This window comes from Cibotium barometz, chromosome 56 (genome assembly GCF_041138505.1).
Source record: "Cibotium barometz isolate CiBa-2024 chromosome 56, ASM4113850v1, whole genome shotgun sequence".
Lineage (NCBI taxonomy): Eukaryota > Viridiplantae > Streptophyta > Polypodiopsida > Cyatheales > Cibotiaceae > Cibotium > Cibotium barometz.
The window spans coordinates 21,306,133-21,378,137 of NC_141101.1; the positions used below are offsets into that span (position 1 = coordinate 21,306,133).

Sequence of the window (72,005 nt, forward strand, 5' to 3'; positions counted from 1 at the left end):
ATTATGAAGAGGAGATAGACCCCACTGCTCCATATAGGATTGATACGTTTGAAATGATTCCCCAGTACTACATGGAGGATCATTTCAGGCAAGTCAAGCCTGTATATCAAACGGCTGCTCTCGCCCCACAAGAGGGCAAAACCTTAATACCTTGGCGAGGAGACCACCTCTTCAATGCTACGAGTGTGGTGGACCGCATCGTGTAGCGGAGTGCCCTAATAGGCTACAGAAGATCGCTACTCAAATGCAACCAAATCAAGGGAGCACATCGAGAATGCCGGTACTTACATGTAATCGTTGTGGCATAGATCATTTGATTGCTCAATGTCCACATAATCCTAATGCACCTAAGATTACGCCATTGAATTTGGTTGAGGTCACCAACCAAGCACGAGGAACCACACCTGTTGTACCCGCAAATGTAGTTACACGGTCAATGCTTCAAAATCAAAACTACATTCTTGAAGAGAGGGATACTGCATCAATCGCTCAGGCAAAGAAAAAGAAAACACGGCGGAAGAGATCGCTTAATGCCACGAGCTCCAAGCCCAGTTCAAAGACTAACATAGGGACAGGAGACGATCCCGTGTATATGAATGATCCTGAAGATGATTCCGATTCAATAGAAACCATGGGGACCAAAGCCACTACCTTAAGGGAGGAACCCACTCGGGAGCTCAACGAAGGAGAATCAAGCGAGTACATAAATAAGGGGAAAGAGAAGGAAACTTCCTCGACCCCACAACCAAGTCAGTTAATGCCCTCTCGACCACCCAAACTGACTGAGACTCCCCAAGACAAGCCTTGTGGGCCAAAAACCCTCAAGAAAAAGATTGGAACTTACCCAAACCCAGTTGAGGAGATTGAACAAGTGCAACACTTAAGGGGTTTGGTGGAAGAAACACAAAGAGAACTGGAGCCAAACCCGAGAAAAATCAAAATTCCAGACACTGTGTTTCCTACACAAGTTCAGCCTCATAGGAACCATAAACCGTTAGCTATACCGAGTATCATTCGGGAAGAAAGTGAGGATAGGACATCCGGAAGTGGGCAAACACCCTTCTTGCTAGAAAGAATGTTTAGTGAGGGAATGCCGCCTGACCCCATCGAAGAGGAAGTAATTCCATCTTCACCAGTCCCTAGTCAAGGGGCGATATCTCGAAAAGTACCATTGAATGTGTCCAAGCTAATGGATTTCATGTCCTCTGAAATCAAGACCACGATCATATCCAAATTATACGGAGATCCTGAGCTATTCTTAGCTCTTCGGGCATTTCTCAATGGAGAACTAAAGGCGGGGCTACCACAATTTGCAAATATGGATAGACCTGACACGCTTCAAGATGAAGGGGAGCATTGGGATCTACAACCCAACTTAGATGAAGATTCGGTCGTTGAAATACCTGTTAACAAGTTGGGACAGTACTTTGAAGGGGACGAATCTAATGCAACCCTCCCCATTACTACCAAGGGATTAACTCTAAAGGGAATCCTTGATGGTGGTGCTGGAGTGAGCATTGTGACTAAAAACTGTTGGGAATCTATGGGGAGACCTCACCTCGAAGTCACAAACATAGTGGTTAAGATGGCAAACGGAACTATTGCTAAACCTATTGGAATGTTAAGGGACCTTAAGATCAAGGTTCTGGGATACAAGGTAAAACTTTCCTTCATTGTAATGGATTTCTCCAAGCATCCTATGTCATATCAAATGATCTTAGGACGTCCTTTCATGAGGGAAGCACAAATGGTGCATGATTGGTCGAAAAACCATGTCTATCTACAATTCCAGGACTCGATCATTCGAGTTGATCTTGAGAATGATCGTTCACATCCTTTAGGAAGCAAGGTTATCATTGATAATCGATCGGATACCACTATTCACTCCGCCCCATTAAGGTATTGCTATACATGCAAAAAAGAGACTGATGATGGGAAAGATTCTCCTTATATGGACGTCCTACACCGGGTATGACTGAGTCGGATAACGTGGATTGGGTACACCTAGCGGCAACCATAGACACATGGGGAAATAGAGGCACAAGTTGGGTAACACCTGAGGGGCAAGATATGCCACCGTAAGTGCCAATAAACATGATAGGTGTTATGCACTTGACTCCTGATGGCGAGAAAGTGGCAAACTCCACTGACACTGAAAGTAGCGAAGACTCTGACCAATGCAACTTTGAGTATGAATCTCAAGAAGAAACTTACTCTGAGCCTGATGGGGGGGATGAATCAAATATTCACCCAAATGTGGAAGCAAGGTGCTCAAGGCCTAGGACAGTGACCTCCTGCAGTTCATCCGAAAGTGAAGATCGACCAAGTGAGTCCGAATCTGATAGAAACAAAAATCAAAAATTTGGTAAGAAGAAAACGAGACATAAGCGTCAACGCTATCGAGCCAATGTACGCACTACAATAAACAAGGAAAGATCCACTGCAAAATGGCTCAGTTATGTAGGAGCCATTGGAAGTTGATAATTGGGGACAATACCTCCAAAGTGTCATGTGGTGTATTCCGCAACCTCATGACGTTGCCCAATTAGAAATTGATGAGAAGCCAAAACTAAGTCGTACTGCAAGGAGGCGGCAAAACCAAGAGTTGGCTCAGCAGCAAAAGGAAGCGGAATTGAAAGAAAAAAGCCTAGCACAACAAGAACCAGTAGACTTACACCCCGCACCCGAGCATTTCAAATCATTCACCACAGGGGAACCTAAAGTGGTCTACCAATGGGAGTAGCGGTGTCTACGATGGCCCTGCGGTAGTTAAGGAGATAGACTTAGCAGATCCGGGTGAGGAGTCTAAACCAGTTTTTATTGCTCAAGACCTCACCAAGGCGGAAGAAGCTGCACTTACGAAGCTTCTTAAAGAATTCAAGGACATATTTGCTTGGACATATCATGATATGAAGGGTGTTCCACCCTCGGTGGTGCAACACACGATTCCAATGATTAGCACTGCTAAACTAGTCCAGCAACGTCCCTACCCAATGAATCCTAAGTACGCAAAGATTGTACAAGAGAAAATTGAAAAGCTTGTAAAATGTGGATTCATATACCCTATTGAGCACTCAGAATGGGTTTCTTCGATAGTCATCGTACCAAAGAAGAATGGGAAACTCAGAGTGTGCGTTGATCTCAAAAAGGTTAATGCAGCCACCAGAAGGGATCATTACCCCTTGCCATATTCTGAACATGTGCTTGAAAGAGTGGCAGGCAAGGAGGCATATAGCTTTTTAGATGGGTACTCGGGTTACAATCAGATCACAATTGAGGACCAAGCTAAAACAGCATTTATCACGGAGTTTGGAGTGTTTGCCTTTCGCGTCATGGCTTTTGGCTTGACCAATGCACCTGCAACATTCCAACGATTGATAAACACGGCCTTTAAGGAATATCTAAGGGACTTCTTTGAAGCTTTCTTAGATGATCTTTGTGTTCATTCCTCTTGGGACGAGCACTTGATGTGTTTACGAAAAATATTTGAAAGGTGTAGATTATATCGCATCTCCTTGAATCCTTTCAAATGCCAATTCTGGGTTAAACACGGAGTTATCTTAGGGCATATAGTATCCAAAAATGGGATTTCCACGGACGAGAGTAAAATCAAGGTCATTCTGGAAAAACTGCCACCACCCACCAACTATAAGGGAGTCCAACGCTTTATGGGCCACGTTGGTTATTATCGAAGGTTTATTCTATTCTTCGCCGCCGAGATAGCTCGACCATTGTATAAGCTTCTCATCGAGTTTATTTGGACCGAAGAATGTGACCGTGCCTATGAGCTATTAAAGAAGGCCTTGGCGAGTGCTCCAATCTTGAGAATGCCTAACTGGGATTTACTCTTCCATGTGCATATTGATGCATCAAACTTTGCCATTGGGTGTGTGTTAACTCAACCTGGAGAACACAAGCTAGACTACCCCATTAGCTTTGCCAGTCGAACGATGCTGAGATGAACTACACCACTACGGAGCGAGAAGGGCAATGATATATGCAGTAAGGAAATTTTGTTATTACCTCCTTGCCACTAAGTTTGTTTTCTATGTGGATCATCAAGCATTGTTGTATCTGGTAAACAAACCATGCTCCACAGGAAGAATCACATGATGACTATTGATTCTTCTTGAGTTTGATTTCACTGTTGTTGTGAGACCTGGCAAAAAACATGTTATGGCTGATCATTTGTCTCGCATACCTAATGGTGAGGCTCCTACGGGGGTTGATGATGACTTACCGGACACTTCCCTGTTCATGGTGGAGACAATACCTGAATGGAGTGAGAAGATTGTTAACTTTTTGGTTAATGGCTTTCCACCCAAGGAGCTTCGTAAAGATCTAGCTCGAAAGCTAATCAAAGAATGCGAACCCTATTGCCTGATAGCAGGGACTCTTTATAAAAGAGGAAAGGATGACGTTCTTAGGCGTTGTGCCCGAGAGGATGAGTATCTATACATTTTGCAAGAGGCACATATGGGCGTAGCCGGTGGTCACTTCTCAGGAGACTTAACTGCGCGAAAGATCTTACAATCAGGGTATATGGTGGCCTACTATGTTCCAAGATGCATCACTCTTTGTGAAGGGTTGCGATGAATGCCAAAGATACAAGAAACCCCAGCGGAAAGATCAAATGCCCCTACATCCGATCAAAGTAAACCAACCATTTGAAAAGTGGGGTTTAGACTTTGTAGGTCCAATTAGCCCAGCGGCCCGCAACACACAATCTCGCTATATTATTGTGGCCACTGACTATATGACCAAATGGGCTGAAGCGAAGGCGACACATAAGGCAGATGCAAGGACAACAGCCAAGTTCCTCTTTGAAAATATAATCACACGCTTCGATTGTCCTTTTGAGCTTGTGAGCGACAATGGAACGCATTTTATAAATGACGTGATTAAGGAGTTCACAACAAATTTCATGATATCCCATCATAAATCTACTCCTTACTATCCACAAGCGAATGGCCAAGCCGAGAGTACAAACAAGACATTAATCTCTGTTTTGCTGATAAGGGACCGTATAGAGTATGTGAAATTACCCCGCAAGGTACCATCAGAGTGGAGACTCTCGATGGAGTTGAAACCATTGGATTCCTTAATGGGAGTAAATTCAAAAGATACTATGACTCCCTGAGAGCCAAGAGAAGTTACATGCAATCCATCAAAAGAAGGCAGCTAAAGAACAAGCTGAGCTTAAAAAGATACAAGCGAGAGTCGAAACCAAAGAACGTCAACAGCGTGCTAGGCGCCAACGAGAAGCCAACTTGGGAATTACGCAAGTATTTTTCGAGGAGGCAGAGGAGGATTCACTGGAATCTGACCCACCTCTAAGATACCCAATTGAGTTACAGAGTCCTTACGGGGAGGTGCTGTATAATGCATTATTGGATACAGGAGCTCAACACAATTTGCTATCATATGGCGTGTGGTGTCAACTTGGAAAACCACCTTTATCCAAGAGTGCTATCCAAGTTCAAGGAATCAACAAGAAGAAAACCCCTGTCTCAGGAATTCTGCACACTCCGGTTGCCTATGTGACAAGGGGACCGTAATTCAAAGTTTTTTGGTTATGCCTGCAGGTACCATGGAAGGGACTGTAAACTTAGGGCGCAAATGGATGATGGCCACCAAGTGCAATATCGATTGGGCAACTAGACGAGTCACAACGCAAGAACCAACACTAGGTCTGACCGCTCAAAATCCCGCACCTAAGTCATCCACTCAAATGCTAGATAATGAAAAATCACAAAGTCTAGTGGCAAAACCATCTTTGATTGTTTGCCACCCCTCTAACGCTTCAACGCCAAGAGTGGAAACAGGCAAGGTGGTCTCCAAGGCTCTGCTTACTATGCCAAAAAACACATACAAATGGGTCCCAAAAGCTTCGTTAATAGCTACTTCCCCTGCTCAATCTCGTTCAGCCACCAAGAAGCCTCGTAAAAGGAAAGCAGCTACCCACCCGAGAAAGGGCAATGTAACATCGCGATGGATCCCTAAAAAATTATTAGTAGCCCAAGGGTACTACGAGGGGAATGACCAGATTTGGGTCCCTAAACATAAGGTGAATCCCTCTACATCACCTGTAAAACCTTGCAAACCCATTGTTGCCACCCCAATGACAATTCAAGACCGTGGTAAGGGAAAGGTAACAGAGTGCTCCGCACCACTTCTTCCAGAGTTAGTTTGGATTCCCAAACGATATCGATCAATACCACCTAGCTCAGGAAGGGGGGAGCCACATGAAGCTTCTAGCTCCTCATGCCAGGCACACATTGATATAGAAGTGTCTACATGCTCTACACCTACTCTTGTCAACACCCAACAAAAAATCGATAGTCTACGTCTCCACTTGTAATAGTATCATCGGAAACCATTTCCTCCATTCGTCAATGGGAGCGTACACTACCATCTCTGCAATTGGATGTGGCCACAAGGGTCATAAAAAGCTATCTGCCCACATCACAACCTATGACCCGCTGGACAAATTGGTTCCAAGAGGCTGCAACATCATTGCAAATAATATGATCTACCCAAGGAAAGGGGGAGCATGTACTCACGCTCGACATTCTAATGCTTCCTCCTTAACCTTCTCCCCTGACCATGTAATTGCCAAATTCAAGGGGATGTATATATATAGCTTCATACATTTTTTTAAAAAAAACAAAGAAAAGAAAAACAAAAAATAGTAAAAAGAGCAAGAGCACAAAAAGAGGAGAAATATCCGTATACAATCAAGAACTAGATTGACTTGTCACAAACCTACTGATGCTATATCTGTGTTTGCAGATATGGCAGATGCACGATCATCATATACTTCATCCACTCCCACCTTTGATGAGAGGTATCATCTGTACCTTTCTTAGATATTTCACATGTGCTATCCTGTAATTGAAACTGAATGGGATCATATAGATGTACTAGCCATAGAGGAAAATGTTGAGGAATTAGAATGGCTAATTCGCCTATTGACCATGACTGACCCCTACTCCGTAGAGGAAATATCGCCGATAGCCCAATGCTTTTCTTTTCCACAAGATGACTATCCTCGCATGGTTACATTCTTGATGAGTTTATGCGGATGGGAAAATGAAAAGGAAATATCTGACAATGATGAATGGACGGATGAAACTCATGGCACTACTGAGGTTGACTTTATTTATTTGGATGATGCGGATAGAGGCTTAGCCTTAGGGCTAGAGCCAGGACTCTACAACATCCTCTTACCGTATCCTCAGTAGTAGTGTGGTGACTGGTAGGTAGGTTAGTGTTTTCAAGTTTTTTCTAGTTTGGATTCCTTAAACGAGTCTTTAATTTTTCACACTAATGTGCCTCTCGAGGTATAGTGCTTGTTAGTTGATTGTACAGGTTAAAAAGTTTGAGGTGGGTTCGCTTTCAAGTCCTGAGACTGCCGCAACGTTCATCAAAATATATCTACATCAAATTGCAAGCTGTCTCATCAAATCAAGGAGATCTTCAATTTCAGATGTAATTGTTCCATGCCCACTCTCTTTAATTTTTTACTGTTCAATTAATTGCATAAACTATAATGCATGACCACATGGAAATTGTCAATGTACTACTTAGTTTTTGAAGTTGCTTGCATGCTAGTGTAAATCATTAATGAGCTTAACTTTATTGGAAATATTCCTAGGCAGCATGACATCTTTAGTTAACCTTGGAATACGATTGTCTTAGGTCTAGGGTCAAACCATCTTAATGTTTGACACCTGGCCATGTGTGTGTTGACCTCTAGGACATAGCTATTACCCCTTTGTCGAAAGGATGCAAGACAAATTATAGTTCAGGAGCAAAGATCAAAAGAAATAGATTTAAAAAAAAAAGCCTACAATAAATGGCAATACAAGTCTATGATGTGCTTTAATGTTGGCCTATCGCCTTATTGATACTTGGTAGGCGAGGAGTATTCTACTCCAGACCGATGCCTTAGTTGGTAGGGGGTAGCCTTGCCTAAGGTGAACTAATAGATTCTTGGATAATGCCTTGTGTTAAACATGGTACCAGGATCGATGTTAGTTTTGCCTTTGGAAGGTCGCCATTGTGTGTAAAAATTGTCACGTGCATTTTTTTTTTAAAAAAAAAGAGAGGCAAAAGGCTCCTATAACTCTAATGTTTCTTGTGTCCCTAGACTCGTGGTATTAACTTGTTCTTAGAGTAGACACAGTGTGGTCATCTGTTTATTTACTAAGCTTGGTTATTTTCCTTGACTTAAGCCAGTTATAAACCTTGATTAACCTTTGACACCTTGCTAACTCTTGATTTACTTTCAATAATTTTAAACTCCTGTTAATTTGCTACACTAGCTCATTCATGTGACCCTTAAACTAAGTTCTCATAGCAACATCCATTGTGGTCTAACGTGCTTGAATTTATACACTTTATATCTTTTGAATTCTAGCATACTTTCACTCTACTTCCCTGTTTTGCAGACGGTCTACCACAACAACCCTCTCGAGCTTACCATACCATAGCTTTCGAGGACAGAATCTACATCAGGAAGGGGGGCATGTTAACCTATGACGGACATTGAGACGTACTATGTTTTACGTCATTAATTTAAATATTCTGAGTCATGGGTCGGGCTTGTCGGCACCATATGTTAAGGATGAAGGGATTGGGTGATCGCCGATGAGAGGCGCACCTTGAATATCAGTAGGATAAGGGTTAGGATCGGCCGGCCATGTATGGGCACCCAAGTGTGAACGGCCAAGTCACCTATAAGAGTCAAATGTAACCCTAAAATCCTCATTCTCATGTGTGGTGAATACAAGAGTGCTCTTGCCTTATCTCTTTGGTTTCCTTCTCCTGCGTGTGTGTGTGAGAGAGAGAGTGAGAGAGCGATCGAGCACTGTGTAGCGGCACGGCGGCGGAGAGGCGGTAGAGCGGCGACGGCAGATCCTTCTTCACTGCGACGCGGGAATCCTTCAAGGCGGTGAGTGACACACCCTTTGCATTCTGTTTGAGCTTCCTTTCCTGGTTGTATGCTTGCAGCCACTCGTGGCTCGCATACGGTGTCCGGCAAGTCCCCAGCTACGACCTGTGCGGCAAAAGCGCACATTCCCATACAAATTTCAACCAGATAAGGGTATGTCCTAGTGTGCTACAGGTGGTCGATCTTCCACTAGGCAAGGTGATCCATGTGTTGGTTCCTTGACAAATTTCGACGAGATAAGGGTATGTCCAGGTGGTTATGTCTTAGGAGATGAGATCACGCATGATTATAGTGAGTATGTGAGCTGCCATTCATGGACATGCAAGGACACCCTTGGGTCCTTGCGGTCATCTTCACTGGCTTCTTCTTGTGGGTAATCCCAATGGTTCCTCACATTGAGATTTTTCCCCTCATGGAGGATTTGGTTAATAAGGTGGTTTAGTTGTGAGAGAAAATCGATTGAGGATTTGGGGTTGAGCAATGGATGAGGTAGGGGCTCCCATGGAAGATGTTGTGTGGATAGCTTGAGAGGAGGGTTATGGGTGGGGGTTAGAGTTGGGTTGGTTGGAGATGTGGTGGGTTTGGCACCTAGGGATTTGCTTTGTGGCACAAACTATCTGAAGAGGGCTTATTATTTGGACGACTAGTGTGCCTACCTTCGTGTCCTTCTGAGAACTTGTCAAGTTTTTCCTCCTTATCTTCAGGCTTATGGATTTGGAAAAAGGCAAAGGTGTCTTATGCCTTGTCAGCCAGGTAAGGCACATGGATGGTCTAAATGGTGTCTTAATCATCAGTGTGGTGAGCAAGGGCTTATTAAAGGTAAGTGTAAATATGTAATAAAGCCTAAGGAAACCCAGCAAGTGTATCAATTATTGGGCACGTTACAAAGCTAGTAGAAAGTAGACTTCTAACATTTTTTCCCTTTTTTCTTGCATCACAAGACGAGGTTCTTGTTTTTCTTGCATCACAAGAAAAACTAGTAGAAAGTAGACTATTATCGATTATTGGGCACGTTACAAAGCTAGTAGAAAGTAGACGTCTAACATTTTTTCCCTTTTTTCTTGCATCACAAGACGAGGTTCTTGTTTTTCTTTCTAAGGTCATTGAGCTTCTCGTACGACATAGTCTCAAACTTTTAAGAGCATTTGTTTATCCTCTTTTAGTTTATGAATAGGTTCTTTCCATTTTTTAATTTATTTTCTTCTAACTTAAAATATGTTTTAAAACACTCAATATATAGGTCGTAACTTTAGGAAAAAAATACCTTCAATATTATTCAATTCATCTCTAATTCCTAGAGTCTTTGGTCAAAACCGTAGAAAGATTTAACTCTTAATTTTTAAGCTTACAACATTTCATTCCTATTTTCTATCTTAGAGGGTCTAATTTCCAAAAATTAACCCTTATTTTTATGCTCTCTGCCCTTTTGACCTTATCTCATTTTTTAAGGTTCAAACTTAGATTAATATTTCAACTATATGTTACGTTACGTAAGTTCTAATATTAAAGAGTACACCTTTAAAGAGATGCAAGGAGGTTTGATCCTCTAAGATTTAAAACTCTTAGGGTTGATCTAACCCTAATTCATTCACAAAATCATTAATCTCCCTTACTTTCTCTTGATAAAAAAAGTAGACATTAACCCTAAAGGACCCTAATCAGCTTTGCAATTTAAAAATTCTCTTTTTTTCTTTCATAATCCATCCCTAATCTTTTCCAATATATGATTAGCATATTTTTAAATGCACTCAGCATTTTTAAGATAAAATAACCATTTAGAACTAATCCTTAAGTTATCCAGGTTTAGATGATGCCCTCAAAATCATCAAACTAATGTTTAATTTTCCTTAATTATACCTAAATAATAATTAAGTTATATTAAGTAAATTTAAGGCATTTGATGAGAAATGACTTTATGGCCCTCCTAGTAGTCATAAGAGGATCCTAATTAGGCCTTAACTTTTTTGCAATTTATTGAGCTCATTTTTATATTCTCTAATAACTCCAGAAGTTGATTGGTATGTATTAAGGAAAGCATCAACCAAAGTTAATATTTGACCCTATAGGCACCTTGGCCTTACTCCCTAGATCAGCCCCCCTATATAATCATTTTAACTAATTATTCTTAGCAATATTAATTATTATCACTAATATTTTATTAATTAAGATTCCTAATGATCAAGAAATTGTTAAGCAAATTTTCAAAATTGAAAGCATGAAGCCCTTAGCTTTAAGAATTGATTTAAGGTTCTAAAATCATTCACAATTATGATTAAATTACTATTTAAACTCTCTAATCATTATTTCACAATTTACTCTAAATCAAGGTGTAAGTGGATTCTAACCCTAGAGACCCCTTAAATTTAGGCTAAAATAAGTTCTTAAGCCTTTAGGGAATTAAAACGATGGTTACTCCAAGTAACCACTAATCCAAGAGGACATAGATTGAGGAAGCAATAATTAAGAGAGTAGATGGACCTAACCCTTGATTTAGTTAATGATGAGGAAGCCTTAATATTTCTATAATGATGATTAGAGATCATTATTCTTAAAAGGGCTTTCCAGCTTCTTCTCCAAGATCTTGATTAAGCGCAGTTGAATTAATGAACTGAGGAGCATAAGAAGCAAGGGTTTATATAGCTCAGGGGAGGGTCAAGCTATGCAAGGTAGGTTTTGCCAAGCGTGAGAGTAGAGGCATGGAAAAGAGGCGGCATGACTGAGGGCTTCCATTTTGCCCACATTTTCCTTATTTAATTAAATTTATCAAAGTATTGAGGTGGCTTAATTCATCCTTATTTAATTAAATTTATTAAAGTATTAAGGTGGCTCAATTCATCCTTCTAATTAAGGTTTTTCCTTCTCTTTTACACACTATTTCCGTGCTCCTTTGCTAAGGGAGTGAAGAAAGAGATCTCTATGCCTAGATAAAGGCAAGAAGAGGCAGCCTTTGCGGTGGTTATCTCTCATAAAAGGTGGATAGGAAAGAAGCTAATGGAAAAGGGAAGCTAAGAACAAACCTATCTAGCATGCAGCCACCATCAAGTAAGCAAGATTCAATAGCATGCAGCCACCATCAAGTAAGCAAGATTCAATAGCTTACATGTAAGCAAGAGTAGAGAAAAGAAGAGATCACAAGGAAATGGATGTGGAATGTGTATTGCTTAATATCTAAATAGACTTATGTACAAGTGACTAGGTTTGGCACTAAACCAATCAAACTTGCCAGGACCACCAATGAATGATTTACAAGGGTAGATGGTGGTTCGAACCACCAATGAATGGTTTGCATGGTTAGATGGTGGTTCGGACCATCTTGTGGCACAATAGGAGGATATTATGCCCAGGCCTCATAGTGTGGTGTTTAGAGAGAGGGATTTCTCATGGCTTAAGACATCAGCCACCAATGGCAAGGCTGGGTTATGTTGAATTAGGTTGTTCAAAGCAAAGATTAGGCTGTGCTGAATTAGGGTTGGCAGCGGTTGCATGTATTGAAGCTCTTTGGAGGTATATGTAGACCAATGGGTATTCAACAATGGGTTATACTATGGGCCAAGCTTGTTGCACCCACGACAATCCCTCTATCCAAAGATTTCAACAATGGGTTATACTATGGGCCAAGCTTGTTGCATCCACCATAGTCCCCCTATCCAAAGTTATACCTAGAGGGTTGGCATTGACAAGGTTAGTTACAAGTACATGTGTCTGTTTATGCCATTGGTTCAAGATGTGTTAGCATGTGTGGCATGCATGGGTAATGGACGAAAGGTGTGTCGTGTGTGTATACTCCTACAAGCTTGAATATTTTTCCAACTTAACTGCTCTCATCCAAAGACTTAAGCAAGAGGAAAAAGAGACCATGCGAGACTACATTGTGTTGAAATAGCAAGTGATGTGGGGTAAATGTTTGAAGCAAGGGGGAGTGGTATGTGACCCTCAAACATTTGTATGAGTTGCATAAGTCATAGATTATGGTTCAAAGGATCAAAGGAAGCCCAAAGGTTAAGGAATATATGGAATTGCTAGCCCATGTGGAGGCCAAAAGTAGGCACCTAAAAGGATACCAAATTGGTGCTCACTTCAAGGGAGATGGTGCTCAAATCTAGAAAAGATTAGTAGAGGCTTAAGCAAGCTTATGGTCTATCTTTAATAGCTAATGGATATGTAATCAAGCCTATAAAAAACTCTGTCTAATGGATCAAATATATGAGCTTTTGAGCTAAACCTCTTACCTTGTCAATGTGCTTCGTTTTTGTCATCAGCATCATCATTAGTGTTAATCTCTTTCTTGCTTTCTAGCATGCTAAGATGCTCCTTCTATGAGGCTTGGTTCAATTAGAAACCTAATGTTGAACACATGCATGTTTTTAGTTGTTTAGCATATGTACATGTGCGAGCACAAAATCAAACTAAGCTTGATGATAAGGAAGTGAAATGCATTTTATCGGCTATAGTGTCGAAAGCAAAGGTTATCATCTCTACAATCCTCTCACTAAGAGGATTATTGTAAGTAAAGATGTTGCTTTTACATAGGATTCTATCTATCCATTTGATAGAATTCAATAAGCATATCTACACAAGTTCTTTGGACATTTTTGATGGTTTATTACCTATGCCAGTATTTGTTGATAATAGATTTTACCTACTACTGATCCTAGGGGGGAATGCTCAAGAAATTGCACCAACTTCAAATCAATTGGAAGATGTAGTAAAGATCAACAATCAATTACCCATTTGTGTCTTCTTGAGCCTCTTCAAAAAACTCAAGTTCGTCTACATCATGTAGGGAACTAAGAAATGCAAACTCAATTTGCTATCACACAAAGTGCTTCTAACGCATCTAGGCATAACCCTAGATTGAAAGCCATGCAAGATAAAATTCATTCCATTTAGAAAAATGGTACTTGGATTTAGTGGATCTACCACTCGACAAGAAAGCTATTAGTACTAAAAGGGTTTTGCAAAGTTAAGAGAAATGCAGATACAGATTCAAGGCCAGACTTGTTGAAAAGGTTATGCTCAGTAGAAAGCGATTGATTATGATGAAACTTTTGCTCTCCCACTTCTTGTATGACCACTATCCAAGTTTTTATTTCTTTAGCAACCCATCATGGATGGAAAGTGTACCAATTGGAAATTAAAAAAAAACTCTCTTGAATGGGAAGAAGTTTATGTGAGTCAACCAGTTGGATTTTCCCAAACTGGTCAAGAATAGAAGATATGCAAGCTTAATAAAGCTTTAAATGGTTCAAAACAAGCTCCTAGAGCTTGGTACCGTAAGATGCATGCCTATTTGACTAGACAAGGATTTCAAAATAGTCTTATAGAAAGCACTTTATATGTGAAAAAGGACAAGTAAGATTTACTTTTTGTCATTCTCTATGTAGATAACATGGTGATGATAGGCGTCAATGAGGATTTCATTATAACCTTCAAGGATGATCTTGCCTCAAATTTTGAGATGTCAAATCTTGGACTTTTGCACTACTATCTTGGTATGTAGTTTATACAACAAGAAGATGGTATAGCCATTAAGTAGTCTAAGTACATCAAGCTAGTGCTAAAAAGGTTTAACACTGATAGGAGTTGGTAAGGTTACCAACTCTCCTTCACAAATGAGGTCTTTAGCAACAATGAATATTGGCTTAGGTTCTTCACCAAGACTAACTTCTCCTCCTTGGCCGTGTGCATGTGGGCAATGCAGAAGTGGCTTATCCCTTTGTGGAGTCATTTGCTTGAGATGAGTCACTAGCTACCCATGGTTCAAAGTCACCAATAGCCCCCAAAAGGGATGCTACACCAATCATGGTTATTCCATCTTTTCTAGTCTTATAAGCTTCTATGAAAGAGTGTTTTGCAAGACATGAATCCAATCCTCAAAGTCATCAAGCTCTAAAAGAGGCTCATGGTCCAAGTTGTCATCTTCACTATCCTATAACCTGTTTTGAAACATGCCTCGACCAATGAGATGAGTCTTCCTTGAATTCAAACTTATTTTTAAGGATTGGCTACATTTGCGTACGTAAACGTGATTGGTTTCCCAATCGTGAACCGACCTTGCTTCTCTCATATATGTTTTTGATGTATGACCCTCTTCTTTCACCATGAATGTGTGGTGGAAACTTAGTCGGAAGGTCTTCATCTTTGCATCTTGCAGGATGCCTAAGGGTTTGGCTATGTTCTCGTCAGTAAGCTTGACTAAAACACTTTTGCCTATGAATGAAGGTGTAATAAGCAACAACAAAGAAGTCTAATCTCCACCATGAGATGTGGGAATTAGAACTTTCTATGCCAAACCATAGAGGACGGTCTTGCCTATCAAATGAGGGTGGTCTTGGTGCTTGAATTCACAAAGCAATGCCACGAGCCCTATTTTTGTGTTACAAGCCCAAACCCCAGAGATGAGGCCTTGAACCAAGCAATTTTATGCCCACATTACACCACATATGCAACCTTGGCATGCTTCCTAACCAAGGGCCAACCAAACTCTTATCTTTATTAGGCCGTGAAGCACATGTGGATTGGTCTCTTCACCATTGACTGGCAACACTGTGGCTCGAACAATCTAGCCAAGGATGTATTAAGAGACTAAGGTTATGTAAAAGGGGAAGAGAAGGGTGTGTGTGTGTGAAGGGACTTAAGGTCCACTAGCTCACCTATTTAAAGGTGAAGCTAGGAGGCATTTTGTATAGAGCAAGGCCTAGTTGTATTCATAAACAACTTAATAAGCAAGATATTTTTCTTGTATTTTGTGAGTCCCTCTCCTCCACATACTTGATCTAGCATGAGCACCACGAATTCTAACATGGTATCTAGAGCTTTGGTTGATTAGGCCCCTTTGTGGTGTAGAATAGGTCAAAATTTTTACTTTTCCTTATCCTTTCACTTGTGGAGCTGAACCCCCTGGCAATGGAGGAGCTCTAGCAGCTCGTGGAGGCAACAACTTGCCGAGATTTCATCAGGAGAAATGAAGAGCAGGTCCGGGCGTTCGTGTTCGTACGGTCGATTGAAGATTTCACTGCTGCGTTGCTGCGACATTGCCGCCTGAGCATGTCGCCTGTCTTTTCTGTTGCGCAGCTGCTGCCGTACACAAATACGCCATGTACAGACGACCACAAGCTGCATAGCCTTAGGGATTTTGAAGCCCACACTCTCAAGGTCCTACAGCCCAAACCTCAGCCCCAATGGTGGCGTGAATCGACTGTGGGAGGCAAAAAACGAGGCGGCTTGCAGTTTTTTCCATGGAAGCTTGCATAAAAGCTTCATAATTATGCTTTTTTTCTTGCTCTAATCCTCTCCACTTTGCTCTAATCACTTAAGTGATCTTGTGAGGGTTTGTTGCTGATCTTATTCTTGATTTTGAAGCGGTGGCCAACCACATGAGGTATTCATGAGCCTCATTCTCATCAAGCTTCCTCATCATCTTCAAGTTCACAAAGCCTTTCAAAGTGTGCTTATGATGAGCACTAATAGTATTGATTAACACTAATGAGGTTTCTAATCCAACAAAGGAGAGTTATTCTAAAGTGTTTTTAAACACTAAGAGTGTTATTAAACACTAATAGTGAATCTAATCACCAATACAAGTGTCATTAGGCGCTAGAAATATGCTCTTAAGCACTAATCGTGTTTTTTAAACACTAATGATGATCTTAATCATCAAACAAAGTGTTGCTTAATACTAATGTGGTTTTAACCATCAAAGGAGGAGGTCTTTAACACTAAGGAGGCTCTTCTTCATCAACATTGGAGGCCAGGCACTGCCACATTATAAGTCTTCATCGTCAACCCGCTTCTATGCTTACCTTGGCAATCTTCCAAGGAGAAATGGTGCAACCATAAGCCATTGTCTTCATCCCATAAGCCAAAAGATTGAAGATTTCTGGTTTTTCATCAACAAACTCAGTTTTTGAGTGGTTTAAAGTTGGGCACATGTACACTAAGTGCGCATCTTTAATGTTGTTGTGTATCACCCTTGAGGCTCTTGTTTGTAAGAGGCATAGGCATGTCATAAGCCATATGCTCTCATTTCCCAAGCCCAAGGCATGTTATTCCGCTGCATATTCAACATTTTCATCTTCTAAAATGAGTTGTAAGGCTGAGCATAGCATGAATAAGTGCTCTACCTTGTTGTGTGTCATGTTTTTAAGCATCTCTTGGCATTGTCTTTGTAAGAGGCATAGGCAACATTATGAGCCATGCCCTCACCTTCTTGAGCCAAGAATGATGTACCTTATTGGTTTGAGCATTTACCTTAACCACTTACTCACTTTCATTAAGCTTGTACCTTCAAACCCTAATGGGTATCATCATGTAACCAACATGCACAAAAGCTTTTGTTGTAATCAAGGAGTAGACACTGCCCTTGACCAATCCATAAGGCAAGTGGTAAGACCCTCCCTTTCCCTTTCCCATATAAATCTGCCTCATAACCATTACTCTAAGAAGGAAGGCCCTCATTGCCCATGGAGGAGGTATGGTATTCAAGGAAGCATCAAGCATGTTGAAGGAACATCTATGTGCAAACCACTTAAGCAAGGGTGGCAGCCTTGTTTTGATCATTGTGTGAGAATGGTCAAGGTGGAAAGCATGTGGAAGCAATGGCATGTATGTCTAAAGTATGTCTAAAGCATGTCAACTACAAGAGGTCAAGCAAGCACAAAGAGTGGGGTGCACCATCATTAAGGTGTACATCTTCATCGACATCAAATAAAGACTTAGATGGCATCATTGTATTAGCCTCTAAGGCTCTAGGAACATAGTTGTAAGTCCTAGATAACCACACCACCATGACATCCTTGTATGCCTAATGTTATAAAGGCAACCTATGTCCAATACCACCTATTCTAATTCTTTCATAGTTGGTATTGAGGGAGGGTATTAAGAGACTAAGGTTATGTAAAAGGGGAAGAGAAGGGTGTGTGTGTGAAGGGACTTAAGGTCCACTAGCTCACCTATTTAAAGGTGAAGCTAGGAGGCCTTTTGTATAGAGCAAGGCCTAGTTGTATTCATAAACAACTTAATAAGCAAGATATTTTTCTTGTATTTTGTGAGTCCCTCTCCTCCACATACTTGATCTAGCATGAGCACCACGAATTCTAACAGGATGGTGCAAGCTCGAATCTCCCCTTCCTCTCACTCCACAAGATGGGGTGGTGTGAGTAATGTCTCTTCGTAAAAAAAAGTACAACCTATATTATTCGATTGACATATGCTTCCAAAAAAGATTTTTCACAAAGGAAGGCTTTAATACAAGTTTGAGTAGATCATGGTTATCCTGACCACTCTATAAAGATGTGACTTTGATAACAAGGGAAAATGGTTGTTTGTTTTTGGGATGGCAGTAGGTATGAATCCTTTCCCTTCAAATTTTTGGTTGAACGACGACATATGGTCTACTTAAGATAGTCTCTACTTCAACAAAAATTCAAATCTTCCAAATACTAATGTTAGCAAACACAATAGGATTTTTGGTAGAATGACGACATATGATAGTTTCTACTTCAAGAAAATTCCAGTATACTAACATTAGCAAACATAATAGAAGTTTCAAAAGAATGATTGCAAATCTTAAATCAAAGACCAAATTGGGTCAAAGATGCTTATTGTTCATGAAATGATTTTTATTTTATTGTCATTCAAACTTTGTTGATAATTATTATAATGTAGGTATATGATTTGTCTTTGGAGTTGTTAAGTCTAAACACATACACACATTAATTGAGCTTGTTTAGCAATCTTTAATAACATCATGACACACTTAAAAATAGAGTTTATCCATCAAAATAATGAAAGTGTGTCATTAACCATGAGTTAACGAGTACAAGATGGGAAAAATATACAGATGGGATGATTTTATCAATGCCAAAAGCACCTACCACAACTCACAATGAGCATAAGGCAAGTAAAAAATCCTTATTATTGTCCTTCAAATATAATACTTATAGTAGCTTTTAAGTTTGGAATAAGTTCTAGGTCAACCTTCAACTTGTGTAATGAGGAAATTTTGCACCATGCCTAATGTGAGTGTATTATGTTGGTGAACTATATCGTGCAATATCTTGGAAAGCCATCTAGAACTTCTAGAAAGTCAGAGAATGATGTAATAGGTTGTGTAGCTTTTCTTCTTATGGAAGGTGACATGGCATGTGAGAGCAAAAACATATCATTTTGATTTGAGCATAATCTAATCAAATGCAACACATTTTTTTCCAAAAAGTACTTCAACAAGGTTTGAGAAAGACAGGTTTGCTTTAGCCCAAGCCAACTTAAATTTTAAAATATATGCTTCGAGTTGGTGTTAGAAAGAAAAATACCTCATTAAAATAGTTATAATGGGTTAAAATCATGATGAAATTGCTTTCTCAAAATAACTTACCTTTTCGATTCATAAAGAAGGATTCATGAAAATTATTTCCCGAACACTAGACTAGGCCTTGTTCACAACAACATGACATCGTCCTTTTTGGACAAAAGCGGCCCTAAGGGCTTCTTGATTAGTTGGAAAAAGGCACATTCTAGATCCACATTTTTGCCAAAGGTTTTTCTTACAAAGGACAAAAGAAATGCCGCCTAGCTAACCATTCAAAACATGGATTGTAGCCATGCACCCCATCAATGAAGGAGCATATGCGAGGTCCCTTTCTCTCAAAGTGGAGGTAGTGGGTTGGAATGTATCCTAGTGGCATGTAATTCAAAAGCTCCTCTTGCACTACAAAGCAAGGAGTACACCCTATGGATGTTCATGAAGGCATGCCTATATTTAGAGAGAGAGAGAGAGAGAGAGAGAGAGAGAGAGAGAGAGAGAGAGAGAATAGGACACCACTATCATCATCAAGGGTTTTTTTAATAATTACATGGAGGTTCCCATTTTAAAGCGTAAATTGAAGGGCTGTGTATCTAAAAACGTACAGATAAAAAAAATTGAAGATGGCGACACGATTTAATAAATTTTTCTACTTATTGTGCCTCAAAAACTTCACCAGCCACTTATTGTGCCAGGAAAACTTCCCTAGCCAAAAACCTCAAGTGAACACTAAGGCCTTTACCATCATGCAGGCCAAAAAAACAATGTCCTTTTACACACTAGGGACGAGCAGGCTGCCCTGCAACATCACATGGGCGGCCTGCTGGCCTGGATGGCCATAACTTTCCATAAGCACACGACAAAGAAAATTAGATTTCCACACTAGCCTGGAATAATGTGGGGTGCAAGAAACCCTTTTCAAAGTCTTTCTGAAGACTTATTACGAGGATGTTGTAAGGATTATAACGAGCAGAAATTTCAAGCTGTCCCTCGGATTGTAGCAAAGGATAGTTGGCAAAGGAGGGCCGAAAAAGAGAGCAAACAACAACACAGAATTCTCGCAATCACAGATCAGAGATCATAAGAAGCAGAACGTTCCATCAAATCCACAGAAATTGTTGAGTCGGAAGAAAAATAGCTAATCGCCTCCAGCAATCAAGGTTCAGGAGAAGAAAAGGAAGAAAACTGCTGTCAAAATCTTACCTGCAGATTTGCCCAGTCGGAAGACCCAAAGAGGGCAGAATCTCTTCAAATTCAGGAGAATTTGCTCAATTGGGAAGTCTCAAAGCTTGAATCCTGAGACCAGAATTCGAGGGGAAGGGGGCGTAAAAAGCAGAAAAGCTCATCGTAAAATCCCGCAGGAAAGCCGTGCTTGGATTGGAAGAAGACCCAAAGGGAACTGGAAAAATGGGGGAGAAGGCTTGTGGTACAGGAGGAGGGGGTGTGGTGGACATGAGCCTCAAGTGCAGATGCAGGTGGAGGTGGGACCCAGCCCATGACAGGGCCCACTCCAATGGATGGGGTTTTGGGAGCCCTACATGCCCTCCTGCCTTCATCTTCTTCTTGGGTTTCTCTGTAATATTGGGCACAGTGGGCTTGGCTTTCTCCTGGCTTACCTTGTCCCCTTTCAGATCCCCCCTCCTCACCCCCCTTGCAGGTTGCCAAGATGACAATGAGGGATCTTGGTCTGTTGGCATGTACTTTGGTAGCGATCCTTTCTCGCTCCGACCCATTGAGCTGGTATGTCCAAAAGTCCACAACAAGTGTGATACGCAGCATTTATAGAGTGTTTCTATGTGATATAGTTTAGCTTTTTAGTGTTAATGTATGAGCTGGAAGTGTTCACGTGTGATCTTTCTCAGCTCCTAATGCTGAATACAAAACAACCCCAGGTCACCACCGCCCAGTGGGCGGCCCATCCAGGTCGCCCCAGTCAGGGATGGCCAAGGAATCTTGCCCACCCAACGTAGGTGTAGTCTGTGAAGCAGCATTTCAATTTGCAGTTAAAATGTTTGAGTGAAATTCTACTTCAATTGTGATTAGTTAAGCAGCATTTCTTATTCGTTTCAAAAAAAAAAAAACCATCATAGGTATTAGAAATAGTTACAAGAAAGTGCTCTTGCAGAAAACAGGAGAGCAAGATGTTAGCAAAACATATTTGACCTAATATAACCGTATCAAAGAAGCAAGATCAGGCTTGATGGCAAAAGGAGAGCTTCATGGTTCTCTGTTTTCCCTTTCAAATGGCATACTGAGTGAATATCTTCCTCTCAACAACACGCATCAGAGTATCTGGATCATTTAGATCTCACGGGCTGATACCGGCCTGGAACAGTTGCCATATTCTGCCTTGGTCTATGGATAAGACCCATGACAACTGATTGCATTCACACTTGAACAGCAGAGGTCACAATAGAGGGGGGATAAACACTTCCTTAACTCTTAGGTCTTCAGATTCTCTATGGTGAGGATGGCCAAAAAATTTTGAATGGTGGGAGCCGTCTCTAGACCTATCTCCCTGATGGGCATCATTAGAGATGGAATGAAGCATCTTTGGAGAGAATATGTGATGAGGATCCATCTTCCCGGCCTTTCTTTTCTCCTGTGGTTGTTGTATGGACTGATGCTGCTGTGGGGAACTTGAAGAGCTCGGAATCTATGGAGGGGGTGAAAACACCTTCAGGTCCTCTAGATTGATTTTGTGCCTTTTTCTGGTTCTGAAGGGAGCTTGGCCTGGACCAGGGCCTGCTTGGGGGGGGCACCTGAGTTTGGGTGTGTGGAGCTGGTTGGGAAGAAGGGGGGGCTGGGCCATGGTTGTTGAGCGCTGTTATGCCAGAGTTGTTCAGCAGCTGCTCCATGGCTGGGAGTGCTAGTAAAAGGGAACGATTTTGGGGAGGCATTTTGGTGCAAAAGGGAAATAATGCATGAAAAGAGCAGGGAACAAGTCTTGTCAATTGCAGATGAGTAGGAGAAGAGGGGGTTGGAGAGGATTGATGGCAAAAGCAGGGCAATTTGTACAATCGTCACTTCCAGTAGTATGACCATCACTTCTATTCATATTCAAAACTCCATAGTTAAGCCTTATTTTGAGTTAATGGCACTTATATTATAACCTTTTCAATCTGCCACTAAGTGCCTATGGGTTACTTTTTAAGCTGCGATGTATAAGTGCATGGTTAGGATTTGCATTTGTGATCAAGTGCCCAATCAAGTAACTACATTAAGACCCAAAGCACTCAGTCATGTGCATTTTTGAACCAAGCCCAATTTGTCTTTGTAGATCAACTCCTTATTTTGTTGTTAATTTTTCCAGGGGAATTTTCGTAATGATGAAGCTTCTGCCTGGCCCGTGGCTAACCCGGTGTTGACCTGTGCATCTGCGTCTCAACCAAGTCATCCAAGCAACTTCGTGTCCGACCCTTTTCTCTATGTGCAGGTTCTTGAAAACATGTTTTGATCACAAGAAACCATGATGTTAACACCCCTTCCCCCCCAGCCTCTCCCAACATGCACGCACGCACATGCACATACACATGTCACATGCACACACACGCGCACAAAGGTCATACCCATAAGCATTCTCCACTCAGCCTATACATTTTGAGTGCAGGATACGAAGCTCTATGTCTTCTTTGAGACGAAAAATGCCATCACAATGCAAGGAGATATTGGAGTGGCAGAGAGCACAGATGGAGGTGCATCATGGAGGAATCTTGGGATTGCTTTGGATGAAGAGTGGCACCTTTCATATCCATTTGTGTTTGCTTACAATGGGCAGGTGATTTTGAAGTATTTAATCTTCGTTTGCATTGCAATCAAAAGAACCACAATCATGAAGTGTAGTATTTTAGATTCTGAGATTTTGCTTCTTGTTAGTTGCTGATGGGGATGGGCATGCTGCTGTCCAGCCCACCTGCATGTGAGTAGTTTACTCACTTTACATGTGGGCTGCTGCTAGCTAGGCTTTACGCTCGTGCTGTACATCCCACAGGCCCGTTTCACAGGTGTCTGTTGGGCCCTGACCTGTATTGTATGAGTCTACCCTAACACATGGGCAAGGTCTGCAATCCTCTTGTGCAGAGCTGCAGTCAAGCAACTGCTGATGCTCACCCCTGACCGTCATATGTAGGTATCTGCTTGTGTGTGCATAGTCTTGTACACACTTCTCTGCCCCTATCTTATGTGCGGCCTTGCATGTGCATTGTGCATTCCTACCTTCACTTGGGCTAGCCGCTATGCCCTTCTGTCTCTCTCTTAAACATAAGACAGGGAAGAGCTCACAAAGCATTAGTGTGGGCTTTTTCTAAAGTTAAGTCTGCCATTAAAATGTGGGAAGATAAAAACATCATTGTTTTTTACTTTAACCTGAGTCATGTCATCCTCACTTGAGAACAAACCTATACCCTTGCACTTGTAAGCCAGTACAAAAAGGAGTCACGTCACTACATCGTGATTTATTCATGCCCCCCCCAAGCAGCTGACCTTAGCCAAAGGTAAGCCTAAAGAAGTGCTGGATATTCTGTTATATTTCACATCCATAGATAGGTAATTTTTGAACTTGACAAGAAACTTTAATTCAAGTGTTTATTTCATCTATCTATCTCGGTGGAAGAGGATCTGGTATGGCTGAAAATTTTTTGTGTTCTTCCACCTCTGATGGATGCTCAAATAAGAGGTTCGTATGGTTCAGGTCTTTGATATTTCCTTAGTAGACTCACATGAAAAGCTACTTCGTTGGTCATCTCTGTTGTGTTAGTTTATTGATATTCCACGCTTTTGATGGAAATAGATAATCTTGGTGATTCTGAAAGATCGGTAATACATGTTGGTTAGCTTGGGATATGCTACCTCTTTAGCCTTTTTCAAGCCTAGCTTTTTCAATGGTATTTAGGACCCAATGGCCCTCTCTAAGATTCATCTATTAGCAGTGTTTGTTGGAAGCCTTCTTGTGCTTCTTCCCTTGAGACTTCCCCAAAGCTGTCCACACTTGTGCAAAAGCTATCCCAATGTCTTTGACATACTCGTCTTCTTGCAAAGATTTCCTCCTATGTTTGGAGAATGGGTGGAACCAGAACCCTTTCATAGATTATCTCAAATGGAGCCTTTTTTGTAGATGAATGCACCATGTTCTTGTATGCAAACACCAACATCAGTACAGTATTTATTTTATGCTGATTTTTAACCCGAAATGTGAAATTTCAGAAAATTTGACATTGCTAGATCAGCCATCTCACTTATCCCATCATCTGTAGATTATATGCAGGCACTCCTCTCCGAAGAGAGTATTTGCTTGTATTGCTACAGTGGTGAATGAGTACTTCTGCCCAAACAGAGAATTGACCTGAACTTTGAGTTTACCTTTGCACGGAGGCTGGCATGTACTGGAAGCACGGGCTGAAGTGCTGGAGACGACTGGGTTTTTCCTTGTATTTAATATTGTACAAAAAGGTGGCTTAAATGCTTGTACATGCTTGGGCCTTGGTCAGCCCCAAAAGGGGTGACCTTCTGGCCCCTTATACATATCTTCTACTGACTATTAGACTTGCTGAATGAGGGAACTTGATGAATGAACTGATTATGAACTTGATGCTTAAATATATGTTGGGGAAGCTGGTCGGTCAGTGCAAACTGCTGTCAGCCTGCTGCATGGACAAAAAACCCTGAAAATTACTGATTAATGCTGCGCTTTTGTCTTCTGGCCTTGCCACACTTGCTGCCTACTATATAGCACCTGGCCGCCTTCTACACAGGGCTCCGACAGGGTACTGGCTGCCAGCCGACGGGCCCCTATGCCGTCCCATGATGTTTGCTAATGTGGATGCTGCTGCTGATGATGATGTACTGCTGCTGCTGCTGATGATGTGCTGATGAAGATGATGCTACTGATGCTACTACTGATGACTTAAATGCTGACTATAACTGATGATTTGTTAGGGATTAAGACAGTTCATGTAAAGGATTAACCATGGCATGGGCGTGCACACGACAGGTACTGATTTTCCCCATCACCTCATGCCTTCAAGATGCCATATGTGATAGAAAAACTCAGCTGAAGCAAATAATTCTTCCACATATGCAATATATCCAAAATACCCATGAAATGCAAGCTGGGCAGCCATAGAACTGGTGTAGAAACAGTTCAGGCAGCTTTAAACACCATCTCGGGCACCATGAACAAGGCGGGCAGCACCACGTGCAGCTACAACACGTTGGGTAGCACCACAGGGAGCCAAAACAGGTCGGACAGCACCACGTGCAGCTACAACACGTTGGGTAGCACCACAGGGAGCCAAAACAGGTCGGACAGCACCAATAGAGCTGCTGTACCAGCTGTACCGCATGTCCTAATTGCTGTACCAACACATGTACCTATTGTACTGGCTGATTTCAGGGCTGTACCAGCTGTACCTATTGTACCAGCCCATGTACATGCTGTACCAGATTTTGTACTTCTTGTACCAGATTATGTACCTGATGTACCCATCATAAAGGGTGCCAATAGTGAGGGAGAGGTGGCTGCAGCATAAAAAAACAGCATTGATCAGTGTATGAGCAACCAACATGGTAGAGGCTAGTTTGTAGCAAGAGAGCCTCACTAAATGAAGAGAGAGTTGGGGTTCCCATGAGTTAAAAAATGGAAAGTGAAGGCTATAATGACAAGTGGAGAGCTGAGGTGACAAGTCTGAGGCCACTTGTTTCAATTTGATCCATTGTCTTGACACGTGTCCCAATTTAAGAGATGGCTCCCCCCTAAACTTTATCTCTAAAAATTATCTCAACTCATAGACTGTAACTTGGTTGAACACAATGCTAATCAATACACTTAAATACACTAAGATTTGATGGACACTTGCACAAAATACAAGAAGTAAATTGCTGAATTAACAAGAGACACACAATGAGCCGGAACGGCCGATCCCTCCCTCAAATAAAGTATATTGATCTTGGGAGAATCAAGTACATAGTGTCATGGGCATTTTTGACCAGATTTCCATACCAATGCATATGAATACAGTATTGCAAACAAGTGGTTGTCGATGTAGACTTGCAATCCACACTACCCTCTCAAGTGTCCATGTTCCCTACCATCTGCTCTCTATTGTTCCACCAACACATGGTAGCAACAATCTGCAAGAGAGCACGTAGGACAAGAGAACACTACACAGGGTATGTGATCTTGTAATCCGGTTCCTCCCTCCTGCTACTTACTTCCATATTTAAGCATTAAAGCTTACCAATTGCAAGTAGAGTCGATGACAGCTATGACCTTGCAATGGCTATCCGCACCTGAGCAAAAGCAATATCCAAGTCTCTTATATACTCATCAGTTGGGTGGCAAAACCACCTTACCATAAACAATCTCAAATGGGGTCTTTCCCGTAGAAGCATGCACCGTGTTGTTGTATGCAAATTCCACAAGCGGTAAGTACTTCTCCCAAGAAGACTTTTGATCCGCCACATAACATTTCAAGAGATCCAACACGGTTGAATTTGCAGCCTCACTTTGCCCATGCGTTTGAGGGTGATAAGCTGATGAGAAGTCCAATTCGGTGCTCATATTATCAAATAAGGCCTGCCAAAAGAGACTTGTAGTCCTGGGATCTCTATCCCCCACAAAGGACTTCGGCATTCCATGATGTTTGAACACTTGTGCAAGATATATTTTAACCATATGCTCAGCTTTGATGGTCTTTTTGATCGGCAAGAAATGAGCTTGCTTGCTAAACCTGTTCACAATTGTCCAAATTGCATCATTACCCTGTTGGGTCCGTGGCAAGTCCATAATAAAATCCATTGTAATACTTTCCCATGGCTGCGTGGGAATAGGCAATGATTGAAGCAAACCTGGTGCCTTTTGCCTATCAAATTTCACCTTTTGACAGGTGATACATGCACGTACATGTGCCTCTATGTCCTTCCGCATACTTGGCCAAAAGAAATACCACTCAATCATGTGCGTAGTAGGCATTATGCCTCTATGACCAGTATATGGTGGAGCATGGCACTCATCCAAAACCTTTTGCCTCATGTCAGACACCACACATAGACAATTATCTTTCATGAGATAACCCTCTTTGATCACATATGAGACATGTGCATGACCAGCCATCAAATCAGCCCAAATAGTGGCAAAATCAGTATCCGTATGATACAAATCACGCATGGTAGACAAGTCCCCATGAGAGGCAACCGAGATAGCTGCTACATACGGCTTTCGTGACAATGCATCGGCCACTACATTCTTCTTTCCTGGGGTGTGCAAGATCTGAAAATGAAACATAGAGAGAAAATTGGCCATCCTCATATGCTTCTCTGACAACTTAGTTTGGGAAAGAAAATACCGCAAACTCTGGTGATTTGTCTTTACAGTGAAATCAGTCCCAAGAAGGTAATGTTTCCATATAGTAAGTGCATGAATTACAGCCAAGAGCTCTTTCTCATAAATGCCAAGAGATAGCTCTGCATCATGTAATCTACGGCTCTCATAAGTCACGGCATGTCCCTCTTGATTAAGGACAGCTCCTATGCAATTTCCAAATGCATCACATTCCACACTAAAAGGCTTTTGCAAATCCGGAATGATCAACACTGGACCATGAGTAGTTGAATCTTTCAATTTGAGGAATGCATCCCTCTCTACATTAGTCCATTTGAACACGGCCTTCTTCTTTGTCAAATCATGCAAAGAAGAAGCAATCCATGCAAAATGCCGAATGAACCTGCGGTAATAAGAGCATAATCCAAGAAAACTACGGATCTCATGCACCGAACTCAATTCGGGCCAATTTCAAATTGCATCAATCTTTGTAGGATCCATTCGCACTTCATCTTTGGACACAATATGTCACCATTTGGTCCATCTCCATTTCTGGAGCCACTTCTATGGGACTGTCACTCCATAGAGCGGCCATATTTGTGCCATGTTTACAGGGGCCAGGCCAGTGTCCCATGTGAAAGGGTCAGTTTTATGGTGTCACATGTATGGGAGCCAGATCAGTGCCACCCGTGTGCGACCAGTGCTGCGTCACATGGACGGGAACCAGTTTCGCATCACCCGTGTGTGATTTGCTTCGTGCTGTATGGACGGGAGCCTGTTGGTGCCACCCGTGTATAGCCAGGATGGTGTCTTACCTATGGGACTGTCACTCCATAAGAAGACCATGACATATTTATTTATATTTGTCGCGCCAGTTTTGTGCCCGACAGGAACCTCTTGTACAAGTTTCATGAAAGGGAGATTTCGTCCACTATTTGTGCACATGCATTTATGCCTACATGCATAAATTTGTTTTTGCATGACTTGTTTGCGTATGTCTGCCTGTTATGCCGTGCCAGTACACTGGACAGGGACACCCCCAGTGTACCGTGGAATGTTGTTTGCTAACTTGGTGGTGTGGCGTGTGAACACGTGGTAAGTATTACCATTTTGGCCCTTTTAAAATGTAAAATCCATAAACTATGGTTAACTTTAATGTTTATAAGCTAATGTGTTCACACACCTTTAAAAAGGGGGTTGGACATTTTCTTTTGGATGGTGCCCATAAGTGTTAATTATGTATTAAGGTTTTATAACCTTTGATAAGGCTTTTGCATGGAACATTATTGAAAATTCCCCACGTGGTTGGTTGGTTGCCTTTTTTCTCTCCATCGCCTGCAGCCTATTCTATACATCGCCTGTACCCGCCTGAAGCTGCCCACGTCTCCTTGCTGCTAGCTATACCTGATCTGTACCAGGCTGCTGTACCCGCCTGTACCTGCCGTGTACCTACCTGCTGTACACGCCTGGCAGCCATGCTGTACCCACCTTGCAGCCCTGCTGTACACACCTGGCAGCCCTGCAGTAGCCGCCACACAGCCCTGATGGCTGCCCACGCTTGTATCAGCTGTTGTACCTGCTTGAAGTTGCCCACGTGGACCTGCTAGCTGCCCTGGTGTACTTGCTGTACTTGCTAGCTGCCCTTGTGTACCTATTGTACCTGTTGCAAGTACAGGTACTTGCATAGTACCTGGCTGGTTGTACTTGCACACGTGTGAAGTACCTAATGTGCTTGATTATACCTGCTACAAATTGTACCAGTTGTATCTAGACCGTACCAGGTGCTCTCATATTCTTTTTCTCATTTGAATAAATCTGAAATTTGCTAATTTAAATTCAGAAAATGCTTTTAAGTTGTGTAGTGCAGGAGCATGGCATATATATGCTGACCATGTTCAGGAAATTCTTCCTGGTGTGGCTAGTATATTTCCCTGTGCGGTGTTGTTAACCGCGCTCTCAGAGCTTCTGAGAGCCAGTGAAGGTTAGACTCACCAGGGAATTTGGGAGCAAAGCTCATTGGGGAGAACCAGGCCATGTTCCCTCCGCGGTGTACCCCTTGGCTTGCGTTAGTACGGGCGTGCCTGTTGGTGCACGGTCCCGGAAGACCAGTGAAAGGCCGGTGTCCACCCAGTGAAGGTGGAAATGAGCCTGTGATTTGGGGCTACTCCGACCAACACCTCTTCATCGACTTGAACCCGTTCTATTTGGTTGTTTTCACTCCCTTGTGGAGAAATCTGGCCTGTCAGGCCCGTGACACTTGTACAAATATAAATACTCCAAGAAATACAAAAAAGTATTGAGGGGGGAGCTGGCCCTTTCCGGTCCCAATGCTGGTGTCATTTGTATTTTCAGTATTTCCAGTATTTGTGTTGCTGATGTTGCTTCCATTGTTTAATAATAGTTAAATTAAGTGTTCTAAATATGTGTATATTGTCTTCCGATCTATAGGTCTCCTGTAGGCAGCGGTCACATTGGTATCAGAGCCCGGTCGTCTCTCTTTCTCAAGAGGAGACACGGAGTTTTGAGAACGGAAGCAAGCACGAACACTTAATTCAATGGACAGCTAGGGCAACCCATTGGAAGTGCCGAATTCGAGGGGCCAATCAAGTGCTTCACGGGATTCCGATGCATTGCATGAAAGGCATAAGCCTCTTGAGAGAGTCTATGACAGTGTATACATGGGACAGCCATCACGTGGTAAAGAACCCATGCACGAGGAAGAGCCCAATGCATTGAGGGCAAGAAAAGTGAGTTCTTCCTTTCAGAGATACATTATTTGGGTCACATTGTATCCAAGGATGGTGTAAGAATGGATCCTGCCAAGATTGAAACCATCCGGAATTGGCCAGACTTGCAAAATGTACATCAAGTACATAGTTTTTTGGGGTTATGTTCATATTACAGGCGCTTCATAAGGCATTTTGCTATGATTGCCACTCCTCTACATGATCTCACGAAGAAGAAAGCCACTTTTAAATGGACTCCAAAGGAGCAGGATGCCTTCTTGCAACTCAAGAATGCTATCATATGTGGACTCGTGTAACGCGCGGAAGCTTTGGGAGTCTTCTTTCAGCCCTAAACACTCTTGGAAACATGCTGATGCAAAACGCAGATATGAAGAGAGAGTAGAGAGAGAGAGAGATGTGCTGGAAAATTCAGTATATTCATATAGTACAAAAAGGTACTTGTCCACAGCCATAGGCTGCCTTGAAGAAAAGGTGATAACATCCAAAATTCTGTCCCCCTATGGGACTCCTAATGACCCAATCCCTAGAGGATTGAATGAATCTTTCAAGGAGCCTCTTGTGCTATTTATAGTTCTTTTGACTTTATGGAGAACTGGTCGGCCAGTTGATTGGACAAATAAATCATGTTTTGATGCGCTTGTAGTCCCTTTGCCATATCCTGATGCGTTTGAGCCGCCATGCTCTCTGGTACAGCCGACAGAGCCTGTTTCCAGCCAACAGTACCCCCTTTCCAGGCAGCCGACAGCATCCTCTTCTTGTTTTCCCCAAGCCTTGCTCCACACTGCCCAAAGCACCTGTGCTCCAATCTCTGATCCTATCTGGTTCATAGTCTTTATCTGGCTGCCTCTTCTGGATCAGCGTCTGAAGATTGGCCATGGCATTGATCATGCACATGACATCCCCCTCTGCTAAACTTGATGACGGGCTTCCAACCTATTCTTGGATGACTGTCATCATCCCATACTTTTTCCCGAAGTCCCTCTGTCATCCATCCATCCTTGGCAACCCTTTTCTCTGAAAGCTCGGTCCGGTCTCCAAACTACTCTGTCACAGACTAAGATCTATGCATCTGGTTCCATCAAGTCCACAATCCATTCCTGCCCTGACTCTGAACACCGTCTTGGTCTTCATTCCTGAGAAATGAGTCTGGCACTCACATTATCCTTGGAGGATAAACCTCCCTTGGGACTGTTGCCCGAGAACCTATATGGCTCACAGGACTGCCATCCCCTTTGGCTATGTGGAACACCACCAACAAACCTCCTGGGAGCTCTTCCCGATTCTGTGTTCCTTGCCTTGGGCTTCGTATCCGTGTACTTTCTTGTACCTTGGACCTGTACACCATCTTATGGGACTTATTGAGTGTTTAGCTTTGCTGAGCCTGATGCTCTGATACCAATGTAACACGCGGAAGCTCTGGGAGTCTTCTTTCAGCCCGAAACACTCCTGGAAACATGCTGATGCAAAACGCAGATATGAAGCGAGAGTAGAGAGAGAGAGCTGGAAAATTCAATATATTCATATAGTACAAAAAGGTACTTGTCTACAGCCATAGGCTGCCTTGAAGAAAAGGTGATAACACCCAAAATTCTATCCCCCTATGGGACTCCTAAGGACCCAATCCCTAGAGGATTGAATGAATCTTTCAAGGAGCCTCTTGTGCTATTTATAGTTCTTTTGACTTTATGGAGAACTGGCCGACTGCTAGTTGGCCAGTTGATTGGACAAATAAATCATGTTTTGATGCGCTTGTAGTCCCTTTGCCATATCCTGATGCGTTTGAGCCGCCATGCTCTCTGGTACAGCCGACAGAGCGTGTTTCCAGCCAACAGTACCCCCTTTCCAGGCAGCCGACAGCATCCTCTTCTTGTTTTCCCCAAGCCTTGCTCCACACTGCCCAAAGCACCTGTGCTCCAATCTCTGATCCTATCTGGTTCATAGTCTTTATCTGGCCGCCTCTTCTGGATCAACGTCTGAAGATTGACCATGGCATTGATCATGCACACGACAACCCGTATTGATTGTTCCCGACTTGCAAAGGTCGTTCATAGTGGAATGTGATGCTTGTGGCGATTGTATAGGGGCTATCCTAAATCAAGAAGGTCATGCAGTTGCATATGAGAGCCGTCGATTGCATGATGCCGAGCTTCATATGGATATCTATGAGAAAGAGCTCTTGGCTGTAATTCATGCCTTAAAGATGTGGAAACATTATCTTCTTGGGGCTGAATTTGTAGTCAAGACAGATCATCAAAGCTTGAGATACTTTCTATCTCAAACAAAGCTTTCGGAGAAGCAAATGAGAATGGCAAACTTTCTTTCCATGTTTCATTTTCAGATTGTACATACTACAGGAAAGAAAAATGTGGTGGCAGATGCATTATCCAGGAGGCCTTATGTGGCTGCAGTTTAAGTGGCCTCTCATGGGGACTTATCTGCCATGCGAGATTTGTATCATTTGGATGCTAATTTTTGCCATATATGGACTGATTTGATAGCTGGTCACTCACATGTCTCTTATGTTGTGATATGCAGCGGAAGTCTTTGTATTGGTTAATCCTGTCACACAATATGCTCACACCGTCTTCTGTATCCTGAGTTTCGTGAGTTTAGCAATCCATTTCATTTACTTCAAACTTTAAAGAGATGAGAGAGAGAGATATGAGAACTGTACACCAGATTGGGTCCCGAATTACCCACTGAAGGGCCCCCTATCCCGATAACGAGATAGTATTTGCTTTATTACTTTAGAGAGAATGACTTTGGACTGTAGGTAAGCCAAACGCAAGATCTCGGAGGATCGGAGAGCGGCTGATCTGTACACTGCTGTAGAAACACCTCAATGACTTGATCTCGAGCCTATGCACTCTTCCCAAGGGCATGAGGAAGGGCTGCACACCTGAGGCTCAAAGAAGAAGAAGGTGGACTGTTCTACACACTGTTAGAATGCTGAAAACACATATGAATGCTGTGTTACCTTCACCAGATGACTGCTGAATGTGTGGATGGTGCACAGAATGTTGGACACTGATGCAAACAACAGTTTCAGGGCTGGAAACTGCTGTAGACTGTTGCTTCAGGGCTGGAATCTGCTGTGGACAGAAACGCTGAGGTGTGGAGGATGCTGTGGACTGAAACGCATGTGAATCAGGGACTGCAGGAGCTGCTGCTGTACGGCTGGGATAGAAACGCAGCCTGCTGCATTGCTGGATCAGAAACGCAGCCTGCTGTACTGCTGATTGCTGGCGTAGAACTCTGCTGAACTGTGGGCTGAACTATGGGCATGAACTGATGCTGAATTCAGGGCTGAATGCAAGCACCTAGGGCTGAATGAAGCTAGGGTTTCTCAAGGGCTGGAGAAGCAAGCTTATGGGCTCTAGGGTTGGATTAGTCTTGGGCTGAAAGCAAGAGAGAGGAGAGCTCTTAGCACCATGAAGACTGAATGAGCAAAAGAGGCTCTAGGCAAGCCTATTTATACTAACTGGAGGTTGGTCATTTAATAAAGTTAATATTTATAAATGCCCAATAATGCAAATAATGATAAATAAATACTAATAAATATGGGAAAAATACCAGATAAATCCCAGTAAATTCCCTAAGGCTTTGGGGATGTTCTAAATGATGCACAGGCATATGTATGCATACTATGCAAGATACAGAGTGCTTTCTGATGCAAACCCTAAGGCTTCTACTGACTCTACATGCATGAATGATTCTCTCCAAGTGGGTTAAGGGACTTAACTGACTGACTGATCCACTAAGGCTGAGGAATGACCTATGTAGCTCGTGCCTGACTTATCCTGGACTGAGGATGTACAATGGGGTCACGGCGTACGACAAATATCATCCTATTGGGTTCTAAAACTGTACAACTGTTGCACTTCTGATGATGAGCCATCTTGTCACCATGCACTGAGTGCAGAGTGTAACGGGAAGCGGACGCGTGTATTGGAATCGTATAAATGTGAACAAGATTCTGAGCACTTAACACTTGAGCATTACAACCACAAAGCTGAAAATGACAGTACACCACATAAAGGGGCCGATGATAGGCTGACCCCCCCCCTTTAGGTTATATTACCAAAAGAGTCTGCAAAGTACAAGATTACGGGTGCCTGGGGATTCACCACCAGCCTGCACCTGATTCTTCCAAATACATCATGAATGAATATATTTCAAACAAGAGAATCTGTAGGTACATCCGCCCTACACACAGGTACATCCGCCCTGCACAAGCCTCTTCACAGGTACATCCGCCCTGCACAAGAGTTTCACAATCCTCACAGGTACTCCGCCCTGCACAAGATGTAAATGGATCTTTAGGCCCTGTTTCCACGCGAGAAACTGATCCAGAAACCTGTGTTCTCCGCGAGCAAGTGTTCCCAATGCTTGCCCTAAACACCTGTTACACCAGGAATCCTTGAGACACATCCATGCTCTCATATTCCATTGCTGTCCGGCCTGTTTTATGCAATAACCAGTCCAAAACAGCAGCTTTCCATCGCGAGAAATCCACCTGGAAAGGGTCCTACAGCCCTGTGGAGGTCCCTAGAGCTGTCCTGTATTGTGACTTGTCCAAGTTGACTTTGGACACCTGTAACCAGCCCAAAACTCGCAATAACCAGAAAATACAGGTCTGAAATTTACCAACCAGCCCTTTAGAAGAGTGTGGGGATCATTATCCAAGCTTGTGTGAGTCCAGGAAGCAAGCAACCAGCCCTGTAGCAACTCCAAAAGCTTCAACCAGCTCTCCAATGTGTTGAGTTATGAATAAAACAGCCCAAATGGCCTCTTGAAGGAGGCGCCTTTCTCCAGTGCCACCTATGGGGCTTGGTGGGTTCACATACAGGCTGACAAGTGTCCCCATAAGGTGTCCAGGTAGGTGTCCAGCCCATAGTGCTCCATTTGTCCTGTTTGTATAAGTTTAGGTCCAACCAAATGGGAAATGGCCATAAGCTGTCCGGACTTCATTAATTTTGGTCCAACCAAATGCGAACGCATTATAAGTTGTCCGGCCACTTATTAATGAGTGTGGACCTGCAAACCAATAAACTTTAGTAGAAAATGAAATAAGCTGTAAATTGAGTGTGGACGCACTTACCACCTGCAAAACCCATAAGCCCATAGTTTTAGGCCCAAACAGGAGTGCACACACACGTCCACAAGGTGCCCGGGCGTCCCCGGTCCCTCGGACTTCACAAGCCAAAATAACAAGCATTGTCCAGGCAGCAAGACAATGTCACACAAAGTAAAATAAAGTTATGGCATGCATCATTTATGCATTGTGCACATGTAAACTTGGAGAACCACCTATCATCATTCTTGTACTTGAAAATATTCCGCCTGCCATCATAACACACCATGTGTGCATGGCCGGAATCCACACGGGCACCGCCCGAAAGTCCACAAATGTCCTGCCATGTCCTTGGACTCATATGCATCCACTCATATGATCCATACACATGCCCAGGTATAATACATACATGCATCCGCATGTTTCTAGGCCTGACACGCATCCGCATGTCCCTAGAATATAGGGATTTGTGACATCCCCCCGGCTTCTAATCAGTTGACGGCAACTGAAAAGCCTCCAGATAGGCCTTCAAAAGATTTGGGTAATCCTCGAAGTAGGCCTCATCCATCCATTTCGCATCCAAAGCTGAATAATTCTTGAACTTCACAAGGTATCTATGAACAAGTTTGCCTCCCACAAGCTTTCGTTCCTTGTGAAAAACAATCTGTTCAGGTTGAAGAATCTCTTCCAGCTCATCCACCTCGGGTGGGTCTTCCAAAACCGGCTCAAATGGTGTCGGTCCCACATAAGGCCTCAATAGACTCACATGAAAAGCATTATGCATGTTCCAATGATCTGGGAGTACAAGCCGAAATGCAACATCATTGATCTTCTCCAAGATCTGAAAAGGTCCATAATACCTGTTGGAAAGTTTAGGATACTTTCCCTCTTTTCCTGGCCTCTTCCGAAGGCGTGCCTTTTCAAATTTTAGCAAGACCCAATCACCTTGTTTGAATTGTATATCCCTTCTATGCTTATCAGCTGCCTTTTTAATTTTGGTTTGAGACCTCTCTATGGCTGTCCGTACCTGTGCAAATGCAGTATCCAAGTCTCTGACATACTCATCTGCTGCAAAAATTTCATCCTTTGTACGAAGGATGGGTGGTAGTACCACCTTGCCATAGATAATCTCAAAGGGCGCCTTGCCCGTAGAAGTATGTACTGTATTGTTGTAGGCAAACTCCACAAGTGGTAAATACTTCTCCCAATCCGATTTGCGGTCGGATACATAAGATTTCAGCAAGTCGAGGACGGCTGAATTTGCTATTTCACTTTGCCCATCTGTCTGTGGATGGTAAGCTGATGAGAAGTTCAGCTTTGTACCCATATTGTCAAACAATGCGCGCCAAAATAAGCTTGTGGTTCTAGGATCTCTATCCCCCACAATAGATTTAGGCATGCCATGGTGTTTGAATATCTGTGCCAAAAACATCCTAGCCATATGATCTGGCTTTATTGTCTTGCGCACGGGAATGAAATGTGCCTGCTTGCTAAACCTGTCAATAATGGTCCAAATAGCATCATTTCCTTGTGGCGTCCTTGGCAAATCCATAATGAAGTCCATAGCAATGCTTTCCCATGGTTCATTTGGTATAGGCAAAGGCTGAAGCAATCCAGGTGCTTTATGTCGATCAAACTTGATCTTTTGACACACCATACATTCACGTACATATGCTTCAATATCCTTGTGAATATGTGGCCAAAAGAAATACCTCTCCAAAGCTTGTGCTGTGGCCAAAATGCCTCTATGACCTGCATATGGAGGAGCATGGCACTCATCCATAACCTTATGGCGAAGGTTCTTTACCACACACATACGATTTTGCATCATGAGATATCCATCTCTTATGACATAAGATGGGACAGCAATACCCTCTTGCAAATCAGCCCATACATGTGCAAAATCCTCATCCAGATGATAAGTATTACGCATATCCGATAAGTCCTCATGGTATGCAACTGTAATAGCATGAACCTGTGGTCGTCTAGATAAGGCATCCGCCACCACATTCTTTTTCCTTGGAGTGTGTAAAATCTGAAAATGAAACATTGAGAGGAAATTTGCCCATCTCATATGCTTCTCTGAGAGCTTACTTTGAGTCAAAAAGTATCTCAAACTTTGATGATCAGTTTTGACCATAAAATCAGCCCCTAAAAGATAGTGTTTCCAAATAGTAAGGGCATGAATTACAGCCAACAACTCCTTCTCATAAACCTGTAAGTGAAGCTCTGCATGTTGCAAGCGTCTGCTCTCATAGGCAATGGCATGTCCTTCTTGGTTCAAAACAGCCCCTATGCAGTCCCCACTTGCATCACATTCCACAACAAAAGGTTTGTGCAAATCCGGAATAATGAGTACCGGTCCCGAGATGATTGCACTCTTCAACTTTTGAAAGGCATCTCTCTCTTCTTGTGTCCATTTAAAGATTGCTTTCTTCTTCGTTAAGTCATGTAACGGAGCGGCAATAAAAGCAAAATGCTTGACGAACCTCTTGTAGTAAGCACATAAACCAAGGAAGCTCCTCACTTCATGGACTGATTTCAGCTCTGGCCATTCTTGCATGGTTTGTATCTTTGCGGGATCCATGCGCACACCATCCTTTGATACAATGTGACCAAGATAGTGAATTTCTGGGAGGAAGAATTCACTCTTTTTTGCATTTATGTAGAGCTGATTTTCCTTAAGCTCTTTAAACACAATAGCCAGGTGCTCACGATGTTGGGCTTCATTCTTTGAGAATACAATAATGTCATCAAAGAATATACCTGTGAACTTTCTATGCTTTCTGAACACCCTGTCCATCATCCTGTTGAAGGTAGCGGGTGCATTTGTAAGACCAAAAGGCACCACCAAAAACTCATAAAGACCAAAGGCTGTCCTAAATGCAGTCTTGTGTACATCTTGAGGTGCCACTCTCACTTGATGATACCCACTCTTGAGGTCTATTCGGCTGAAACATGCCGAACCTTCAAGCTTGTCCAAGATGTCATCAATGCGCGGAATGGGAAACCGATTCTTGATGGTTATCTTATTGAGGGCACGGTAATCAACACACATCCTGTAAGTACCATCCTTCTTTTGAACAAGAAGTACTGGCGAGCAATATGGCGAGGAACTAGGCCGAATCAAACCCTTTTCCAAAAGTTCATTCACCTGTGCCATAATCTCTTCTTGTTGACTAGCACTCACCGTGTATGGTGGTCTATTAGGTGGAGAGCTACCGGGAATTAGATCTATGCAATGATCTTCCGGCCTCTCTGGTGGCAACCTTGCTGGCAAAGCAATTGCAAAACAATCTTTGAACTCATTCAAAAAGTTAAGCTTGTCTTGATCTAATGCACTAACATCAACACTAGAATGTTCAATGGTATCACGTACAAAAACCAAGTAAGAACAAGCTGATTTCTTTATTGCCTTATTAATTTGTACATGGCTTACAAGAGGTATGGTACTTCCAGTAGTACCAGCATCTATAGAGTGCTCACGGCCTCTATGTACAAAGCTGATTTTCTTCTCTTTGTAAGCCTTAACAGGCTCTAAACGGTGATGCCAGGGCATCCCCAACAAAACATCACAACCTGTAAGAGGAGCCACTAGAAAGCTCTCATAGTCGAGGTAGTCCTGTATATGTACACGGAGCTTACCAATGACCGGAGTTACATCAACCTGTTTGCCCTCAAAGGCGGCATCTGCATTCATTTGCATTCCCATGTCTTCCACATTGAGACCTATGGCGGCAGCCATCTGTACAGATATAAAGTTATCTGTGGAAGCATCATCAAAAAGAAACAAAGCGGGCTGATCCTTCAATTTGCCCCATGCCTTGCATATGACTCTACTCTTGGGCTCATGCCCTGTATTACCCTGCACATCGGGTACAACATTCACAAGAGGCTTTTGCACATTAGGCTCAACATTCTTAGGATTCTGTGGGCATTTAGGATATATATGATCTTTACTGCCACACTTAAAGCATTTTCCAGCCTTCCTGTACTCTTCCAATTGCTGTTTTGAGAGCCCAAAATTGTGGCGTTTACCCCCCGGCTTCTTTTCGGAGTCATCCTTTGCATCTCGGCCATCTTTGGGAGCATTCTTAGGTGGCTGTCCACCCTTTTTCTGGTCATAACCAGCCCTGAATTTGCTCTTGTTTTGACCTGCAAATGGCTTATTTGTGGGTGCTTTTATGTGCAAGTTCTCCGCAATCATGGCTGAGTGTATAAGCTCTTGTATGGTCTTATTTGGGTACACTCCCAAGCTTTGTTGGATGATGTGATGGAGCCCCGATTCAAACTTTCTCTTCTTCTCGTCCTCTCCAATCTTCATGAAGGGAGTAACCTTGAGAAGGACTTTCCAAAACTTTGCTATGTATGAAGCAACGGACTCTCCCTCATCTTGGGACAGCCAATCCCACTCCTTGCGTACATCCTTTGCAAAGTTTGGTGGTAAGAATTGATCATAAAACTGAATTTTGAAAGAAGACCAAGTTGGGGCAGCACTTCCATCAAGTATTTTTGCAAGCCACCAATCACTTGCCGTATCCTTGAGATGCATTCCCACATGCCTGAGCATAGACTTTTCCGAAAAGTCTTCATTGCAAAAAGCTATCTCAAACTGTCTAATGAAAGCAAGTGCTTTGGTAGAGTCCATCCGTCCCTGAAAGTTTTCAAACTTTACATCCTTGTCACCGGACTTGAACTCTCGAGGCTTCTTCCTTCTATATGCATCCCTATGTACATCCTGTTCATCTGCATGATGATGATGCCGCGATGAAGATTCACGATCCCTCTTCGTTCTCTCTTGAGCCACACTCTCCAAATGAGTGGAAAGCTCAACACGAGAACGGACATGTCTTCTTGGAGCAAAGCGGGAATGAGTAGAGGATCCCTCATCCTTACTCTTCTCTTGACCTGCATCAAGCTTAGCACCAGAGACTCTTGTCCTTTCAGCATTTGGCACTTGCTGTGCTCTTTCTGCTTGTTGTGCATCATATGCATCACCACGGGCAGCCATAAGGGGTGGCTTCTTGAAAGCCAAACTACCATCTGCTTCAGTGTATACATCACTCTTAACCATTAGGTATGCAAGTGCAAGCTCTCGGGGTTTCTCAACATCCATTTCCTTTGCAATTGCTTCAAAAGTGACTTCATGGACCGAAGCCTTTGCCTTCGCAGCCAACACCCTTTGTACATCCGGGTCATTTTTCAATGACCTAAGCTCTTCGGTTTCAGCCCTATAGCGTCGCACTTGACGCCTCAAAGATTCCAAATCAGAATGCATAGTATCATGAGTACCTGCATCTCCATAGACATCATTGCCTGCAGCATCTCTTGCATCCTTTGTACCATGAAATTCACGGTCCTGTGTGTTCTCCACACTGTCAGAAATGTGGCTGTCCATGACACTCAAATCAGGTCACCACTTATGATTCCAAGCCTCAGACCGTTTTCCAATGAGGGGAAAAACTGAGCTCTGATACCAATGTAACGGGAAGCGGACGCGTGTATTGGAATCGTATAAATGTGAACAAGATTCTGAGCACTTAACACTTGAGCATTACAACCACAAAGCTGAAAATGACAGTACACCACATAAAGGGGCCGATGATAGGCTGACCCCCCCCCTTTAGGTTATATTACCAAAAGAGTCTGCAAAGTACAAGATTATGGGTGCCTGGGGATTCACCACCAGCCTGCACCTGATTCTTCCAAATACATCATGAATGAATACATTTCAAACAAGAGAATCTGTAGGTACATCCGCCCTACACACAGGTACATCCGCCCTGCACAAGAGTTTCACAATCCTCACAGGTACTCCGCCCTGCACAAGATGTAAATGGATCTTTAGGCCTTGTTTCCACGCGAGAAACTGATCCAGAAACCTGTGTTCTCCGCGAGCAAGTGTTCCCAATGCTTGCCCTAAACACCTGTTACACCAGGAATCCTTGAGACACATCCATGCTCTCATATTCCATTGCTGTCCGGCCTGTTTTATGCAATAACCAGTCCAAAACAGCAGCTTTCCATCGCGAGAAATCCACCTGGAAAGGGTCCTACAGCCCTGTGGAGGTCCCTAGAGCTGTCCTGTATTGTGACTTGTCCAAGTTGACTTTGGACACCTGTAACCAGCCCAAAACTCGCAATAACCAGAAAATACAGGTCTGAAATTTACCAACCAGCCCTTTAGAAGAGTGTGGGGATCATTATCCAAGCTTGTGTGAGTCCGGGAAGCAAGCAACCAGCCCTGTAGCAACTCCAAAAGCTTCAACCAGCTCTCCAATGTGTTGAGTTATGAATAAAACAGCCCAAATGGCCTCTTGAAGGAGGCGCCTTTCTCCAGTGCCACCTATGGGGCTTGGTGGGTTCACATACAGGCTGACAAGTGTCCCCATAAGGTGTCCAGGTAGGTGTCCAGCCCATAGTGCTCCATTTGTCCTGTTTGTATAAGTTTAGGTCCAACCAAATGGGAAATGGCCATAAGCTGTCCGGACTTCATTAATTTTGGTCCAACCAAATGCGAACGTATTATAAGTTGTCCGGCCACTTATTAATGAGTGTGGACCTGCAAACCAATAAACTTTAGTAGAAAATGAAATAAGCTGTAAATTGAGTGTGGACGCACTTACCACCTGCAAAACCCATAAGCCCACAGTTTTAGGCCCAAACAGGAGTGCACACACACATCCACAAGGTGCCCGGGCGTCCCCGGTCCCTCGGACTTCACAAGCCAAAATAACAAGCATTGTCCAGGCAGCAAGACAATGTCACACAAAGTAAAATAAAGTTATGGCATGCATCATTTATGCATTGTGCACATGTAAACTTGGAGAACCACCTATCATCATTCTTGTACTTGAAAATATTCCGCCTGCCATCATAACACACCATGTGTGCATGGCCGGAATCCACACGGGCTCCGCCCGAAAGTCCACAAATGTCCTGCCATGTCCTTGGACTCATATGCATCCACTCATATGATCCATACACATGCCCAGTTATAATACATACATGCATCCGCATGTTTCTAGGCCTGACACGCATCCGCATGTCCCTAGAATATAGGGATTTGTGACACAGAGTGCATGTGACATTCCCTCCTAATTAGCTTGGCGGCAGGTTCATGGCTTCCAAGTAGTCCGCCAATAACTGGGGGTACTCTTGGAAGAACTCCTCGTCGAGCCATACGGCTTCGTGGGTACCTCGATCTCGGAACTTCGTATAGAACTGACGAATCCGTCGACCGGAACCATGCTTCCATCGATGAAGAAGGATCTGCTCAAGCTCAATAACTTCTGCCTCGTCTACCACGTCTGGCTGCTATTCATCTGAAACATCAAACACTTCTGGACCAACATATGGTTTTAGCCAAGAAACATGGAAAACATCATGCATTGTCCAACTGGCAGGCAACTTTAACTTCATTGAGACATCACTTATCTACGGAATGAAAGCTTGGGACAACGTTTGCCCACTTGTTTCAATCTCTACTTCATGATACGCAAATAGACCCAATCCCCTTCCTTGAAGTGGACATCTCGTCTAGACTTATTTGCCTGTCTGCTATATGCTTCCTGAGCTTTGGTCAAGCGGTCCTTGACTGACTCAATGATCTCGGAAAATGCTTCCGTGGTTTTATTAGCCTCTAAAGATGGAGACACCATTTTCGTCAAAAGAGAAGAAAAACGGCGACCAAAGGCTGCTTCATATGGAGTCCGTCCGACACTGGATGAATGAGTGTCGTTTAAGATAGCTTGGACCAACGGAAGATAGTGCTCCCATTTGGACTGCTGGTCATGACAGTATGACTTGAGGACATCAAAGGCCAACTGGTTATAAATTTCTGTCTGGCCATCTGTCTGGGGATGGAATGCACTAGACAACTGCAACTTAGTTCCAAAGTTTTCAAATAATGCCCTCCAGAAATGCGAGGTAAACTTGGAATCTCTATCTGATGTTATGGTGCTAGGCAAACCACAAATTGGATACCAATGCTTGAGAAACAGACGGGCTACGTCCTCGGCTGTGGCCGTATGCTTGCATGGGATGAGCATGCAGAACTTACTAAAGCGATCCACAATGGTAAAACACTGAGTGTTACGGAATCCAGTGGATGCTGGTAGAGGCCCTACAAAGTCCATAGATATGTCGATAAAAGGTCCGTCGGGGATAGGCAAAGGTTGAAGTAAACCTGTCTTCTTTGTATGGGGAACCTTGACTTTTTGACAAATCTTACAGGCTTATACATGTGCATAGACATCACGCCTCATCTTTGGCCAATAAAAGGACCGTTCTAATTTCTCGAGGGTACTGTTGATACCCCTATGTCCTCCAACTAAGGAGTCATGGGCATCATGGAGAAGAGCGGAACGCTTTTCCCGAGTAACACAGAGACGGTTCTTGTAGAACAACCAACCGTTCTGTACTGAATAGTGGCCAGGCTCAGAAGTGAAGGCCAAACTATACTGAGTATCAAACTCAGGGGAGTCGACATATTGGTCTTTCATACTATCCAAGTCCTTCCCCGTGATTTCGAGAATGGTAGCTTCTTGGACTGCCTGGATGCTGGACTTTCGACTGAGAGCATCTGCTACTGGGTTATGCGTACCAGGGATGTATTCAATCATACCTCCAAACTGTTGGAAGATTTGACTCCACCTGGCTTGTCGATCACTCCACTGGGCACTTGGCATGGTCTGAAGCCACTTAAGTGCTTGGTGGTCTGTTTTCACTGTGAAAGCCTGTCCATAAAGAAAAGGCTTCCAATGTTTGAGCGCTGTGATCACACCCAAAAGCTCTTTGTCATATACCGAATAATTCTTTTTGGCGACATCCAACTTTCTGCTGTAATATGCCACGGGTCTATTGTCCTACTGGAGGACTGCACCTATGGCTACATTGCTGGCATCGGTGATGACCTCGAAAGGTTCGTCCCATGATGCTAACTTTAATACAGGTGCTTCTGAGGCAGCTTTCTGGAGTGCACGGAATGCATCAAGTGCCTTACTTGTAACTGAGACTTTCTGCTTGCGAGTCTTCACCCCCTTGAGCAAGTCGGTAAGAGGTGCTGCAAGGTTGGAAAACTGATGGACATGTGTGCTATAGGCCTGACAAAGACCTACGAATGAACGGATTTCTTGGGCGGTCTTAGGAATATCCCAATCTAAGATCTCTTGAACCTTTGAGGGGTCCAGTCTAATCCCATCGGAACCGATGATGTAGCCCAAATACTGAACTTCCTTAACACCAAAGATAGACTTTTTGGCGTTTATGTAGAGCTGATTATCTCGCAAAAGTTGCAAGACTTTCTCCACATCTTTCTCATGCTGCTCCGCAGTGGCTGAGAAGACTAATATGTCATCAAGAAATATGAAGACACACTTCCCAATGTGGACTGCGAAAATCCTAGACATCATCTTATTGAACGTTGCGGGTGCATTTGTAAGCCCAAAAGGCATAACTACGAACTCGTAGTGACCACGCTCTGTCCTGAAAGCTGTTTTTGGAATGTCAGCTTCAAAAATGCGGACCTGATGGTAACCACTCTTGAGGTCGATCTTAGTGAAAAATTTAGCACCGTCTAAACGCTCCAAAATGTACTCTATCCTGGGCATAGGAAACTTATTCTTGATAGTGAGTTTGTTTAATGCCCTGTAGTCTACACAAAGGCGTGCAGACTTGTCCTTTTTTTGGACAAATAGGATAGGTGCAGCAAATGGGGAGGAAGAAGGCCGAATGAATCCGGCTCGGAGAAGCTCAGATAACTGCTTTTCCAACTCGCCCTCTAAAGTCTTGGAAAGACGATAGGGAAACCTGCTAGGAGGATCTGATCCAGGGACCAAATCAATGTGATGGTCCTCAAGGCGAGAGGGTGGGAGACTGGGTGGGAGATCGTCCCTAAGCTTAATGTCCTGGTGTCTGGATAGGAGGTTTGCTAACTGAGGGACTGAAGATGTAAGGGATGCTACTAATGAGGGAGGGGCTGTTCGAGCACGAACTTAAAGCAGTGCTCCTTCTGCTCCCTTGCGGATAGCTCGTCGGGCCTGGAGATGCGAAATCAATGGAATGCCAAGAATGCTTCTATCCCCCCGAATCATGACAGGCTCAGGAAAACCTTTACAAATAGTAAAAGTGTCCTGCCCCCAATTGGGAATAGGCTCATATTGACGGAACCACTGAATTCCTAAGATCATGTCACACCCTAACAAAGGTGAGACGATGAAATCTCGTTGAAATGAGGCCTTCTGAACTTCAAAGGCAAACTGCTGTGCCTTCTAGGAAATGTGGGTGCGAAGACCAGGTGTAAACCCGTCCACATCCAGATGATATGGGACTAAAGTGCAGTTCAATTTATTAGCCAACTGGGGAGAGATGGCGTCTTCAGAACTGCCCATATCGAAAAGGACTACAAACTGTCGGCCCTAGGCAGAGCCATAAGCTTGGATAAGGCTCTTCTGAGCAGCATCGCTCTCACCCTCCTGCTTAGCATCAAATACCACGGATGGCATAGGATGCATGGAAGGTAAAAGTTGAACTGCATTTGAGGTAGTAGGCGGGGCTGGAGGAGCTGGGGAGGCTGTGGCAACTGTGGCAGAAGGAGCTTTGGCAGCTTGTGCCGCTTGCCATTTGTGGCAATCCTTCTTACCATGCCCTATAATATGACAGAAAAAACATCTATTTTCTGACTGGTACTTCCTTTGCTCCTCTGGAGGAAGATAACCTCCAGTAATGCCTGCTTTAGCCTTTTCATCAGGGGTTTTCTTGGGTTCTTTATCCTTCTTACCCCCTGAACTGGAGCTATTACTGCTGTCCTTCTTAGCATCTTTAGAAGATGCGTTACCTTTCCCTGTCTGTGCAGCTGATTGCTGCTGCTGGGGTTTGGTACTGGACTGAGATGTCTGCTTGGGCTTGCCCCCGTTGAGCTTCATTTCTTCGTTCTGAGCGAGAGTCAGAGCCCGGTCATATGTACTTGGTTCAAAGTTACGAACTGTGAACCGAATGTTGGAGTCCAATCCACGAATGAATTGCTCCATCTTGGCCTGCTCAGATAACCCTAACTGCTGTGCTAAAGTAATAACCTTACCGGAAAACTGAAGCACTGGGGATCCGTTCTGTCTGAGTCCACAGAACTCATCTTTCAGACCGGTCATGTACTGGGGCGGGAGAAATCTGGTCTTCAGGTCATGGACAAAGATGTCCCAGTCAAAGGCTGTGACACCTGTGGCCTGGTCAGTATGAATACTAGACCAATGCTGCCACCAAGTGACTGCCTCACCAGTGAGATGGGGAGCCGCTAAGTGGACTTTGTCTTATGGGTCTGTGATCTTAGCTAATGGAAAATGAGCATTAAACTGATGAATAAATTGATTAACTGAAGAATGATCACACTTACCATCATACTTGCTGAAATTCGGTTGACTGCGAATGATGGTGGTTGATGCTGCTGTGGGATGCTGGCTGGTGACGCAGACTGAGGAGAGCTGCTGATACCTCAAGTGTATGGCCTCCTTTTCCCGTTGGTATTCGAGTAACATACGTTCTCGATCAAGCTCATGTTGGTGTTCCCGAGCGGCGAGTTCAGCCTGACGCCGGTCTTCGTCGATCATGCGTTGGGCTTCCTCATAGTCCCGTCTTTCTTCTTTTTCTCTTCTCCTTCGGGCCTCGTCCTCTCTCCTTTTTGTTCAATGTGAAAGAAGAGGGAGATGTAGTCGGGTGCTGCTGGAGGTGTAGAAGGACGTGCTGCTGTTGCCTCCAAGAGTTGGAGACGCTCCATGAGTAGCTGGTTCTGAGCTCTAAGAAGAGCTATGGTGTCTGCTGTAGGCGGAAGAACAAGGTCTCCTTCGGCGGAGACGTCTTCCGGCTGATGAGTACTCTCTCCTTTAGACATGATGCTGAAGTCGGTGGTCGTGCCGGAACGCAATCTAACCATCCGAGGATGCCCCCACGCTAGGATACGGTGTGTGTGGACTATCTGAATCTGATACCAATGTGATATGCAGCGGAAGTCTTTGTATTGGTTGATCCTGTCACACAATATGCTCACACCGTCTTCTGTATCCTGAGTTTCGTGAGTTTAGCAATCCATTTCATTTACTTCAAACTTTAAAGAGATGAGAGAGAGAGATATGAGAACTGTACACCAGATTGGGTCCCGAATTACCCACTGAAGGGCCCCCTATCCCGATAACGAGATAGTATTTGCTTTATTACTTTAGAGAGAATGACTTTGGACTGTAGATAAGCCAAACGCAAGATCTCGGAGGATCGGAGAGCGGCTGATCTGTACACTGCTGTAGAAACACCTCAATGACTTGATCTCGAGCCTATGCACTCTTCCCAAGGGCATGAGGAAGGGCTGCACACCTGAGGCTCAAAGAAGAAGAAGGTGGACTGTTCTACACACTGTTAGAATGCTGAAAACACATATGAATGCTGTGTTACCTTCACCAGATGACTGCTGAATGTGTGGATGATGCACAGAATGCTGGACACTGATGCAAACAACAGTTTCAGGGCTGGAAACTGCTGTAGACTGTTGCTTCAGGGCTGGAATCTGCTGTGGACAGAAACGCTGAGGTGTGGAGGATGCTGTGGACTGAAACGCATGTGAATCAGGGATTGCAGGAGCTGCTGCTGTACGGCTGGGACAGAAACGCAGCCTGCTGCACTGCTGGATCAGAAACACAGCCTGCTGTACTGCTGATTGCTGGCGTAGAACTCTGCTGAACTGTGGGCTGAACTATGGGCATGAACTGATGCTGAATTCAGGGCTGAATGCAAGCACCTAGGGCTGAATGAAGCTAGGGTTTCTCAAGGGCTGGAGAAGCAAGCTTATGGGCTCTAGGGTTGGATTAGTCTTGGGCTGAAAGCAAGAGAGAGGAGAGCTCTTAGCACAATGAAGACTGAATGAGCAAAAGAGGCTCTAGGCAAGCCTATTTATACTAACTGGAGGTTGGTCATTTAATAAAGTTAATATTTATAAATGCCCAATAATGCAAATAATGATAAATAAATACTAATAAATATGAAAAAAATACCAGATAAATCCCAGTAAATTCCCTAAGGCTTTGGGGATGTTCTAAATGATGCACAGGCATATGTATGCATATTATGCAAGATACAGAGTGCTTTTTGATGCAAACCCTAAGGCTTCTACTGACTCTACATGCATGAATGATTCTCTCCAAGTGGGTTAAGGGACTTAACTGACTGACTGACCCACTAAAGCTGAGGAATGACCTACGTAGCTCGTGCCTGACTTATCCTGGACTGAGGATGTACAATGGGGTCACGGCGTACGACAAATATCATCCTATTGGGTTCTAAAACTGTACAACTGTTGCACTTCTGATGATGAGCCATCTTGTCACCATGCACTGAGTGCAGAGTGCATGTGACATATGTGATCAAAGAGGGTTATCTTATGAAGGATAACTGCTTATGTGTGGTGAAGGAAATGCGTCCAAAGGTTATGGAGGAATGTCACGCTCCACCTTATGCTAGTCAGAGAGGTATCATGCCTACTACATGTCATGTGCATGGATATGCCATGGACATTCTCAGAGATTACCTAGAAGAGGGCAGTCAGAAAAAGACAGTAAGAACCAGAATTTTGGAGCACAAGGTGCAGAAGAGAACCAGTATGGACTTGGAGCAGGGACATGGAAGGCATAGGATGCTGTCGGTTGCTGAAGGGGAGCTGTCGGCTGAGACTGTCGGCTTATCCACATGAGGCAGCTGCAGGGCGCATCAATAATATGGAATGATGTCCAGTCAACTGGCCGACCAGCAATCGGCCAGTTCTCCATAAAGTACAAGGGTCTATAAATAGCACAAGAGGCACAATGTGTTAGTCATTCATTCCTTTATGGAGTGGATCATTAGGGTCCTAGTTTAGGACAGAATTTTGGGTTTTATCACCTTTTCTTCAAGGTAGCCTAGGGCTGCAGACAAGTACCTTTTTGTACCATATCAATATACTGAATTTCCTGTATATCTCTCTCTCTCTACTCTCTCTCTATATCTGCGTTTTGCATCAGATGGTTTCTAAGAGTGTTTAGGGCTGAAAGAAGACTCCCAGAGCTTCCGCGTGTTACACTACACGCATGATTGAGAGAGATTTCTTTTGGCCAAGCATGCGTAAAGACATTGAATCGTGCATGTCTTACTTGCCAAAAGATGAAATTGGACAGGCAAAAGCCTCTAGGTTTGCTTCAACCATTGCCTATTCCCTCGCAGACATGGGAAAGTATTAATATGGACTTTATTATGGACTTGCCTCCCAGCATGGGAATGATGCTATTTAGACCATTGTGGACAGGTTTAGCAAGCAAGCTCACTTCTTGCCCGTCAAGAAAACCATTAAAGTTGATCATATGGTAAAGCTTTTTCTTGCTAACATCTTCAAGCATCATGGTATGCCTAAGTCCATTGTTGGGGATAGAGATCCCAAGACTACGAGCCTCTTCTGGAGGGCTTTATTTGATAACATGGGCACTAAACTTGAGCTTACCATCCCCAAACAGATGGCCAAAGTGAAGTTGCAAATACAGCCGTGTTGGATTTGTTGAAGTGTTATGTGGGAGATCAAAAGACTGCATGGGAGAAGTATCTTCCACTTGTAGAGTTTGCCTACAACAACACAGTTCATGCCTCCATGGGAAAGGCCCCGTTTGAGATTATTTATCGTAGAGTGGTCTTACCACCCATCCTTCGTACAAAGGATGAGATTTTTGTAGCTGATGAGTATGTGCGTGACTTGGATGTAGCCTCTGCTCACGTGCGGACAGCCATTGCAAGGTCACAAGATAAGCATAAAAGGACTACTAACAAGCATAGGAGAGACATGCAAGTCAAGGAAGGCGATTGAGTATTGCTGAAATTTGAGAAAGCTAGGCTTCGGAAGAGGCCAGGACGAGAGGGATCATATCCAAAGCTTTCTACTCGACATTATGGACCCTTCCAAGTGATTGACAAGATCAATGAAGTGTCCTTCAGGCTTGCTTTACCCAGCCATTGGAAGATTCACAATGCTTTTCATGTGAGTCTTTTGCGGAAGTATGTGGGGCTAGATCCAGAGGAGCCTGTCACAGAAGATCCACTAGAAGTTGATGAGCTTGAGGAGATCCTTCAGCCAGAGCAGATTCTATTTCACAAGGAGAGAAAGTTACCACATGGAAAGCTTTCTAGGAGATACCTTGTGAAATTTAAAAATTATTTACCAATTGATGCAAAGTGGGTAGATGAGGATTATTTTGCTGACTACCCTCAGCTTCTACAGGCATATCTTGAGGCTTTTCAGTTGAGGTCAACTGTTTAGAATTCCGGGGGGATGTCACCATTTGGTCTATCTCCATTTCTGGAGCCACTTCTATGGGACTGTCACTCCATAGAGGGGAAGAGCTTGGTTGAACCAAACCCTTCTCATCAAGAACCTCATTCACCTGCTTCATGATCTCCTCTTTTTGGGATGCACTTACACGATAGGCTGGCCTATTAGGTGGTGAGCTACCCGGCATGAGATCAATGCGATGATCTTCCGGTCGTATGGGTGGCAACTCATTTGGTAACTCATCAGCAAAACAATCATTGTGCTCTTGAAAAAATTCAAGCCTATCATTACTAAGAGTGTTTACATTTACATTATTTTCCTCAACATGATCTCGTACAAAAATCAAGTACGCAAAAATACTCTTTTTCATTACTTTCTTAATTTGTACATGAGATACAAGGGGAATGGTATCACCCTCTTCGCCAGCATCAATTATATGCTCTCGGCCTTGATGCATGAAGGTGATCCTGTTGGTCTTGTAAGCCTTGCACGGATCAATACGTGTATGCCAAGGCTTTCCAAGCAATACATCACAGCCATTCAAAGGCGCCACAAGAAAATCCTCATGATCTAAATAGCCTTGAATGTGTATGTGCAACTTGCCAAAAATAGATATGACTTGCACTTCTCTACCAACAAAGGCAGTCCCTGCTTCAATTTGAGGACCCGTGTCCTCCACTTCAATACCCAAAGCAGCTGCCATCTGTGTGGATATGAAATTCTCAGATGCACAATCATCAAACATGAACAAAGCGGGCTGATCCTTGAGCTGTCCCCAAGCTTTACATACAACCCTGCCTTTGCTATCATGTGAAGTGTTGCCCTGCACATCCAGAACCATATGCACATTAGGCTTTGATGCATTTGCATTATCACACTTCTTTTGGGCATGCCTTTGCAATATCCTCGATGCTACCACAAGTAAAGCATTTCCCCTCACTCATATATTACTTTTTCTGCTCCGGAGTGAGACCATAGTCTCTCAGTTTGAAGGGGCGCTTCTTGGTAGTGTTAGTTTTAGCCTTTGGACCATTTTTATCTTGGTTTTGGTCCTTTTTTTAGGTGGTTGTCCATCATTTTGCAGGTTTTGGACAGCCCTCTCTTTGCCTTGAAATGAGGATTTAGCCTTATTGGATCGACTCAATTTGAGTTCCAATTGCTCGGTGGCGGTGGCAGCTGCGATTAGTTGGTGTAAGGTATGACCAGGATATATTTGTAGTCCCGCTTTGTACACGGGTTGCAATCCCGATTGAAACCTTCTCTTCCTTTCCGCCTCGGTAACATGCATAAATGGAGACACCTCCAAAAGCACTTTCCAAAACTTTTGTACATATGCATTTACCGATTTCTCCTTATTTTACTTCACCCAATCCTGCTTCATTGTTATCTCATTCAATGCATTGGGAGGCAAGAATTGAGCATAGAACCTCTCCTTGAACTCTTCCCATGATCTAACAGGATTCGGTGAGAGCTTCTCGGTGAGCCACCAATGGGCAGCAGTGCCTTTCATGAACATGCTTACAGGCCGAAATCTTCATCACTGAAAGCAATATCAAACTGGGCAATAAAAGCAAGTGCCTTTGATGCATCATATTCCCCATGATATGTGTCAAACTTCACACTACAGTGGTCTTCCGGCAGCCTGCGTCTGATGCAGCCACCCATTGGAGACATAGAGACACTGCCTATGGGACTGTCCACAGGCGCAGCAGATTTGGCTGAGGATGCTGCGCATTTTGGCCCCCCTCTCTCCAGAGGGCATGGCATGTATACGTGGGGTGCCGCTGCTTGGTCGACTTCGTCAGGGCCTGCTCTGGGATACGAGACGGAGCAGGACAGCCAAGCCATCAGATTCATTAGGGGCCAGCCTCGCCTTGTTCCTTCACCGGATTTCTCGTCCGCCGGCTGGACACAGGAGAGGGATCTACGATGGGAGCTCCTCAGCAGCCTCACCATATGGTTCACCTGGAGAGCCCGGTGTTTCAGGGCCTTTGAGGGGAGACTGGAGCCACTAGCAGAGACTGTTCGGGGGATTTGGCAGGAGTTGATCCACACCCTGCGAGGACAGTATGACCGCATCCGGGGCGACTCGGATGCGGCGATCTTGCGGCGCCAGGCCTTTCACACCACTTGGCGCAGCGGCCCCTTCTATACCCTACATGCGGGTACCCCCCGCTGGCATTACAGGCCACCTGTTTGGATTTTCTCTCCTCCTATTGTATGATATAGCCTCTCAGCTATTTGTACTGATATTTGTACTTTTTTGCACCTAGGGAGAGTCTCCCTAGCTGCCTTCTTATGAGCAGGAGAGTTTTTGTAGCCCAGTGGGCGTTTTTTATAACTAATGAAAGGATCTTTTCTCGGAAAAAAGAAAAAAGAGATAGCTAGTGTTCACGGTGATCGTCTCTCACGATAGAAGTGAAAGAGAACCGTATGCTCTGATACCACTGTAACTTGGTTAAACACAATGCTAATCAATACACTTAAATACGCTAAGATTTGATGGACACTTGCTCAAAATACAAGAAGTAAATTGCTGAATTGACAAGAGACACACAATGAGCCGGAACGGCCGACTCCTCCCTCAAATAAAGTATATTGATTTTGCGAGAATCAAGTACATAGTGTCATGGGCATTTTTGACCAGATTTCCATACCAATGCATATGAATACTGTATTGCAAACAAGCATTTCCGGGCATGTACACGGAGGCACAAGTCCCAACAGAAAGCCAAGTCCATAGTATCACATGAGTGGCATCAATCCCCGGCATATACAACTGCCATGGACACCAGTCCAATGTATATACATGATAAGAAAGCACGGGTGGACCAATTGGGTGGCCAAATGGTGACATAGACATTCTGTCAAAGGTGCTTCAGTAAGTCCCCCCATTTGTCTAGCTTACAAATGTAAGGACACGAACATAATTTCCATTGGGATTGTCCAAAAATAGTAACCCTCCTAGATTTTCGGAGTGTGATCCTTTGTATTCCAAGATAATCCTCCATTCCCAAAGCTTGTATTTTCCAAATATTTAGATGTCCTAGAGTCCACCAAACCCCTTTCATACTGGGAAATGTCCAGGCTGGTGAGAGTATGAGAAGATAAACGCATACTTGGTTGCAAATGGTCTTTTCAACAGCCTAATTGAGAGTACCTCTATGTAAAGAGTAAAGATTGTTTTTTGGTCATCATTTTATATGTAAAGAGTAAAGATTGTTTTTGGTCATCAATTTATATATTGATTGTTTTTTGTGACAACAATCCATCACCTTCATCTTCACTGATAATGAGAGTGCATTAGTCATTGTTGTTGCGAGAAACCCAGTGTTTCATGCTCACACAAAGCACATTGAGATGCATTATCATTATGGCAAGAAGAGGCTCATTACAAGAGAGATTATCCTGACCTATGTCTGTATACACGACAATGTGGCAGATCTGTTCACGAAGCCTCTCACGCGAGAAGATTGAAGCTTTTCGCAAAGCTTTGGGCTTATTGCCATTTGGGGATTGATCAGCCACAATATCTTTGTACATGTTCACATCATCACTATAAGGGGGATTTGTAGCCCATTTATATGGTCGTGATGTGTGGACATAGGCTAATAATGAGCCGGGTTACTTTTTCTCTCTTTAAGAGGTTTTTAGCCTTAAGCATATGTACACACTCTTATGAGTGTGTGTAAGTGACCTTATCATGTCAATGCACTTGTACTTCACTCATTGTTATCAACCTACTTTGAGTGTTGTGCTTCTATCTCTCTCTCCTTGCTTATTGCATCTGTGTGTGTTGCTACATTGATGATTTGATCTCCACTCCAGTTATGGAAGCTGAAGAATCTTATGTGTGGTAAAGCTCCAGTTACAGGCTTGTTGTTGTATCATGTCAGATTGTCAAATTTTGCTTGTGAACCATGGGCACATCAATATCAGCTCTGACAAGGGCACATTGTAATTCTGCCGAAAAAATCAGCTTGCGCCACTGACTACAGAGGCTCCTAAGGCCGCAAATGTTCTAGGAGACAACCCACACAACTAGGGTAAGAGGAGGCTGTGGGCCTGGAGGAGAAAAGGGATTCCATCATGAAGAAATAAATATAGTGATGAAGGGAATAAGGAGCATGTAAGCTTAGCAGTAGTGAAGAGAGAGCACGCACTAACTTGTGAGATGCTTAGCTTTTAAGTGTGTAAAATGTGGTTGATTACCTTTAAAGGAGTTGATGATTTGAAGTTTTGCTAGTAGACTCTCATGGAGTCAAGATCACACTTGGTTTTTGTTAGAGTTTGGGACATCACCTGAATTTTCCATTGGTGTAGCTTTAAATTGTGTAAATTGCACATTCTTAATTGGATTAACTAACATATGGCATCTTTTTTGTATCTTGTTTAACAGATTTATATGATGCCAGAAGGAAGCCAGAAAGGGGATTTACGACTCTATCGAGCGTTGAAGTTTCCATTACAATGGACTCTAGATAGAGTGCTCATGAACAAACCACTTGTTGATGCATCATTGGTGGAATACAAGGGTCAATTCTGGCTTTTTGCTTCCAACTTCCATTACTTTGGTGCTCATAAAAATGGAGAACTAGAGATTTACTTTGCAGACTCGCCTCTCGGGCCTTGGCAAATGCATAAGAAGAATCCTGTTTACAATGGGGACAGAAGGCTGGGTGCCCGGAATGGAGGCCGGCCCTTCTTGCATGATGGCAAGCTTTATCGTGTCGGCCAAGATTGTGGGGAGACATACGGGCAGCAGATCCGGGTTTTTCATGTTGAACTCCTCACTACGGACAGGTTTCAAGAGGTTGAAGTGCCATTTCCCATTGAGGAGTGGAAGAAGGGCTGGAACTCCTGGAATGGGGTGCGCTACCATCACCTTGATGTCCAGAAATTGCAATCAGGCGAATGGATTGCCATGATGGATGGTGATAGGGTTCCATCGGGTGACCTCTTCAAGCGATATCTGGTTGGTTCTATAGCATTCCTTCTATTGATTTTACTGGTGCTTTTCTTGGGCAGGACTCTTGGTGTAGCCCAATGTGTGCCCCATTTGAACAGATTTTTCAGTGTTAGCAAGAAAATTGATTTGGCATCAGTGTGGACAAGACCCCATGCCACGTCGAGATTGCATAAAGCCTTTTCAAGGTTCAACAGGAGTAGCTCTGCTGTTTCGAGTCGCATACGACTCAGCTCATGTGCAGCTGCATGGCTTCTCTTCCTCTGCTTCATCGTTAGTGTGGTTTGTGTATGCGTGGGGATCAAGTGTTTTTTTGGGGGAAATGGAGCTGAAGAGCCATATGCAGTCAATGGCCAGTATTCACAGTTCACATTATTGACAATGACATATGATGCCCGGCTATGGAACTTGAAAATATACATCAAGCATTACTCTCGGTGTGCCTCCGTGCGGGAGATTGTGGTAGTGTGGAACAAAGGCGTCCCTCCAAATCCTCTCACTGAGTTTGACTCAGCTGTGCCCGTCCGAATCCGGGTTGAGGAGGAGAACAGTCTAAATAATCGTTTCAAACCTGATCCCCATATTAAAACCCGGGCAGTGCTGGAGCTTGATGATGATATTATGATGACATGTGATGATGTGGAAAGGGGATTCAAAGCATGGCGGGAACATCCTGAACGGATAGTGGGCTTCTATCCCCGTCTCATCGATGGGAGCCCTTTGAAGTACAGGAACGAGAAGTATGCCCGGAACAGGAGGGAGTATAACATGATCTTAACTGGTGCTGCCTTTGTTGATAGTGAGATTGCATTTCCCAAGTACTGGAGCTTGGAGGCAGACCAAGGGAGAGCACTTGTAGATGAGCTCTTCAATTGTGAAGACATACTTCTAAATTTTATCATGGCAAACAGTACAAAGTCAAGGACAGTAGAGTACATACACCCTGCATGGGCTATCGACACATCCAAGTTCTCAAGCTCGGCCATAAGTAGAGACACAGGAATGCACTACATGAAGAGAACGAACTGCCTCTTCAGATTCTCTCAGCTTTTTAGTGGCCTACCATTGAGGAAATGGGAGTTTGGTGCCCGGCATGATGGTTGGGACTCGTAATAGTATAATTTGATATGGCCACTTTGTGCGAAGTAGTCATGGCCATGATTCTTTCATTCAAAATGGAGTTTAGAAGTAGAGGATAGCTTGCTGTATGCTGTATGTTAATAACATTACACTCAATAGCCATGTATCAGTTTCTTAACAAACTGCATAGCCAAGAAGGGCAACTCCACCCCCAGCCGGCCCCCACTTCTAAGGACTTGTGACCCATTTTAATTCAACAAGGAGGTATATTTTCTTCAAATCCAGTTGTTTTTTTGTGTCTCATTTTTACTCAACAAAGAGGTATATTTTCTTCAAATCCAGTAGGTTTTTTTTGTTGAAATTGTGTGCTTTCCATTCTGTTTCTTCATAAGATGGGCTTTGCACTTTAGTGTCAACTTTACCTTCGTTATTTTGGCATTTATGTAAGGCTCATAAACATGCAGCAATCTATGCTCCATGACATTTAAATGCTTTGGCCTAGTGGTATTTCCCCCCTAAATTTTAGAGAACTTTGCTACAAAAAGGTACTAGGACTAGGGTTTTGACCATATCAATGTCCTAAAATTGCCCCTTAAATGATAAGGGTCACTACATATGGTAATTCTGGCTATATGGGGTGGCTAATGGATAAACTATAGTAATGTATAGCTACGAGTACTCGTATATCCCTAACAAATTTTAGTGTTTGTTATACAAGGAAAACATTGCCTAGGCCCTTCCAAATTTTAACTACTAGCTGTGAAGAAATCATTCTACTTCGCCTTTAATTTGCATATGGGAGCATACATTATGGGGATATGGATTATCATTAGGACTGTATGGGTAAGGCATCCATGCCTTCATAGTAAGCATTGTTGACATGTACTTGAGCTCCAAGCTATTGTTTTTGGCCTTTCTACCTTATGCCATCCCAAAGATTTTACGAGGGCTCTTGTTGAGAGAGATTTAAGGGGATAGCCATGTGCTTGTTTTATACTTGAACACTAGGGTCTTTAATAAGTACCTTGCTTGAAATGCTTGTTGTACTTCCCCTAAAAATATTGTACCCTATCTCCTTTGGCATGTGATGCATACAATGTTTTAATAAGCTATGGCAAGGGAGTTTTGCAAGGGAATTTGACATGTAATGCATACGATGTTTTAATAAGCTATGGCAAGGGAGTGTTGCAATGCACTTTTACCTTCTCAAAATGTTATTTAATTAGTGTAAAAACGATTACCCACTGGTTAATGTGGCCTTCACTTAAAGAATGGTTGGAGATAAAGGCCATTACAATTGTTAAGTGCTCATACAATCACCCATTTCTTTCTTGACTAGATAAAAATCAAATAAAAGGATGATGCATTTAAATGGCGATTCCAATCAACACTAATATATCATTATGGGAGAAAAAGATAGCTATGATGGAAGCAGCAAAAAAACTTTTATTATTTTGGGTTTAGACCTTAATTCAATTAGACATCATCTAGGTATGTTTTATGTGTTGTATACATCCTAGTTCACTTAATGTATCTAGGTATGTTCTATGTGTTGGCTTTATATCTTGTATATGTCCTTGTACACTGTATACATAGAGAGTTTTTTTATCGATGTCTACAAAAGGGTCTACGAGAACACGCAATATTAGTACGAGGATCATTTCTACCTACTTTTGGTGATGTGGCAATGGGCTCAATTTTTAGGCAGCCTTAGATCGTTGCCAAGTGCACATATAATCATTTATAGTCATTTGTTTAGTCAAAATGGTTGATAGGGGGGCGCCTTCCTAATGAGGCATTTGGCTCTATCCTTCTTGATGGGGTGATCGATTGGAAATCCATTGGCCAAGAAGTGGGTGATGTTTACACTCCATTATAGTGCGTGGTCAAAAGTGGTGGAGCATCATGAAGACCATCTTCCACTCCTAGAGGGTATTCTCCATTTGGAATTCTAGAAAGGTGATCGGCACAAACATGCACAGACCCCTTTCACATAGTGATGCTCAAATCAAACTCCAAAAGAATACACAACCATTTAATGATGCCCCTGGTGTTGCAAGGCTTATTCACCAAATACAACAATGCTTGATGGTCAACAAAACACAAATTTGGTAGCTAGTAGGTATGCATGTACTTCTTCACAACATATACCATGGCTAACCCCTCTCCCTTAATGGTTGTGTAGTTGTGTTACGTGTCATTAAGTTGACGACTAGCAAAGGTCACAAGGAAGTCTATGTTGTGCTCCCCCGGCTATGCTAATACGCATTCAATAGCAAATGCTAAAGTGTCGATATATGCACATAGAAGATTAGATCCCACTTAGGGGATCTTAAGAAGGGTATGCTTGCTAATGCCTTCTTTAATTTTTTGTATGCCCATTGGCATTCATATGTCCATTTGAAGCTTGTACTACAAAGGTCTAGCATATAGAGACCATATATGCCCATTGGTACAAAGGTCTAGCATATATGGCATACAAGAAGATGAATCTTATGTAATAATACAAGAAGATGAATCTTATGTAATACATGTCCCATGATTCTCTGCACCCCCTTATAGTTGATGGGTGGTGGCAACTCTAAGATCATGCAGACCTTGTTCTTATCAATGGAGATATCATTCTTGGAAACCACATGTCCAAGGATAACACTGTGTTTAACCCAGAATTAACATTTCAGTAGGTTTAACAAGATGCGGTAGAGTATGTAACTCTCGAAGACTATTCGAAGATGAGCAAGATGCTCCGTACATGCATAGGTCATCAATGAATATCTCCACGATCTTCCAAAGGAGATTCTTGAAGGCTATACACATCAAGCGTTGGAAGGTGGTAGGGGGCATTGGTCAAGCCAAATGGCATGACACAATACATGTAGGTTCCCCCATTCCATAGCAAATGCCATCTTATATTGGTCAGTTGGGTCGATCGAGTCACTTGCTTGTAGCCAAGACGCCATTTAAGAAGCTGTAAGCTTCAGCTCCGATGCGACATGTGGTCTTTGTAGGAGTGATTACGAACTGTGGTAGCATAAACCTTTTTGAGGATAACACACACTCTAAGCTCTCTATTCTTTTTGGGAATGATCACTATTGGCAACACCCATTCGGTGTGCTCGATTTCATACATAAAACCACGTCAATGAGCTTGTCTTGCTACCTTTGACCGTACTTAGGACTCATGTGAGATAGGCTCTCTGTTTGGATGGTTTCATGACTTCATGTAGAGGGATGGTGTGTTTCACCACTTCCGGAGGAATTCCCTTCAAGTCAGTGTTTTTGAGGTTAACACACACTCTAAGCTTTCCGTTCTTTTTGGCAATGATCACTATTGGCAACACCCATTCGGTGTGCTCGATTTCATACATAAAACCACGTCAATGAGCTTGTCTTGCTACTCTTTGACTACTTAGGACTCCTGTGAGATAGGCTCTCTGTTTGGATGGTTTCATGCCTTCGTGTAGAGGGATGGTGTGTTTCACCACTTTCGGAGGAATTCCCTTCATGTTAGTGTTTTTCGAGGGAAACACATCTGCCTCATCAACAGTGCTACATTCGTAACTTTTGTACACCAATAGAACCTTTTTAGGATTTATTTGTTGTATGTTGTGACCCCATTGTGAGTCCTAGTTCAGGGACATGTCAAGCATTTAGGCCATCCTAGAGTAGATGCATTAAATATCATAGGCTTTTGCTAGCCATAATATGGGTCCCATAAGGGTTGCCGAAGAGCCACATAAGGATCTAGCATGAGCCTTTGGCATGGTGGCTAGCCCAATAGGCTTTTGCTAGCCTTAGGGCCAACTATAATAGGTCTCCCATAAGGCTTGCCAAAGAGCCACATAAGGGGTTAGCATGAGCCTTCGGGATGGTGGCTAGCCCATAGTTGCTACAACCCATCAGCCAATTGGCTAGCAGACAAAACCCCCAGTCATAAATGTGAAAAGAAATACCATAAAATATTTTTCAACAAGTCGTGGACATTTTCAAGTAGGCCGACAACATGTAGCAAACCGACTTGCACTAGGTGCTCATATATAAGTAGCCCCTTAGTCCCTTGTATAAATCATCTCATTCTCTCATATTTTGGTAGTGAAACAAAGCAACTATCATGTGCGCTTAAGTCCTAGTACTTGTGCATACATCTTCCAGCACAACAATTCATTGTGCTATGGTCCAAGGCAGCAGAAGAAGTTATCTTCAGCATTCAGCCCCCCATCAGTCCCGCATCCCCTCAACAAACCTGGGTGTGCATATTGGACCAACACCACCATCCAAGGTCGTAGAGTATGTAAGGTCCTTATACACGATAGATTCATTTTGTCACTCTCAAAGTAGTCTCCAGCGTGTTCATGGGCACTTTTGGCTGTCCTTTAGTTTTGGCTATGGAGGGACGATGTTATGGGGAGGCAATTAAAACACCGAGCTACCGAAATCGAGCAAGAACTAAAACCGAGCTATGGAAACTAAGCAATGACTTGACTTATCTTACTGTAGATTCATAGTATGTTAAAAGAAGTTGTTTGTTAGGAGGAGCCCTTGTTGTGCCTAGGTAGCAAAAGTTCATGTGCTAGCCCTTAAAGCTTTAGGTCTATTAGGCTTAGGAACTATTTTATAGACTTTGAAACTACTAAGGCTCGTAAACCTTAGTTATTAAGGTATGAATAAGCCCAGAAAAAAAGGCTTAATGAACCTTGATTAAGGTTTATTAATCACTCAAAAAACATGTCTTAATCTGGAAAATAAAAAAATTAGTGAGAGACTAACTAGCATTGTTAAAATACATTAAAAACAAAACTCCAATTAAAATAAAAAAAATCTAACGTGATGAAATAATCATGGTAAAAGTTACAAATGACTTGAAATCTAAGAGGATACCCCCAAGACTCTAACCCAATTAACAATCAATAGGATGAGAAAATGATTTAAGAAAGCCATCGGACCTCCAAAGAGAACATTGATTGAAAATCACAATCATATAAACAACATCTTATATTATACTTGTGAACTTGGATAAAATAAAGGTTGTTGAAATGGTTAGCTTGCTTTGGCAATCTGATTTTATTTGGCTTCTCTAGCAAGGATTTTATTTGGCTTCTCTAGCAAGGATGGCCTCTTAAATCATCTTCTCCTCCCTAGTTGATTGCTATCCCCGTCTCTTGTGCAGATTCAAGCCCCACTCCTCCTCACTTTGCTTGCAGGGTAGGGAGGGCGCGTAGGGCAGCTGGGGTCCTCACACAAGCTGAAGGAAGCAAGTGATGTTTCTTGGGCTATCTTGGATGCCACAGTAGATGGCTACCCCCATCTCTTATGTAGTGATGTGCACTGTTGTGCAACTCCTCCAGCTCGTTGTCGAGGGCACTCAAAAAAACCACAACAGAAATTATACTTTATTAAAAGATGACATGAATTTATTAATCCTTCAACTAAGATAATTAAAATTTAACTTTATTAACATAATTTACATATCCCACTACTAATGCATATTAGATCTTTGTGTGCGGCTTAAAAATGGATTCCAAATTGAATGGAGATACAATGTGTAAAGGCATTGTCTCAAATTAAATGGAGATACAATGTAAGGTATTATCTCAAGGGTGTGAAGGCTTTTTTCTTTCAAAAAACTGGCTGTTTATATTAAGAAGTTAGAAAGAGACAGGTTACAACATGTTGAGAACTCTAATGAGACCAGTGACTATGCACATGACATACAGTTCCGCAAGCCCTGAGCTTGCCTTTGACTTAATTGAGCAGTTTCTCTAGCTGTGAAACCAGCTTTTCCCTCTTTTCGTGAGTGTGACTTTCAAAGGGCATAGAGTGCTTTGATGAGCAACACATCCTTGGAGATGACGGCCTCTCTCATCTTCCACAATTCCTGAATTTGCTATGTTATCTGATTTATTGCTTTTCTTTAGCTTTTTCCTGTAGCCGATGAAGCTTGGAGTCCATGTCTTTCAACCTTCTTTGTATGCATCTTTCACCTACATGAATCAAGTTCTCTTTCGGCCTGAAATTGTTAGTATGCATACTATTAAAAATGGAATCAAGTCTATTTAACCATAAGCACCGTAACATTTCAGTTCTCAGGACAGCCCATAGATGATTTAATGGCCATTATATTAGGACACACTTCTAGTAATTTAAGAAAAAATAAAATCACCATTAAATTAGGACATAGTTCTAGTAATTCAGGAAAAAAATTAATGTTAAGATATATCATCATTCCAATAAATCCACAAGTACTATGTTCATCCTCTATTAAGCATACATAAAAGACCTATAGGAGTTTCAAAACAATAATTAATGCTAATGTAAACATGTGCACATTATTAAGCATGGTTCTTTAAAAAAAAGTTTTTAGGAAGGAAGGAGCAAGGGAGAGGTATGTGAAGAGCTTCAAATATTATCCCAAAAAACAACAAAGTTCCTTCTTGAAACTTGGAAACACATTGGGGAGAGAGAGAGAGAGAGAGAGAGAGAGAGAGAGAGAGAGAGAGAGAGAGAGATGTGAAGAGCTTCAAATATTATCCCCAAAAAGACCAAAGTGCCTTGAAACTTGGAAACACATTGAGAGAGAGAGAGAGAGAGAGAGAGAGAGAGAGAGAGAGAGAGAGGAAGCAAGGGAGAGAAAGAGAGAGAGAGAGAGGAAGCAAGGGAGAGGTATGTGAAGAGCTTCAAATACTACTCCCCAAAAAATAGTATAGTGCCTTGAAACTTGCAAAATATTAGAAAAAAAAATAAAATATATTTAAAGATTTAATTTAAAGATACCTTTTTTAGTTTGAAAAAACTAATGATATCAATGGACTCAAAAACGACTTTATTCCGATACCGTATGAGAAAGTTATGACACTTTGAAATTTTGTCAAAATGGCCTTTTTGAGGCCCCTTTTTAAGCCATTTGATGAAAATTTTAAGTATTATAACTTTTCCATAAAGTATTGCAATGTGGTCAAATTTGTACTCAAATCAAATTTTAAGTATTATAACTTTTCCATATAGTATTGCAATGTGGTAAAATTTTTACTCAAATCAAATAAAAAATCATTTTGAAATCATTGGTTCCATTAGAGTTTTTAAATTAAAAATATTTTGACATCTTATATGTGTGTGTGTGTGTGTGTGTGTGTGTTTCAACATATTTATAAGGAATTTCGAGGGGTATATAAGGAGCTTCACATTCTCCCTAGAATATCCCCAAGTGCCTTGAAAGTAGATTGCATCAATGCATCCTATTTTAAAGCCATTTGGAAAATTATTGGGGATGTATGTGAAGAGCTTCTTCACATACCCCTCCTGGTGCCCATCTTGTCCATCAACATGAAGAGCCTCTTCACATACCCCTCCTTGCTCTAATAATGACTTGATCCCCATCTTCTACATGTCTTGATACCCATCTCTTATTGCAACCCATATACATGCCTTTATACCCATATTATCCTTAATGAGTCAAAAAAAAGTGGCACCTCATGGTGGGGCTTTTCTAAAAAATGTCCTTGATGCCCCTTATCTTCATATACATGCCTTAATTCAATCATGCCTTGGTGTGCATGCCCTTCCTCCCCTTTTTATGCATTTGATACCCATCGTGCTAGTGATGCCTTTTTTGTTGACATGTCCACTAGGTGTATCCCCATGTGATACCCATCGTGCTAGTGATGCCTTTTTTGTTGACATGTCCACTAGGTGTATCCCCATGTGCGGCTTGGATTGCAAAGACACCATGGCTAGTTGGAAGGCACATGATAGCAGGCAGACTCCATGATGGCAAGATCTCTCATAAAAGGAGGCAGCGTTGACGTGGCCTCCTTCAGGGAGAAAATTGCATGGCTTTTAATAAAGTTTGAATTTTAACAATTTTGGTTCAGTTCCCCTTTATATGTTTAAAACCCTCTCTTTGTTTTCATTACTTTGCAAAACCTCATTGACACTAACTCATGTTTCCCTTGCATATCGATTTTAATATGCCATATGCAAGAAAAACAAGGCTCCTTTTTTTGTGGGCTTGGATTGCTCTCTATGTGTCTCTAAGATGACATGCAGGCAAGTAGATGTTGGGAGGGAGCAACAAAGGAGGAGGAGGAGGACATGTTGCTTCTAGGTGTGAAGGATGGAGAAGATGTGAGTGAGGGAGAAAGTCCAAGGAAGGAAAAGGATGTGGGTGAGGAGTAACCTTAGGATTAGGCATAGGATAATGAAATGTACATTGCTTTTTTGGGTCATTCAAAAACACATCATTTTTTAAAGGTGAAACCATAAACATAGCATCCACCAGGCCAACAAAGAAAGGTTGACATGTTCTTATCGCATGTTCTTATCGCCTACAAAGATTATTAGGAGATCTTGGTGAGGTTAACACACTTCATTATGAAACCTTGATGGAACCTTGGAATCTCCCATTGAATAGGAGTGGTCCTACCATCCTTTTTGTGGATCTCTTATGGTAGAACACAAAGTGCATACAGTTTTTTGGTTTATGACATGATAGGATAGCATAGACACCACCAGTATCATGTGGATCCCCAACTCATCTTCAGCGACCCCTTGGTGTTCCCATTAGTTATTGTGGTCAATTCATGGTATAACACATGTAACTTTGACTAGGAACATAGGTTATCATTCTCTATTTAGGAGCCCTATTTAGAAGGTTTTGTTCATGTTATTCTTCAAGAATTTGTCTTTGTGTGTGTGTGCGCAAGCACATACACAATGCTCTCTCTCTCTTCTCTCTCTCTTCTCTCTCTCTCTCTCTCTCTCTCTCTCTCTCTCTCTCTCTCTCTCTCTCTCTCTCTCTCTCTTTGCAACCTCCTCTCTCTAACACAACAATTGAGTTAGAAAAAATCCTAGCATTAATGATGGTGAATTCAAATGGCCAAAAACAAAGTAGCTTTGTTTCCATCGCTCAGTTTTAGGTCTCGCTCGGTTTTGGTCGCTCAGTGTTTTAACTGCCTCTTCAATGGGGCATGTCTTATCCTCCTCCTCCTTGGATTCAAACTCAATTATGTGGGCTCTAAAATTCCCATTCACCCAGTCTAATAAGTATCTCCAAAGTTACAACCTGGACCTCAAAATGACAAGAAGGCAATGAGGCATGCTATGTCCTCAGGTGATACTCACTCTCACTAGGTTCATACTCACTCTGAGGTGTGTTAGGACTAGCTAATATGTAAGGTATGTGTACTGATCCTTCCCTAGGAGAGGTGGTACCTCTAAAGAGGGGACAAGATAAAGTCATCGTCTAGGAACATTGTTTTGTAAAAAGGTTATCATTCTCTATTTAGGAGCCCTATTTAGAAGGTTTTGTTCATGTTATTCTTCAAGAATTTGTCTTTGTGTGTGTGTGCGCAAGCACATTCACAATGCTCTCTCTCTCTCTCTCTCTCTCTCTCTCTCTCTCTCTCTCTCTCTCTCTCTCTCTCTCTCTCTCTCTCTCTCTCTCTCTCTCTCTTTGCAACCTCCTCTCTCTAACACAACAATTGAGTTAGCAAAAATCCTAGCATTAATGATGGTGAATTCAAATGGCCAAAAACAAAGTAGCTTTGTTTCCATCGCTCGGTTTTAGGTCTCGCTCGGTTTTGGTCGCTCAGTGTTTTAACTGCCTCTTCAATGGGGCATGGCTTATCCTCCTCCTCCTTGGATTCAGACTCAATTATGTGGGCTCTAAAATTCCCATTCACCCAGTCTAATAAGTATCTCCAAAGTTACAACCTGGACCTCAAAATGACAAGAAGGCAATGAGGCATGCTATGTCCTCAGGTGATACTCACTCTCACTAGGTTCATACTCACTCTCAGGTGCGTTAGGACTGGCTAATATGTAAGGTATGTGTACTGATCCTTCCCTAGGAGAGGTGGTACCTCTAAAGAGGGGACAAGATAAAGTCATCGTCTCGTGTGATCACTGTGGCAAAGAAAAGTTTTGAACTTGCTTTCACTAGGTAGGGTGTGCTAGGACCGACTAATGTGTAAGGTGTATGCACTGATCCTTCCCTATGAGACATTGCCTTTGAAGAGGGGACATGATAAAGTCATCTCTGATCACCTTGGAGAAAAATTTTGTTAGCTATGGCGGCCCATGAAAGGCCAACTTTCACCTCCCACTAAGTTCTCCCTCACTGTATCTAGCAATGTGGGGCTTGGATGGATTGGTTCTAGAAGAAGAGGCTTCAGAACTGGTCATGTTTGCAGCCTCTTAAAATAATGGATATGTATTTTTCTGAGGTCTTGGGCAAACTCTGAGGTTCCCTGGGTCTATGATTGGTTGTGGGGGGATAGGTTCTTAGATACGCTCAAGCGGGGTTATTGGTTCACTTGCTCTAACCACGGCCTCTAGTTCAGCACCTGTACCTTCCTCTCACAAGCTCTTGGGCTCATTTCATTCTCTCTTTCTCCATAAGATTAGGGTACTCCTTGAGTTTCTTTGGAAGGTTTTCTAATCTATGGGTTTCTTTTCTTTGGGAAGAGTGGGTTTGAGTAGTAGATCACTGGCTATCTCTGCAAGGGAGGTAGCTCTTCGGAGCTCTTGTTTGGAACACTTTCAATGGTCACAATGTTGTTGCCCTTAAAAGCTATCCATGTGATGTGCTTATGCAATCATTTCGAGGTCTCCTTATTTTGGACCTCATTAGCCCTTTTAGGGGCTAATGAGGTCTCCTTATTTTGGACCTCATTAGCCCTTTTAGGGGCTATTGCAGCCTTTAGGGCTTGTGCCTTTGGCTCTTTGGCTACTTGCTTCAAAGTTCTTGGCCTTTCTACTTATTGATAGCCTTAGATGTTCCTTTGGATGCCGGGCTCATCCAAGGTGAAAAATAAGGAATATATTCTATAGTCAAAGTAGAGAAGGGTTGGCGAACCTTTCTTTGATAAAAGGTAGAGTCTATAGGAAACTTTGGTAAATGTTTAAAAATTTTCAGGATATGTGCTTGCTTTTAGTGCAAATTTGGTGATTTTTCCTCTAAAATTTGCCCAAAAATGCTACCTTGGGCTAATATATTTAAAAAATTGCCATTTTTTGGATCTAAAATAGCCCATGATTTTTGGAAGACCCTTGAAAATTAGTCTTTGGGTTAAATTTTACCTCTAATTTCTCCCTTGGGCTTGTCTTGGCTTGGAGCCTTATGATAGAATTAAGGAGGGTTGTGTGAATGAATCCTCCTCCTATGCTTAATAAGTTAAGGCTCAACAAAGTGGAAGTATATGCTTCTACCACAAGAGCATTTACCACTCCGTTGGAATAATCCGTGTATGGTCGAATCCGCACTTATAACATGTGCCTCCATAAGGAATTGCATTGGCAGGTTGGGCATGGGATTTGGAGTGCTTGGAACATTTGGGGGATTTGGTGTGCTTGGAACACTTGGGGGATTTGGTGCATGATCTTTGTGTGAGGGCACTCTATATTATGTTGTGGGCCTTTGCATGGGCGGCCTATGTACCATATTATTGAGGTATCTTGCTCTTTATTGCACCATGACTTCAAACACATAGAGTCTATGGGGTGAAGCTTGTTCAGGATATCCATAGGGATAGTGTTGCTGCTCAAAAGTGTTAGTCGTAAGACCCATAGCTCTCTTGTTAGGCTTAGTTTTCTATGAGTAGGGTCATTGAGTACTATTGTGTTGGAGTGGTTCTTGGAGGAGCTGGTTTGGGTGGTAGTATCGAAGGTGGATATGACACAACTGAGGGAGTCCATATATACCTCATAGTAAAGGGTTTTGATATATAAACACTGGAGCTAGGAGTGACTGGTGGGACATGGGATTGGCAAGGCCAATGGTTGCCTCAGTGCAAGGAGCATCTATTGTAGTGTCGAAGTCCACTTTGATGAGTTTCCTTGGTACCAACAAAATGAGTTGTGTCATGGTTCTCCATGGCACTAGCAATGAGCACTAAATTGTTGTTATTTAGGCCTTAGCATTAGACACTCCATACTTATATGATTTCTGGGGCGACAAATTCTGTATCAAACCATGTCTCTTGGTGGGAATAGATGTGGGTGTCCTACTTGAGGTGGTGTCTGGGGTTAGTCTTGAGGTTTCCCTTGTTATGGATGTCCACCACCACTGCTAACCTAAACAATTAAGCAGATTCTTTGCCAACTTGTCCATGCTCATGTCCTGAACTAGGATCCTACATGGTGCTAATTGGGCACCAGCTTTGCCAACTTGTCCATGCTCATGTTCTTAACTTCGTTGGTGCTGTTTAGGCACCCTTGGCCGATAATGAGGTTTTGGATGATATGTCCCCTATCTCTTAGTTCAGATGGATAACTTCTACATCCTTATCTTGTAGGTTATCCAACAGTTCTATTGTCTCGTGTGATAGCACTCATCAAAGATATAGTGCCTAGACCTATAGAGATGGTCATGAAGCCTCTTTCTCTTAAGATCAATCGTAAATCGATCGATGAGAGATATATCATCTAGTCTTTTACGAGTGCTACATCTCATGTGGAGGTACTTGGTTATAGCAATGTAATCCCACATTGTTTCTCCCTCCTGCTGCTTGAGGTTATATATCTATAAAATGTGGCTCCATTGGGCAAGAATCCCACAGTGAAAGTGTGTCTCAAAACCTCATAGTTGGCCTTTTTAAGTGGGTTTAGTGATTTAAACCACTAGTGTGCTTTGGTTTCAAGGTGAAGCCTAAATGAGCACATCTTGGTGGGATCATCAAATCCGTCCCATGTCCTCACAAATTTGATCAAACTCTCTAGTTCTATCAAATTTGGTCATCATCCTTGAGATATGGATTGTCTTGGTTTTGCCCAACTTTGAGCCTTTACGTGCTATGTTGTCGCAACCCCCTTCCCATTTCAAATGCCATCGTTGGCATGTGATGGCGGTGGAATATAAGGAAGTGGTTATGCGAAACCCGCTATTTTCAAGGTATGGGATCTCTTTCCCTATGGGTTTGGGTTATGCGATTTCCAATGGCTTTTGTCCTTTGTCAGCCAACCTGGCCTTGAGTCCACATGCTTTCTACATTGAGGACTTGTTCTATGAATGCTTGTGTGGATCCCTTTGTGATGAGGTAGTCCTTGACATTAGCTCCTTACTCTTCCCCGTGTTTCTTGTTCCTCATTCCAAACAGAGAGAAGAACTAGAATTGGATTCCTTGGTAAATGTGCTTCAATAGTAGGCTTGTGTGTGGAGAGCAAGACTCCTTCTTGTGCTATGTGTGCTTGCTATTATGTGTATTATAGAACATTCTTCCTTTGTGGTGCAGCAAAAGAGACATGTTTTATTTGTTGTAAACTACGGTTGTTGGGCTACTTATTGGTTATGGTTTGCTTGGGATAAACCCAGCTCATAATCGACACTATATATTTAAAACATTGTGACCATGCCGACATGGTTTGATCGCTTTCTATAGGAGCAAACATTGAGGCTGCTCTCTAGGTGTCCTACTCCCGCTCCTCCTTTACTAAAGTTGCACCCAAATATAGGGCGGTTGAATGCCTTCTTCATAAAATTTAAGGTGTTGTTTACAGAGCTTAGTGGTGAATCAAAGCTCAGAGGGCTATGGTAACTCCTATTTCTAGGGCTTTCATTGTTTCTCCACTCACGTTTGTGCTTTGTTAGCTCATCCTAAGTCTCCTCACTTGAGGGGTGGATCCGAAGGAATCTAGCCTTCTTCATAGGAGAGCAGTCTATTGAGTATTGGTCGTTTGTTGGGATTGAAGGCTTAGTGGGGGGGTTGAGAAAGTGTGGTTTGATGCACTATAATCAACTATGTTATCGTTTCAACAATTACTCCACATCAGGTTCGCATCAAATTTCCCTACTATTTCTAGATTAGTTTTAAAGATGGTTTTAGACACACACAAAAAATTCGGCTACTACTAGGCTCATGTATGTAAGTGTGTATGCCCACGTTTATGTCTCTAGGCTCATGTCTCTTAGCTCACGTGTCCAGGTTCATGCCTCTAAAACCACATCTCTAGGCTCACATGTCTAGGTTCATATATGCAGGTTTACATCTCTTAGTTCATGTATGCAAGTTCACGTCACTTGGTTTATATATATTTTTTATATGTACTCGGCTCACCACGTACTTCCCTTGTATGAAATAAGCTTGCTTGGAGCACAAAAATCTAGGAATTGGACATATGACAGGGCTGATGTGCAAATATTGGATATATCTACCTCTAGACTCACATAATTGGTTTGTACTATATTAGGTATATCTACCTCTAGACTCACATAATTGGTTTGTACTATATTAGGTATATCTACCTCTACTCACATCTCTGGGCTTGTGAGTAGAGGGATTATATCAAAGAAGAGGTTGGATGTCTTGCAAAGCAAGGAAAAGGAGGTGACACCAATCTTGATAGGACAACCAGTCCTAGTAAGACAGTGTACTGGAAAAAGGTAGCAGTTCTGGATAGAAAGAAACAAATGTTACAATGTCCAATCAACAATAGGTAACACTCTCCAACCAACCTCTATTGTGTGAAGATACTAAAAGACCACTAACGGCAAAGAAGGAAGGAAGAAGGCCCAAAACTGGAGGAGGCAACAGTACAACTGACAAAACTTTTTAGTCTAGAGCAAGAAGGCCCAAAACTGGAGGAGGCAAGAGTGCAGTTGACAAAACTTTTTAGTCTAGAGAAAGAAGGCAACTCATAAGATCAGGATGATAGACTTGTGACACTGTCAAGGAGTTTGATCTAGACTTCTCAAAATGGCAAAGACAAAGGTCTAAGAAGGAGGAGAAGATAAATTTAATAACAAGCACATCCTGAAATTCTAGGCCTACGTGAAAGAATGTAAATCATAAGCAACCACAATTTCTAGCATGTTACAATAGTTAGAGAAGAAAAAAAGAGCTTGACAAAAGAAAAGAGGAGCTTGACAGTATGGGTGGCGAAAGAGAAGCACAAGATTCAAAATGACATGGGCTGACTCAAGAAAAAGTGGGAGGAATGGTTGCATGAATTAGGAGCAATAAAGAAAACAGCTAAGCAAGGCCAACAAGGAGCTTTCTCACCAAATGGCTCAACTTCAAACGAATAAAGAAAAAATATAGGAAAATTTACAAATGAAAGGATGAAGAATGCCTAGCTAATAGACCAATGTAAAGAACTGGAGAGACTACTTCTAGAGGCTCAAGAAAGTTATCTAAAAAAACTCCAAAAGTATCAAGAGAAAAGGTAGCACAAAGAACAAGAGAGAAATATGAGCAAGCATCCCTAAAGATAGAGGAAGCCCTGCAACTAAGTTACAAAGCT

General features: G+C 42.7%; 1 protein-coding gene across 1 annotated transcript; it reads left to right on the forward strand.

The window, feature by feature from the left end:
- The first annotated feature begins 20,026 nt into the window (after positions 1–20,026).
- Positions 20,027–57,051, forward strand: LOC147607021 (glucosamine inositolphosphorylceramide transferase 1-like). The gene is made up of 4 exons (XM_086790973.1): positions 20,027–20,999; positions 22,573–22,695; positions 22,870–23,037; positions 55,125–57,051. The coding sequence occupies exons 1-4, from the start codon at positions 20,667–20,669 to the stop codon at positions 56,802–56,804; spliced, it is 2,304 nt and encodes a 767-aa protein (XP_086647099.1). The 5' UTR covers positions 20,027–20,666; the 3' UTR covers positions 56,805–57,051.
- The last annotated feature ends 14,954 nt before the right edge of the window (positions 57,052–72,005 follow it).

What these genes read in the sequence shown, in the direction of transcription:
- LOC147607021 (XM_086790973.1), top strand. Translation starts at nt 20,667, where the DNA reads ATGGGGGAGAAGGCTTGTGGTACAGGAGGAGGGGGTGTGGTGGACATG. An exon ending in CGCTCCGACCCATTGAGCTG is followed by an intron (nt 21,000 to 22,572) that starts GTATGTCCAAAA and finishes TAATTTTTCCAG; the next exon opens with GGGAATTTTCGTAATGATGA. An exon ending in TGTTTGCTTACAATGGGCAG is followed by an intron (nt 23,038 to 55,124) that starts GTGATTTTGAAG and finishes CTTGTTTAACAG; the next exon opens with ATTTATATGATGCCAGAAGG.